The 72,089-nt window shown below is 40.1% G+C and overlaps 1 long non-coding RNA gene across 1 annotated transcript; it reads right to left on the bottom strand.

The window, feature by feature from the left end:
- Positions 1-17,021: 17,021 nt before the first annotated feature.
- On the bottom strand, positions 17,022-32,425 carry LOC121666015. The gene is made up of 3 exons (XR_006016534.1): positions 32,279-32,425; positions 17,320-17,322; positions 17,022-17,033 (listed from the first exon to the last, which is right to left on the bottom strand). It is a non-coding gene; the product is annotated as an uncharacterized LOC121666015 (long non-coding RNA).
- Positions 32,426-72,089: the final 39,664 nt, after the last annotated feature.

The following is a 72,089-nucleotide window of genomic DNA, read 5'->3' as shown; positions in this document are numbered from 1 at the left end:
ATGTCCATAATTTTCCTCAAAGGATTACTCCAATTAAACAGAGTTCAAAATGCACTATAAAGTTATCACTCTACAAGTTCCGAAATGTTATTCTGTAGCCTGTACTCTTCTGAGGTTATTTACCTGGACTTCTTCAAAAATGGAGAATAAGATTTCCTTTGAAATGTTGTGATTCAATTTTAGAAATGTTTGTCCTGAGTAAGTGTATCCTGAAATGGCCTCTGTAAACTTGATTTTTTCTCTATGCAAAATACAAAGAGAAAAAATGTGTGAAAAATCACTTACTGTGAAAACAGAAAATCCCATAGAACTAAAACATGAAGGTGCCACAGAGAATGAGGTAATGAGTATGGAAACAAAATCTCAACAGCAACAATCCACAAAGCAAAGCAAACACAGAATATCCATATTTGGGGAGTAAGAGGCAGTGGGGAAAAACCCCAAACCAACCAACCAACCAGTGATGGTATCCATGTTTGTTAGGAACACCTATTTAGAGGAAAGTCATTCAGGCCCACAAGTAATTTGGAGACCGCTCAGCTGTGTTTATAAGATCTAATGTATGCCACTGCATTGGGAGTCATTTCTATTCATCATCAGCCATCCTTTAGCTGCCACAGGGCAAAGGCTTCCTCTGCCCTTGTGCCGTCCATCACGCTGAAGGCTTTGGCCAGACCCCCAGCAAGCTGGCAAGAATCAGTTGGCAAGTTCATGACACTGTCATTTCACACCCTCTCCTTGTGCCCTGAGCACCGGCACTGAACCTGACAGTGAGAGCTCAGACTCTGTTCTTTGACCGAGCTGTCTGTTGTCAAAATACTGATAGACCGAGATGATCTTCAAAACCACCATTTGGCAAAAAGCTGTTAAAAATACCCTGAGCTTTTCAGTGATTTCCATGCACAGACAGATGCAGCCACAGTGTGAATAACAGGAATGGAGGCAGAGGAGGAATTTGTGCAGAGCTGTGGAGCTACACTGTGTGATGGGGAACAAATGCGCCCACCTGGAAGAAAGGCAGAAGGGGCTGGCCCTGGTCTCTATGAAACCCTCCCTGAGATCCGCCTCTTAATACACAGGAAAACATAACTTGTACTGAGACCTACCCCCTGTGTTGCAAAGGTAATTTCAGGTAAGCTCACTTCAGTGTGGTTGTGATGAACTAAACGAGATGAGAGTGTCTCACCTGCAACGTTCTAAAAGTGATTACTGGGCTTTTTCCTTTCACTGCTGAGTCATGCAACTCATAAGCAATTCCAAAATACAAGAAGAAAAATCACAAATAAAATCCGAAAGAGTAAGATTAAAAACCAATGAAAATGCTCCCTGAAAATAAAATAAACCCTCACATTTTAAATTCTACCTCTGAAATATTCACACATCATTGATTATCATTCACACTGTGAGGCCTACTTTCTAATTTTCAGAAGTTTCTCAGCTCTACTAGATTCACTCAAGACTTTTCCCAAGCAAATTTACAATTTACAAAGTCCTAAGTGAGTTGATTAAAATTCCCTCACACCTTGCCTGTTTGGACAGAGCATTAATTTCTTTTATATACTCTATTAGTAGGATCTTTTTGTGAGGCCACAGTACTGTACACTGCATGGGCAAACAGTAAGAACCAATGTTTGCTGCCATTCTATTTAATTAAATAGTCCAATTATAAGAAACACCAAAATATTTGTTGTATGTCTAATAGAAATGGCTCCATAATAAATCAGTGGTAGAGAAGTCAGTCAAGTATTGATAACTTGATTGTCAGCTGAGCAATTCATTCCTATAGGACACCAAAACCCCATTGATTTCAATATGAATCATTATTCCTCATTCCTTTTAGTCTCTGTGGTAACTTTGACCAGCAATGCCATGAACTTCCCCAGATCAGAGTGAAAAAGCAGGACAACAAACCTTTCCTTGTAAGAGCCTTGTAAGAAACAACTTGTCTGACACGGCTGCTCATTACACTTGTTTCTCTCAGCTTGGCTTCCTCTTTGCTTTACTCACAATTTAAAATTCTTGAGAATTTTCTGATCTGGATGAGAGGACAAAGGGAAGAAACTACCTCTTCTCCTCCAGGCAAAGGGCTGAGCTTTAAGAAGGGCAGCTTTTTGTGACTCCAGCCAGAAAGGCTCTGGTACCTCAGCACATGCAGCGTTCACACAGCTGCAATAGCCCCCAGCACTGTGTTAAGGGAACAGCGCAAGCCTTAGGACTTCTCAGTATATTTCAAAACTAAAAACTAAATGTTTCCTTTGTTGTGACATACAAAGGATTGGTTTTGTACGAAACAAAAAGAAAAAAAAGAAAAAAGGAAAAAATACTACCAAATGAAAACAAACAAACAAAAATGACTGCAGTTTCCTGATAATGTATTGTTAGTGAGATTGTCTGGTTAATGGCTTGAAAAAAAAAGTTCCAGTGCTCCATTTGATGCTTCATGAAATGAAGCAACTTTGTCATACTTCACTGGCATTTAGACCTAACAACATGTCAAATTCTTTTGAAATAAACTGTGGGTCATTGACTGAGACAATTTCCTCTGGCAAACCATATGCAGTGAAAAATTCCCATATGATTTCATTTATTTATTTCATAGTAGTGCAGTCTATAGTGCTACTACTCCAGATGCTGTGAAGCTGCTGATCTTTGAAAGGGAAAAGAGCAAGGTACAAACAGCAGTCCGAAACACCACTGAAAACAACTTTTCACCTTTTCCTTTACCATCTGGAGTGCCCACTGAACCCCGCTCACGCATGTCCCACTTGGTGGCTGAATTCCTGAACTGCTGAATCAGTGTAGTTCCTTCACTGGAAGTGGTGATAATATTTCATGAGAAATCACAACATTTCACTTTCTCCTCCTTTACAGCCAGTAGCACTGCCTGTTGAACCCCTAGGTGTGTGTGCCTGCCTTCTATTTCATTCCTTATAGGCTTTCTTAGCATGACATCAAGAAAAATGTTTCTAAATAAATACCTAGGCACTCACAATTTATTGTATGTTTTTTGGGATTTAGTACTGATAGAAGAGATTCAATGTCCTCCAGCAGTGATTTGTAATTGTGAATAAATGTTGAGCAAATCTAAGTTCAGGACATATATAGCTTAGTTTAAAATGGTTTAAATATATGGCAGTTCTCAAGACTTCTAAGTTACCATCTTTGAATCTTTTCTAACCTCATGCTTAGACAATAAATTTACTTTAAGGTAAATTATCATGCAAATAGAGTACTCTGCAGATATAAGGTAACTTACACATGTAAGTACCATTTTCAGGACACCTCATCTCCTGAGATCCTAATTTTCTTTTCAGGTAAGCAGGATTTGGGCATTTAAGTTCTCCAGCTAGAAACCTGAGACATCAATTTCCAAATCCTTGATTTTAGATTCACTAAGAGAGATGTGTGCTTGTCACTTGGTATGCGAGGCAAAGCTTGGATCCTCTGCAGCCCTGCACTTTTCATCTTCCCCCTTTGGATGCTATAGGAACATACTTGTCTGAAAACACACACACACACTCTCACACAAATATCCCTAAATTAAAGGTATTACATTTACTCCTGGAGATTCTGTTCCACTTTGCATCAATATTCACTGGCAACAGAATGAAAATCCAGTTTCCCCTTGCTCAGGGAAGCGATTTAACCACTCTAGTTTGAAGTCAGCCTGGGTTGTACCTTGGCAAAAAGATTTCTCCCAATCCATAGAATTTCCTATAGTTTGATAATTGAAGCAGTTTAACTACATACAGCTCAGCCAGATCGGCCCCAACCACCCCAATGCAGAGAATTGACCAATACTTGTTTTACTCCATGTTCCAGTTGTAATCCCTATGAGGTCTTATTATAATTATTCACATGTCTGAGACTCTCTGAACTTCATTTAAGTCATCTGAAAAGTATTTTGGAGGAAATGTGGATGTATAAATTAATTTTTCTAAAGGCAGAAGTTTAAAAGTGGTTATATTTTCCCACTATTAGGCTTCAAGACCTACAGCAATTAGAAGAATGATGAGGAAATGCTTAAAATAGGTTGTTTTTCTACATAAAAAGTATTCTGTGATAAATGAAGAAATTATATTTCAAATGAATAAACCACATATTTGAAACTTATCTTTCTCTAGTCTTTCTTCAAGCTTTGTTTCGTGTGCTTTCTGTGAAGCTTCTGGTGTTTGCTCTTTGTGTGGATACCAAAAGGCAAATATCAAACACTTCCCATTATTTAAGAACGCCATTAGGGAACATGGAGCTTCTCAGAACTCCCACCAATAGGATTAGTAGAAAACTGGGATCTAGGAAGCTGCCACATGCATTCTTGTTGTAGTGGGTTGAACCTGAGTTGATGGACAGTCTTTTAGACTAATGACGCTTCTCACAATTTACATATTTAAACAGCACGAAAAAGGCGGGATTTCCCTTTTGTCCGAGCTCGCCTGCTGGAAGGTGGGGGGACTCTGAGCCTCCCGGCCCCGCCGGGCCGGGCCGGGCCGGGGCCACTGCCCCTTTCCCCCTTTCCCAACCCTGCGGCACGGACCCTGGGTCGCTGCGGGGGGACTGTCCCAGAGCCGCAGGCAGCTAAAACCAGCCATGGACTGCCACAGCTAAACCCATCCAGCACGGCTTCTGGGGACAGGCGGGTCCCTCTCCTCTCCATGCGGAGCCTGCGGAGTCAACGGGAGCCGGCAGAGCCTCCTGTCTGCAGCCAGCACACTTCGTGCTGAACTGAAGAGGACACCACGCAGCCAGCAGCACAAAGGGAGCGAGGCTTTCCCCACCGTAAAGCCTGAACAAGAACACTCTTCAACACGGCGGCTTCAGAGCCAGAAAGAAAGAGAAGTGAGTCCTGTGGGACGGAGCTGAGCATGGCGACGGAAGAAAAGAGGGCGGTGCCGCGATTCTCGCGCGGAGCTTAAAAAAACCTTCTTGCGTGCCGTGGTAAGAAACTGTAATACCACAAACTGTTTGTCTCTGTAATCCATTTGAAGAACATGGGGGGATGGAGAATCCACGTGTGGCCTGTGAAGATTGTGAAGAGTGCCTATGCCAGGCTATATAGAAGCAGTGAAAGGCTTTTAGAGACTTGTGGTGAAGAAAGCCTTTGTATGCAGGCCAAAATAACTTATCCTTAAAAAGATTAATAACCCCATGTGATGGTCCATGTTTTGCAGTGTGAAGGAACTGTGAGATTTTTCATGGGAGAGATGTTCTACACACAGCAGATTGTTTGTTTCCGGGCGGATCTGCTGTTAGTGGCAGTTTGGGAACCACATGCAACTGAAGAAAACCCTTTTTTCCTTAAGCATAAGAGAGAGACTTTTCAAGAACTGCAACACTGACTAACATCCCATGTTCTGTTATCCTTTGTGCGAGTTGGGTAAAAAGAGAGAAGTGCTGGAAAGGGGGGGGGGGGGGATTTGCTTTAATTTCTTGTTATTTTCTCTTTACTTTTAATTCTATTAGTAATAAAACTCTTTCATTGTACTGCAACTGTTTAAGGTTTGTGCCTGCTTTGCTTTCTCCTAATTCTTATCTCACAGAAGGAAAATAAGTAAGTAATGAATATTTTGAACCAAAACCACTACACTTAATTGGTGTTTCGAACTCAACCCGCTACACTTGTAAATGACTTTTCCTTCTACTGGGAAGTATTTGGTGGTATTTCACTGATATTTCAAGAAAAGCCTGGCTGATTCAAGGACCAGAGAGTGAAAAAGCAAAGCTTCTGCATTTGGTACATCAATGACGAGAAGATCCAAAGGGACCAGAATTAAAACTTGCTCAGCAGCTTCCATCAGGAGACGCTGAATGTGTTGCTGCTCATCAATGTATCAAATAAAAATTCCACCATTTATTGCTTGCTGCATTAAAAAGAAATCAGTAATATTCTAAGAGTAAAGCTTATGAAGACAAGAGCAGCAAACTGAGCAGAGCAGTTGTGCTGCTTTTTCACTTCACAGCTGCTGGGTAATGGGTTTTTTATAGCTGCCCCTATCAGAGCCCCTACAACTGGCTTTTTTGGAGGGATGTCTCTGGGAAATGCTCTGGACCTGCCTGAGGATCAGTACACATTTCCCTCCCTTCTGTCGAGGTATTTATCTTGCAGACCCAAACAGAGTCTCAGTCCAGCTCTACTCTGCCTTACATCCACCGAGCTACTGCATGGGCAACTACTGCAATGCAGGGACCAGGAATCAGGTTAATTTTGCTTTCTCAAGTAGCTCTTACAGCAGCTTTGCTGTCTAATCCAACAGAGAGCTGCATATTAGTTCCTTGTAGCTGTGGTGCTGTCTAGAGGTGTACTCTGTATAGAAGTGTTGGGGTGGCTCAGCCTGCTCTCGGGCCGAAACCATCAAATGTCAGTCAAACCAGGGCCATCCACTGGGTGGATTTCCCCACCCAGGACAGTGGATGGGAAGGCGGACCAGAAGAGATTTAGGTTACCTCCCTGTGGGTGGCTCCCAATCCTAAATTACCTCCCCCTGTTCCAGAAAGTTCTCCCTTTTGTAGTTATTAATTGGTTCCCTGTTATGACTCCTGCCTCCCTGTTTTCCCCATTTGTTCTGAAAAATTGTATCCTCCCCTCTGCTTGTATCCCATTGGTTGTTTTCTCTCTCCCTGCCTTGCTCCACCCCCCCATAAAGGGTGAGCCCGCTTCTTCTTGAGGCTTTTCTCTGGTTCCTGGACCCTCCTGCAAATAAACCTGTTGGAACCCACACCAGAAGCCCCTCCCGCCTTCTTTGCCTCCGGGCTAACACAAGCCTAATCCACCGGCTGCCCAACGTGCTTCCTCTGAGGAGGAGCCAGCGCACGCAGCCATCCCACGCCGATTCCACAGAGCCGTCCAGCGAGGAAGCTGTGGAGGCCAACGCTGCATCCCCTCTGCCCGAGGGCACGCCGGGGCTTGTGGTAACAAGCCCCGGTTGTGTTAGGTTGGCGCCCGAACAGGGATGACACACGTGCGTTCCTGCATCGTCCTCGCTGCCAGGAGGCTGCGAGCGTCAGCAATTCGGAGCCGCCGACGCCTCTCGCGGCAACGCGCTCGGTTTTAAAAGCCGCACTCCAAGAGGAGCTTGCCAACTCCTGGCAGGAGAACAGCCTGTCCCGGAGGACCCCACTGTGCCTTTTTGTTTCCAGGACCGGATGTCTGTGTCTTCTTCTCGTGTGTGTGAGTATTTTTGTGATTCCCGGCTCCTGGGAAATTGCCTTTAGTTTCTCCTTTTTGCCGGTGGTGGGTGACGTTGCGGCCGAGGTTTCAGATGGGAGCTATGCTTTCCCAGCCTCAGCGGGAGGTTTATCTCCAAGTTGGGGGGTCCCTGAAGAATTGTGGGTTAAAGTTATCAAAGGGGTTTTTGAAAAGGTTTGTTAAGTGGCTCTTCTTTTATTTTCCCCAGATGTCCCCTGTTAATTTGAAGTCGGCCACGTTTTGGCAATTTGTGGGGGACAAAATATTAGAATTAAACCAAAGGGGAGATCCCTCTGGAGAGAGGTTTCTCTACATGGTCTGGGCTTTTGAGAGATATACACAAAGCTAATCGGAAAATAAAAGAAAAGCCCTGAGTTCTCCCCAGTTCTTCCCAAGTCCCTCCTTCCCCCCCTTGTGTTCCTCATGCCACTGCCCCTTCTCTGAGAAGACTGGGAGGTGTAAAATGCCCAGAGGCACAGGGCTGCCACCGTCTCCCTGACTCTCCACGATCCTCTCAGCCACCCCGCTGAAATAGCCCTGGCCAAGCTGTTTCGGCTTCTACCCAAACCCTCTCTCCTATGCCCTCTTCCCCGGGTGTTTGCCCAAAAAGCGGTTCCCAGTTTTATTGCCCTGAAAATGACGGCGAAGGCTTTTCTTCGTCCACCGTTTTGTCCCCTTTCCCTGCTCTTCCTGCACTCCCCCAAAATGGAGGAGACCGCATGGCACAGCCCGCCTTTTTTCCTTCTTCTTCCCAAAATCCTCTTGCCCCCCCCTCCTCCTCGCCCTGTCCTGGCCCCGCCCCCTCCTAACATGACGACTGTGAGCTCCTCCTTCGCGTCGGGTCCCGCCCTCTGCATTGGGAGTCCCTGCCCTTCCCGTAGCCACTCCTCTTTGTCCTCAGCCCCCGCCTACCGGGAGGAGCCTTCTGGTTCCCACGCCTTATCTTCCAGTTCCCACGCTGTGGAAACCAGAACCGACGCCATCTTGAACCCGGAACCGGGAGCCTCCTCCGGTCCCTTCGCCGCTCCGGTTACTTATAACCAAGCTGGCCGCAACCCCACCTGGAAACCCTTTGACCCTGCTGGGCTCAAAGAACTTTGTAAAGCCCAGAAGGAGTTTGGGAGTGAAGAGTCCGTATTTCCAGAATCTCCTGCGGGCCGCCCTCGCTAATACAGTGTTGGTCCCAGCAGACCTCCAAAGCATTTTTTCTTGCTTGCTTTCTCCAGCCGAATTCGAGTTGTAGGATGACGGGTGGAGAAAGCAACTAAGAGAGGTCCTCCCAATCCTATTGCAAGACCCTAATAACGCAGGGGTTTCCATGGACCACCTTACAGGTGAGGGGTTGCTTGCCAAGCCACAAGACCAGGCCCGAAACACCCCAGAGCCGGTCTTAAATGCTGTAAAGCATATGGCAGAGCAAGCATTTTTAATGATGCCCCCTAAATCAGCGCCTCTACTAAATTTTACTGAAATTCGGCAACTTCCAAATGAGCCATTTATTGACCTTATTGACAAATTAAAATTAGTGGTGGAGAAACAAGTGGAAGATACAAGAATTAGAGAAAGCATAATCACTCAAATAGCAAAAGCTAATGCAAATGAACCTTGTAAGAGAGTGATTATGACCCTTCCACTTGATCCTCCACCAACGCTAAGGCAAATGATTCGACACTGCACAACCTTAGTTCCAACTGACCAACCAAATTTAAAAACAAGGGGGAATGTGGTAGGAGCTGCAGGTGCCGCTGAGGCAACGGCACCTCAGGACAAGAGGATGACAAACAGAACCTGGACCTGTCAGAGATGTGGCAAGCCAGGACATATGGCCCGGAACTGCAGAGCTCCAGCCCCGATTAATCAAAGTTCCCGAGCTGTTTCCCCAGGGCAAGTAGCACCGCCCAGTCCTGTGGAGGTACAGCCGGGAAACTGAGGACCCAGCGCGGATCTGCAGCCCCACATGATGACATAAATAAAGAAGCCGCAACCAGAAAAACTGTGACTAACGCTACTGCAACCACAATGGACTCTATCACACCTCGACGGGTCCTTGTGAGCTGCAAAGGACTGAAAGACTGCTGCTTGTTTGTTATAGGAGACACCACACGTACACCACCAGAGATCTCAATAACACCAGAGATCGTCCAAGTAGGATCACAAGGACTCTTTACAGTAAACATACAGTGTATCAACCCGCCTTTCTTCCTTGCAGCTGGCCAGGTTCTCGCCCAGGCCATCCTCATGCCCAGAAGTTCACCAGAAAACTACAACCCATCTGTCTTCTGGGCTGAGGTGGTAGGGGAGGACAAGCTGATGCTAAGCTGCAAGATTTCATGCCAGGGCTCAGACATCAGCCTAGCAGGGATGATGGACACGGGGGCAGACGTGACGGTCATCGCCTCCAACAACTGGCTGTCACATTGGGGGTTGCAACTGGCAGAAGGTATTGTTACGGGTGTGGGAGGATCCGTGGCTGCCCAGAGAAGCAGGACTCTTGTCCAGATTGAGGGTCCAGAGGGGCGGATTGCAACAGTCCGTCCATTTGTTAATGACTCTGGGTTTACATTGTGGGGCAGGGATCTCATGTCCCAGTGGGGAGCCCGGATTGAGATCTCATCTCAACCCCGGGATTTTCAGTCGGGGCCACTGCGGAGCGCCCCACCCAGAAATTGAATTGGCTCACCGATAAAAAGGTCTGGGTGGATCAGTAGCCTTTAAGAACACACCAATTGAGAGCGCTCACTGCACTCATGGAGGAGCAGCTGGGGAAGGGGAACATCGAGCCTTCCAACAGCACTTGGAACTCCCCAGTCTTTGTGAGCCGGAAGCCGGGGACAGACAACTGGAGACTCCTTCACGACCTGCAGAAAATTAATGAGGTCATTGAGGACACGGGACCCCTGCAACCCAGAATGCCATCACCCTCTATGCTCCCTAGGCAGTGGAAACTAGCAATCATAGACATCAAGGACTGCTTCTTCCATATCCCCCTGCATTCGGATTATGCACCCCGGTTTGCCTTCTTGGTGCCTTCCCTCAACCGAGAGGCTCCCATGCAGCGCTACCAATGGCGAGTTCTGCTGCAAGGCATGAAAAACTCGCCCACCATCTGCCAGTGGTATGTCCCTCACATTCTGTCCCCTGTCCGGAAAAAGGCAGCTAGAGCTGTGATCCTATACTACATGGATGATGTTTTGGTGTGTGCGCCCACGCAGCAATACCTGGACTGGACTCTGGGGGAGGTAATCAGGGCTTTAGAGGCTGATGGATTCGAAATCCATCCCAAGAAGGTCCAGAAGACCTCACCCTTTAAATATCTAGGACTAAAAATAGAGGAGCAGACGGTGGTGCCCCAACCGTTGAAAATCAATGATAACTCCAAGACTCTGCAGGAACTCCAACTCTGCGAGTCCATCAACTGGGTGAGGCAGCTCCTGGGACTTACGACTGAGGACCTTGCCCCTCTGTTCAACCTGCTTTGTGGGAATGAGGATCTCAAATCCCCAAGGCAGTTGACAGAAGAGGCAAGAAACTCCCTCATCAAAGTCCAAGAGGCACTGTCATCTCGCCAAGCCCATCGCTATGCCCCAGGTCTGCCCTTTCAATTTACAGTGTTGGGGAAAATGCCATACCTTCATGGGCTGGTTTTCCAGTGGGACAAGGTGCAGAGGGATCCCCTTCTGATTATTGAGTGGGTTTTCCTCTCGCACCAGCCGTCCAAAAGTATTACCACACCACAGGCGCTCATGGCTCACACTTGGTGATAAAGGCTAGGTCTCGCCTCCGTACCCTTGCGGGGTGTGATTTCACATGTGTTTACCTGCCACTAACAACCAATGCACTGGACCATCTCCTTCAAAACAACAATCATCTCCAATTTGCCTTTGATAGTTATTCGGGACAAATATCAGCTCACAACCCGAAACACAAATTGTTCAATTCGGCCTTTAAATTAATTTCAAAAGAAATTCAGAGTCGTGAACCCCTCAATGCCCTGACAATCTTTACGGATGGTTCTGGAGCATCCAACAAGTCTGTCATCATTTGGAGGAATCCTTGCACTCAGAAGTGGGAGTCTGACGTGCAGGTGGTCGAAGGATCACCACAGGTTGCAGAGCTTGCCACAGTGGTCAGAGCATTTGAGCGGTTCAACGAACCTTTTAATTTGGTAACAGATTCCGCATATGTAGCAGGAGTGGTGTCCAGGGCAGAAAGAGCATCGCTCAGAGAGGTGGTGAATCCAAGAATCTATAACTTGCTTTCAAAGCTAATCCAAATTGTCTCCCACCGAAAGCAAGCCTTTTACGTAATGCATGTGAGGTCACACACTGACCTGCCAGGATTTATTGCCGAAGGGAACAGGAGAGCAGATGCCCTAGCTATGCCCATCGAGCTAGCGAATCTGCCTAACAGATTCCAGCAAGCCCAGATGAGCCATGCAATGTTCCATCAAAATGCTCCAGCTTTCGTCCGAATGTTCCACCTCACTAGAGACCAGGCGAAAGCCATTGTGGTGACATGCCCCAACTGCCAGAAACATCAGCTTCCACCATTAGGTTAACCCCCGAGGCCTAGGCAGTTGTGAGGTATGGCAAACAGATGTCACCCACTTCCCCCAGTTTGGCCGCCAGAAATATATTCATGTTTCTGTGGATACTTTTTCTGGTGCAACCTTTGCCTCAGCTCACCGTGGGGAGAGGACCAAAGATGTCATCAACCACCTAGTCCAGGCCTTCGCTGTGTTGGGGACACCAAATAAATTAAAAACTGACAATGAATGGCCCTGCATACATCTCTGCAGAGTTAAAGAGATTCATGAGTGAGTGGGGTGTGGATCACATCACTGGCATCCCTCACTCGCCCACAGGCCAAGCCATTGTGGAGAGGAAACATCAGACACTAAAAAGACTGCTAGAACAACAAAAGGGTGGCAATGAGATCGCTGCCCCCACCATAAGACTGTCCAAAGCATTGTACACTTTGAACTTTTTAAACTGTTCCTATGAAGAACCTGATCCTCCCATCTTGAGACACTTCACAAACTCTGCCAAACATAAACTGACTGAGAGACCTGAGGTCCTAATAAAAGACCCGGACACTTTACAGATATGTGGCCCATACCCCCGTCACCCAGGGTAGAGGCTACGGGTGTGTTTCCACCCCAGAGGGTCCAAGATGGATCCCATGGAAGTGGATCAAACCCTTTTTGAAACCACCTGCAGATGCCAGGCAAAGGAAAGAAGCTGCCACAGCCTGGAAAAGAAAAAAAACCAAGCCACCTGGAAAAAAGACTCCTCCTCCAGGCCTGAAAAACAAACCTTTCACCACTCAGTCTCCTTAAAATGTGTCTCCCTTCCCAAAATGACCCCTCAGTTTTGTTTTGAAAGAGTGGGAGTCCAAGGAGCCATTGTTAGTTAATTGTATTTGTATTAATTTTATTTGTGTTATACTTTTCCTAAAGTTACCACCCTTGACTGCGTGATGACCTCCTGCATGCTGCTGTCCCCACCTGCTGCTGCAGGTCCTCCTGTACCACCACCAATGAGGCAAGGCATGGATCATAGCGCAGCCACAAAACAACGTGTGGGTATCACTGGCCCAAGCCCTCAACCAGACAGAGATATGCTTGGACACGGCCAAGGCGAAGGACCCAATGTCTTCCTGCCTTGTTGGTATTCCCTTGCACGCTGAGGAGCTTGTTGCCTACACCCATGACACCCACATCCTCCAGCCCCTCCGCTGGGACCGGTGGATGCGGAAACTTCCAGTAGCCATACAGGAGCCCCGAGAATTGCATCTTAAGGGGTCTGCTGGGGCAGCCTTTTGTTTTAACTCACACTATAGCAAGCCAGAGCACCAATTCCCAGTCAGCCCTTTCAACAGAATCTATAAAACCCAGAGTTGGTGTCACAATATGGCTCTGTCAGTTTCCAACTCCATCAGTCACAGCAAAGTGCTGACAGAGGGTTTATTCTTAATCTGTGGGGACCGGGCGTGGAACGGAATCCCATCATTTCTCACAGGTGGCCCCTGCACTCTGGGGCATTTGACCACTCTCACCCCAGATAGGGCTCAACTTCTCCAGTGGCAAAATTTGGCTAATCAGGCTGGGTCAATTTACAAAATCCCGGATGATTGTGAGAATTCGGTCACTAATTGGCCTCATTCTAAAAGAGTTATCCTGTCAATTTTCATGCTGTGGGTGGCAGCAGCTAAGGCCCTTGGAGAACTTGAGCAGATTTCTTGCTGGCTAGGAAAAAATGCCCAAGCCACGTCCACCGCCCTCAGCAAGCTTTTAGCTGAGGTAGAAAAAACAAAGCAGGCGACATTACAAAATCGAGCTGCCATCGCTTTCCTTCTCCTCGCCCACGGCTGCGATGAGTTTGAAGGACTCTGCTGTATGGACTTTTTGTCAAAGAGCAAGTCCATCCATGCTGAAATTAAGAAAATTCGTGCCCAAGTTGACAGCCTGCATGCAGAGGGCAGCGACTGGTTTAAAAACATCTTTTCTGCCTCCGGTCTCTCTTCATCCACCGGGAGCTTCAGCAGCCAGATTCCATCCATTATCAAGGACATTGTTTGGGTTTTGTTTATAGTGTTGTTAATTTTATTAGCCTTTCCCATTTTTAAGTGTTTGGTTTTGAAATCCCTTAAGCCTTTCCCCTCATTTCACTGTAATAAAGAAGGGGGAGATGTTGGGGTGGCTCAGCCTTCTCTCGGGCTGAAACCATCAAATGTCAGTCAAACCAGGGCCATCCACTGGGTGGATTTCCCCACCCAGGACAGTGGATGGGAAGGCGGACCAGAAGAGATCTAGGTTACCTCCCTGTGGGTGGCTCCCAATCCTAAATTACCTCCCCCTGTTCCAGAAAGTTCTCCCTTTTGTAGTTATTAATTGGTTCCCTGTTATGACTCCTGCCTCCCTGTTTTCCCCATTTGTTCTGAAAAATTGTATCCTCCCCTCTGCTTGTATCCCATTGGTTGTTTTCTCTCTCCCTGCCTTGCTCCACCCCCCCATAAAGGGTGAGCCCGCTTCCTCTCGAGGCTTTTCTCTGGTTCCTGGACCCTCCTGCAAATAAACCTGTTGGAACCCACACCAGAAGCCCCTCCCGCCTTCTTTGCCTCCGGGCTAACACGAGCCTAATCCACCGGCTGCCCAACGTGCTTCCTGAGGAGGAGCCAGCGCATGCAGCCATCCCACGCCGATTCCACAGAGCCGTCCAGCGAGGAAGCTGTGGAGGCCAACGCTGCGTCCCCTCTGCCCGAGGGCAGCCGGGGCTTGTGGTAACAAGCGCCCGGTTGCGCTACAGAAGTTCTAGGTTCCATTCTGCAAATCATTATTTTTAGTTGCTCAGGTATGCCACAATGACCTTTAGTGGATTACTAATCTTCAGCTTTACTGATCTCTTTTTTCTATTTATTGTATTTTCATGTCAAGCCTGTAATATGCTTGGCTTCCTTAGGAACAAACCAAACAAATTCTTTTTTAGGCATAAGAACATTTAACTTCTCTGTTTTGAACATGGTAACTGCTCCCTTCCATATTTATGTCTTAGCAGAACCAGCTGGGAAGGTGATCTCAGTAGATGCAGCAGTACTTGCTTTTGCTCTACTTAACAATTTCGTGTTTTCATGAATACAAAGGATGTCTTTAACACACACTTAGCAGGCTGCAACTGCTGAAGCATCTGTGTGCACCTTATCTTTCAAATCTCACTGGTAGAACCCTTCCTGCTGTACAGTAACCAAGAACTGGAATTGCCTTCATCAGTTCCAAAACATAATTCCTTTCCACAGTTAAGCAGTTTAGCTGGATGTAACAGAACAAAATTCTGAACTGAACAAATTGCACAGTCACAGGTTCCCATTTTCTCCATGTGCCATGGAAACTTTGCCTGGCTGATTACTACAGTCAGCTTCTTAGAAAAATGTAGCCCTATTTCCAGTACAATCTGTCATTCCTCTGTGTGAACTACAGCTTTCCCATTGAAGTTAGCAGAAATTCAAGGCAAAGAGGACTCTAGCACTGATTGCAGCATCAAGCTCTGTACATGGACTTGGCTTTTCAAACCCTGATTTTATGTTTCATTATAAACAGTATCTTCATGTTGATAAACTGCTGTCTGACTTCATCTTGGGGAGTATAAGGGGGATCTTAACTATTGCTAGATTCTATGAATTATTTTTAAAAAGTTGAACAAAATTTGCATTGACACAGCCTATCAAAGGCTGCTTGCTGAATTTTTGTAAGGTGCCACTTTCCTGAAGCAGTGAGGCTGCTGTTTCAGCTCCTTTGCATCAGTGTTGTTTGATGTGTTGAATAATTGTTTAGCTGCAGTCCAACATCTCACCAGGTTTGCACCAACAGGTGTTCTGGGCACTGACCAAACTCAATTCCATCTATCCAGTATTTATACCATATTCCCCAAAGGAAAATTTCATTCCTTTAGGAGAACATAAACTTTTTGCTATTTCTACATCAAAAGTTTTATCTGCTAAATTAGATGAAATGAAGCAAATTCCAAAAGCTGTTCCCTAGAAATGCTGCATTAGCTGCCAGCATATCTGCCCAAAATATTTTATACAGGTGGTTGAAAGACTCAGTTTAACTGTTCACACCTACTCTGTTAAATTGTACTTTCATACCCTTCTCTCAGGGCACTTTGTGTCAGTTTTTACTCATTTTTTAATTAAAATCTCAGCTACATGATTAGAGTTTTGTAGGTTTTGGTGTAGCTCTATCTTAAAAAGTTCAGCCTCATTGCCTATTACCTATGATAAAGTTATTATTACTACAAAAGAACCATGTTCTTAATTTGGCAGCAGTTTAGAAGTCTGAAGAGACTCTTGCTTATCTCAGTCAAAACATGACTGGATGGGACAGGTTAAAATACCTGCACTACAAAAGAGTAATTCATGTCATAATCTTTTAAGGGATTTGGGGTTAATTAGTTAATTAGTTCATTAGAAACCTGCTTGCAAACCTCAGAGTGGATGTGTTTACTCTCAGTTGTACCCCGCTGTGGTGTCCTCTGATGGTCTCCAGGCTCCCCCATGCTGCTGAGGAACGTTCCTCCTGCTGCACCGCCCTCCCTGCCATCCCAGCTCCATCCCCCAGCTGCCTCTCCCACAGCACGATTTAGGGCAGTCCCTCACTTCTCCAAAACTGGCCTCGTCTACACAAATGATTTGCAGGCAAAAGGAAACCTTTATCAGACGGCAACAGTAATTATTATAAATCATTGTTTTCATCCAGCATGAGAACGTTAATTAAGCCCAGTTAAACACAAAAGAACATAAGACATAAGAAATCTTGTCTATAGCTGAACACATGGGCATTTTCTGAAGCTGCTGTTTCACCTGTTTGTAACCTTGCAATACATGAACTCCAAGCCTGTGTATTCCAGTTCTGCCTCTGAAATCAGCAGATAAGTAAATAGCTGAAAATTACCTGGATGAAGATATTTAGAATATGGTTTTTTCAACACTAAAGCTGCTCTGCTACCAACACAGTGTAAGCAAACATGCGTAATGAGGCATTTGTTACTTCCCTGAGCACAGGGCTCAACTGCTCCCTGGAGTAGTTCCAGGGAAGTCAATGGAATTGCCCAAGGGATAAACTTAGTGCTGTTCAGATGACCGCAAAAGATCAAATTACTGCACTTTATGATATTATGCTCTCACCAGAGGTGTTCTAACAGATTGTGTGTGTTTCTAACTCAATTGAAACCAACTAACTTAATTAAAAGGTGCAAGTTTAAATTTCCAGCCTGCATCCACACTCCCATTTCTCCTACCAGCAGGCATGCTTACCGACTCCTCCCTCTCCCATTCCCTATCCCTCTGCCATTCCCTAGCCAATGACCTCAGTGACACCTCCTGTCTGCTGGGCAGCAGTGACCCTTAGTAGTTGTCATTTACAGGCACTGCCTTCTTAACCAGCCAGCTTGAGCACTTACAACTGGGTGGAGGCACGTCAGGCAGAATAATTGCTTTATACTTCACCGCCTGGCACAATTCCACTTAGGAGAATAATCCCACAAAATATTTTTTAGCTTTGTTTTGTTTTGTTTTATATTCCAGGAACACAGTTCTGCAGCTAAGAACATTTCACATTTTCTTGTTCAATTGTTCATTACAGACTGAGTTGGGGGGGTTTTGTCACACAGAGCCATACACTGAAACAAATGCCAGTTTTCTGCCCTTGTGTCGCTTTAGTGTTGGGTTTAGGAGGTATTTCGCTGGAGGATATTAGGAAGATGAAACCTGAATTCCCTTCATTTCAATGTCCATTTTTTTTCCAATGGAATGACTGAACAGAGCAAAACAACTGATGGCTTGTATATTATTTACTGTTGCTAGTCCATGAAACTTTAGAATTGCAACTACAGCCACCCATCACTTCCATGAAGTTTCTTTTGTGTTTTAGGAACTGAGGATGTATTTAAGGTGTCTTAAAAGGACACAGGAAAGGTTGCAAAGTTTTCTTATTTGAATTCTCATTCTGGGACCAGAGATTTCTGCCAGTGGCCTTTCCTAGGTTTTTGCACATTTTTTGACAAAAATTCAGTATTTATGTGGAATAGCATTTTAAGTAGGAGCACAGAGTCAGGGGAAGAATGCAGATCTATCTTCCTACTTGCAGTGGAACAACTAATGGCATAAAACCAATTTGTATATTTGTGAATATGGTCAGATTGATTACTGGGAGGGACAACCTGAGTCAACTTTACTCAATTATGTAGATTAAATAATATAACTTATGAAACCAGACATTATAACTTGAAAGAATTATTTTGTTAGCTTCCACATGCAAAACTTCTCTGATTTTTCTACTGTTGAGATTTACCTAGTCCTCTGCAGACAGCTATGTCTATTAAAGACCATTCAGCTAATTTATTGTTCTTCCAATACACTCCTCTCTAATGTATTTTCTCCTGTGGATTAATAAAATAAGGGTCAGACTTCAGAGAGTGACAAAGCATGAGTCAGTGAGGATGATTTAGAGTTCAGCTGAGAGTGCCAACAACACCTTTTGATAAATACTCCAATCAGTTTAAAGTTGTCTCCTAACGATGACAGTGAATGTTAGTGATAACTTCTCAAGCAAGAGCTGCCAGGATGTAGGAGTTAATAATGGCAGGAAAACAGGTAAAGGCCTAACTCCTGAGGAGTCCCTGGAGATTTTATAAACTTGCATCTAAAAGAACATGGGTAGAAAACAGAAAGAAAAATGTAAAATCTTGTATCAACTGGATTTTCAATTCAGAAAAACAGTCATCAGAATACTTTTTAACATTCTTGGTTCTGTATTTTAGCATGGAACCCTTTTCAAACAGAAATACAAAGAAAAATGTATTTCTTTAAAATGTATGAATGGTGTTAGAATGAAAAAGGTCTTTAGAAACCTTGAGGGAATTCAGCTATAAATAGAAAACTACAGTCAAGATCTAAGACACTGAGCAAAGTGACTCAAACCAGATTATTGCAGTATTAACAAACACTTTCTAAGGAGCCACACGGAGCAGAAAATGGTGTTGATGGTATTGTCTTCTGGGTGCTGCAGGCTCTGGGCAGCAGAGGTTTATCTGCAGAGAGGTGTGAGGCTCCAGGAGAAAGTCTTGGACAAGGAGAAATGGGGGAATTCTGCTGAGGAGAGCACTGCAGCTGCCCTGGGAGGAAAGCTGACCCTGCTGGTGCTCCCAGCCCCCTTTAGTGCTGCCGCGTTCAGTGGCTCCAGGGAGAAAGGGGTGTGCCAGAATAAAGCCATTTACAACACTAAATTACACTGTTTGGGACATTTACTAAGAAGATTAGAACATTTTTATATTGATCTTAAGACTCTGTTTCACAACCCTGAAGTAATTACAGGTCCAGGGAGTGCCTCTAGTGGTCTCTGTGGTGGGGATTAAGTGGATTGTGTGGACAGGATTACCATTTAAATTTCCAAACTCGAACAAAGTTTTATCATGAAGTCTGTTTGGAGTTCTAAAATCAGCCCCCACATTACTTTACGAATATAGATTTATATGCAAATCCCATCAGCTTCAAAGATATTCAAATGAGACCTGTAAGAGTTATTGTACCACAATTGATTTTACAAATAATACTAACTTTTAAGAACTTTTATAGAGTTTTCAGTTCATCTAGCCTTGAAGTTCATCTTATTACCTGATTAAAAACCAGCATTGCATCAAGGATTTCAGAGGCTAAACAGTTTCTCTAGCAAGCTGTGAAGCCTGGCATTTAAACTTCTAAGAGAAAATTAAATCAAGTTTTATGTATTTGCTCTGATGGAATGTCACCAACCTGTTAGCCTTGGAAGCATGATGGTACCATTTCAAATTTCTATGTCAAAACACACCCATTTAAAAACTCATAAAACAAGTGCAAGTGCATCAAGGACTGATATGGTAAAGAAAGTGTGACTGATAACAGGCAGCAGCATTTGAACTGCCCTGCCATGGAATGCTCAGTCAGTTTGGTCCCTCATACTCCTACATAGAGAGAGGAATGAGGAATGAGGAAAAAAATATACAGAATTTGAGTTGGGGACAGCACTTCTCCAGAGATCCATGGCACAAAATATCTCTCCTGTCTATCCCAATGTAGTTGACAGACCTTCAAAACTTTCACACTGCCTGGAAGCCCTGGAAACTTTACTTAAGGATTTAGAGCTGAAAAGCATGGAGGGAATTCCTACCACTCAGCAGCCCTGCTGTGCAGGTGTGAACTCATTAGCTCCCACAGTCTCATCTATTCCAGGGATTCACAGGATTTGTTCTTGCCTTTACAGAATTGCATCTGAGAATCTTCCCAAGCTATTAATCTTTCTGTCCAGCCATGACTATAAAATCTTGCTGGCTTTATCAGTCTGCAAGATCTGAGGCTGTTCTTTATGGCTGAGCCAGGAACCTTACAATTTGGACTCCTAAATTCAGTTACTTTTGAGAATTTAAAAACCCTTAAAATTTATTTCCTTCAAAAGTGAAATTTTGGAGAAAAGAGAATTGGTTGTTCTGGAAAGAAAACACTTCAAAATGTCAGCTTTTCAGGGAACAGATGTAGCAACCATTTTTTGTTTTAGGCTGCAAAAAGCCTAAAATTAGGTACTGAATGCATTTTTTATTCTAGTGGCCATTCACTAGTGCATCCTGGCAGGCTTATCAGAGATATTTCAAGCCTAACTTTTTTTTTCTTTTTAAACACTACTTTAATGGCAGAGGAGAAAATGATTGATCAAGCAGAGATTTGCCCACAAGGGGAAGAGAAGGAAGAGTAAGGAATCTCGAGTTATTGGCTCCCAGGCACTGGGGAGAGCAGAGTGTGTTCCCCACGTACATGCTCCATCTTGGGCATATCCTGAGTATCTGCAGTAACTGGCACCTCTGCAAGATGCCCAGTTTTGGCTCTGAAGCAGAAAAGAGTTCTCTTGTCTTGCTTCACTTGTCCCCAGATAGAGGATAAAACATTCCAATGTCTAATGTAAATCCTGATTATCCCTATTAACTAAACATGTGGCATAATTATATAAAACATCTTCTCAATCTAGCTGTATGGGGTTCCTTAATGTTTTCCTGCTAACAAATGGAATTAGAGCAGCTAGCAATAATGTCAGCTTTAATTAAATTTCATCTTTTGACTATATCCACTTATTTTAAAGCCCAAGTCATTTAAGTCCTTACTAATATGTCTCCTTTTGTTAACCAGATTGCTCTGTTTCACGCAAAGGTCTGTATCTAAATATACAAGCAGCAACAGCAAACACTATAGTTGAGATTACAGAACTATTTTTATTTTGTTTTCCCTCTGCTTTTAAATAAAAGGCATGATATTTTCTGTGATCAGTATGAGCCTGAAAGTGAATACGTAATTGGTTTGACCAAAAATAAACACGCATTAGCGCTGGGAAAAATGTATGTTTTTATAATAATATTCTACTGCTGAGGGTTGTTTTTTTTGTTTTTTTTTTTTGTTTTTTTAACAGTGCTACAACTGAAACAGCTCAAAATTTAAAGCTAAAGTTTACCATTGCGGTAGTTGTCACTTGGAAATAGTTTTGGGGTTTTTTTCTGACAGATACTGCTTTTAATTTGACTGTGTTACAGATGTAAGACTTTGCCACTCAGGTGCTACCTCCAAAACTCCTACAATGTGCAGTCCCACCTTCAGCTGACCTTCCAGTAACATCTGCAGTGATTTATTGTGCACATGCTCTGGTCTGAGGTACATTGCGATTAGCAAGAAAAGACAAAAATTGCTCAGGCTGCCTGAATCATAAGGACTTGGGCAAGAGAAAATTTTAAGATGAAAAGGGTCTGCAATATGACCTTTGAAACTTTGCTCTCATGTGCTCTCTGACCAAGCTGCATACCACAGAGAAATTATTCCTTGGCAGGGATATCACAGGGATATCTTTGGAACACAACAATTATTTTTCCAGAACAAAACAACATGCTGTGATTTGCCTCCAATGGTAACACTTCAGTGGAAAAAAACCTGTGCCAACAAATGGTTTTATCTTAAAATCCAAGGACGAATATCCCAGTTTAAACCAAACAACAACCAAACCCATTTGTGAACGACTTCAGCCTTGCAGGCTTTCTGACACCAACTTATGCATAGAACTCAGTAAGTGTATGACAATCCTAAAATCAACTATTCTTAAACGTTTTTTTAAAAAAAGAACAAGGATTTGCATTTATCATTTTAAGCATGTCTCTCTCTAAAGTTCATTAAATCCTTCTAGTATGGCAATACAGATCACTGGTACATAACAAAAGTAATTACCTCCTCTGCAGCATTACTTTTTAAATTTATATATATTTTTATCCTCTGCATTTTTTCTCCAAGTAAGCACTTTCAATCTTTTAAATCCCCCTCCTATGGAACATTTTCCTCATCTCTAATCATTTAATCATCTGAATATGAATCTCCTCTATTCATGTTTAGGAAGGGTATTACTGTGAATCCTTGGACTTTGTGATGCCATAAGCTATGCTGGCTGCCTCTTAAGGAGGCTGCAGGCCTGAATTTTTTCACATTTCATATTTTAGTGTTTTGTGAAGGAAGTAGAATGTTTAGGGCCTTATAATTTTTAGAGGACATGTTCCAGAGGCAAAGAAGTCAATTAGAAGAAGAAAGGAGCTAGGCAGTGTTCTCTTTACAAAACAGGATGTTTGGGGATTTTAAAGGCCTATTGCATGGATTAGCAAGACATTTTATCAGGGCGTACATAAATTAATCAGGGACAATTATAAAAATTGTTCCTAGAGATAAAGCTGAGCTGGCTATTGCAGATTACTCCTAGCAGCATTTGTCCAGGTTAAGACCAAGCTGTGCTTGCTACACTTAAGGGAGTGCACACAATACCTGTAGTACAGTAGTACAGTACCTTTCATGATGCCCATGAGGTCAGGTTAAAGGCCAGCACTAACTGTTCTATTGCAGATGCTATCACAGCACCTTGCAAAAATGAATTTTATTGCAAATACTCTCACCTGATTTTAACAAAAACCTCCTTCTAGAAACAGTAAAATAAATTAGCACAACAATGCTGTTACACGGGGTTAGATTCCATTTACATTGTAAATAGCAGGTTAATGAAAGCAGTACTCACGTATCTTCTGAAATGTTTCCATTTAATATTTGTAATTGTATATTAAAGATTTGGTTTATTATCTTTTCAGCCCAAGGCATAGTCAGTGCTCAGTCAATTCCAACCTACTAAATTTGACTGTACTAAAATTCCCCAAAGATAACTCATTATATAAGAGAAAGGATAGATTTTCTGAAATCAAACTCATTGACGATACATGTTTTTTAGCCAATTTAGTGTTATATGATCCTGGAAAATTGCTTTTACTTCTTTGCCCTTGCAGTATCTGTTTTTGTGGATTTGAACCCCATCTGCCAGTTCAAGTTGAAAATGAATTTCACACATTTGAATTGGTACATGAATTACAGTCATGGCTGGTGGCATCACAACGCTCTCGGAACCAAGGCTCGGAAGCAGGGAAGGTCACTTTCTACAAAGAGATTGTTAACAACAAGGATGAATAATTGGAACTTAATGAGCATGGAAGAACCTCTCATAAGTACTTTACTAATCTTCCAAACTGCTTCACAAGACACCAAGTTGCATCAGTTTTATTAAAAAGCTGAATCAAAACAATGACACTTTTCAAACCTAGCCAAAACAAACTCAGGAGGGACTAAGCTTTCAACAAGATATGTACTTCGTACAGTGCCCAAATATAGATAAATCTAAAGCGCTGTCTCAGAAAATCTGACTTCAGGGTTGTGCTGAAGCAGGAAACAGAACAAGATGTTCTACCACTGCGTCCCTGACCCAAGCTCAGGTGCAGCACTGAGGCCTCCTGCCCCTTTGCACAGTGCAGATAATCAATGGTTGGGTTTCGGAGCAGAAACCTATTTATAATATCCCAGCTCTGAGTGAGGATGATTTACCATCCTGCCACAGCTGGACTAGTTCTCATTAGAAACTCATTTAACACTAGCTTAGATTTTTCTCCGGTACATTACAGTGCAAACACTCTCAGATGTTCTATCAGAGAGCTTCATTCTGGGAGATGATCTGCCCTGGCACATCCTTGTATCTACACAGCTTAGATGGCAAAATCAGGACTTGAACTCTTGTGTCTTTGCAAGCTCCATTTCTGTCCTTTATGTTCAGATAAACAGCAGGAATGCGAGGGGAACTTAACAAGGTCACTGTATCTTATCTGCAGTGTAATCAAACCATCCCTGATAGAAAGTTAGTGCAAACCCTTGGAGTGATTTCCTGCCGCTGCTTTTTACACCATCCTCTTGCTATCAGAGCATCTGGCAGCAGAGGGCCTTCTGTTGGGATTTTCTCTTTACTTTTGGAGTGTTACTCTAAAACCTGCTTGATCATTTGTTCAGTGTATTCCTCAATGCTGGAAAACAATACATAATATGCATTTATTGAAAATAATGCCTTACTATTCTACCATTTTGTAAAACCAGGCTGGGTAGAAGAAGCAGAAACTGCTCTGGTTTTTCTGCAGCACATGGGATTCATGTCACTGCAGAGTCTGGATCTTCATTTTCCAGAAGAATTCTATTGCGTCACAATAGCTTAACACAAAAGGCCACATTGTTGGTTTTACAGCAAAGCTGAAGTTTTCTGTGTACAAATACACAGCTATCAAAACTCCTGACTCCTCTAATCATTGTAGTCAGTCTCTTGTATTACTATACTTGTATAGTAACACCTTGTATTATTATACTTGCATATTTTGACTGAGGCATCAGCAACACAGAAATGAGTTTTCTTAAGAGGCATCTAAAATGGCAAGAAATGATTTTTTCTCAACTGTTTACCACATTTCTTAGTAAAACTTTCAAAATCGATCAGACAACCTACACAATACACAGCTGCAGACATGAACAATCATATACTCCTGAATGTTAAAAGGTGTAGCCACAAGAATTTGCTTAGGCAAAGTCGGGCCTAGAAGTTCAAAAAGATTTAACATCCTTCCACAAATTGGCATACAAATTAAAAACTGGAAGCTAAGGTTTAAAAAAAGGAAAACTACAAGATAAAATGACTCAATCTTGAAAAGATTTTGTTTAATTATTCAGAAACCATGCCTTGTGTTTAGAAATTATATCACATTATATATTTTCTAAGTGGAACAATGATTGTTGAACAGAATGTCTCTTAAATAATGCTTATGCAACCACTCGTATGTGGTTTCTGCTGCTGCTGTTTGACCAATTATTTTTCATAAATCTAAATGTTTGGCTTGCTTTCATCTTAAAAATAAAATACACATGAAACCTTAGGCTGATGCTAATACTTGGACCCTTCAGTAATAATTTGCTGAATATCTGTGCATCTTTGCAACAAATGTCTGTTGCAGGGCTTAGTTTACATTCCTGATGTCAAATTTTGTTCCATTCCTAATAAATTATAGATGATAGTTTTAGCAACATTGTTATTGAAGCAGATAGTGTTTGATTCAATACATTAAAATCCAATTATATTCCTACATCATAAGTGGATAATAATTGCTTTATTATTAAAACATAGCTTTCATTCTGACAGTGTTTAATGCCTTTTCTGAAATCTGTGCAGCACAATAATATTGACAGAAAAGCTAAAGGTTATATGGACAGCAAAATGTCATGTGTTACCATTATACAACACAGAAAAGGTTTCCATTTATAGATTTCATTATCAACTGCATTTTATGTTCAAAATATTTAATCTGTCTTTTTTATCTCAGAATTCTGTGTTGACCTTCATCTTTAGGAGGATTTAAACTGTGTACAATGCTGCTGTTCAATCATTATTATTTTAGTTTTCCTGAAAATAGTCTATTAAAAAACAAAATCAAAATGTCACATTTGTTATTTATTTTCTTCCCTTTCTATTAAGGTGCCTAAGATTGTGAGCCTGGCTGGTTGAGATACCCAGTACTTACACTGCCTCTGCACACGGACTGGGCTGTACACCTGTTATCAACCAGAAAGTGAGGACTTCAGTTTTCCTATGTGTTCCAAACATATTCATGATAAACTGGGTAAACTTTCCCTGTACTTTCAGTGTGATCAAGGTGATGGATTCTCCCACCAACTAGAGCTTCACTTAAAAAAGCATTTTCAGGATCACTTTCACAGTGCAACCACAGTCCATTATTACACCTGTGGTGACATTCTAAAGAAAGCTTTTTCTCTACTTGGTGACTGTTGGCTTTCTCCTGTTTCCTTCTTGGCTGGTGAGTAGCAAAATGTAGAAGAATTTGCAAGGTTTGCATGTATATGCTTCCATAAACACACATCTCCAGAAGGCAGTTCTTTAGAGACTGAACTAGGATTTTGTTGGAAACAAAGATGGTAAAAGTAGCTAGATTGCTTCTAGTAGATTTTTTGAGAAATGGTATTGTATAAGCATATAAAATATAAATACCTTGAGTCAAAAAAACCCAGTAACAACAAAGTAAATGGAAAGATAAGAGGATTAAGGGGACGATCACCAGGAGCAGTTCATTAATCTTGCCTTGCCCTGCCTTCCCCCCAGTGGAAGTTGGCAAAGAGCCACTGACTCTCATGGAGGTGTGTCAATCAGACAGGTAAGGACTGGACTTACTGTACATACATTTTAACTTTGTTTAAATTGACTCTACAATATACCTGAAACAAAACTTAGAATAAAAACTCAAAAATCACTGGTGTGGTATTAGGAAGTTCTAATGACACAAACACATATACTACAACACAGCTTAGAGATACCAAAGCAAGCTATTTCCAAACCAGTGTGTAGAAAATGGGTTAACAAATAACATTACCAAGTGTTTGTGCAAACCACAACATTAAACCCACTTTAAAAACTGCACGTGTGCTTAACCTTAATTCCACTGACTGCCAGTGTGCCTAAGGGCCTTCAGTACCAAAAAGGGTTGCAATACTTAAGAGTTCTATACAAAACAGAGGAAAGTTTGTGGAATGCTGACTTCTGAAGGTCTCTTGTTATGTCCCTGTGCTCAGGGCAATGGAGAGGAAATCAGATCCCTGTACACTGGCTTTGCAAAAAAATACATGGAGCATGGAGCATAGTGTCCTGCCATTATGATGTGCTGGAAAGGGCACAGTTCTTGTTATTATCTCCACCAGCAGGTAATAGCCCTCTCTGAAATCATGGCAAGATTCATAAGAGATTATGTAACACTGGAAGAGACCATGCCTCAATGCCTGTGACTGCAACACTCTCTTGTTTGTGTTTTTAGAAAGTTTCAAGACATCTGATATCTAGAGAGCCAGTAACCAAAGCACATTTCAGTGGAAGACCTGAAAGGCCTGGTGAATCTGAAATACACAGGACCCTAAACCTTGGGCCACCAGGCTGCCTTTCATTATGCTCTTTGTGAACAGGCTCAGCCAGTGCACAGCTCTGGACAGCACTGGGAGATGTGAATGCTGATTGCAGCAGGTGCTGCAGTGACTCGTAGAGCTCATTCCCAAAGGTGCTCTACCTCACAGTTAGGACCAGACACAAAATACACTGAAGGCTGAATTAGTTGTCTTAGAAGCTATCAAAAGCCTTCCAGCCATGATCTTTCCTGAAGACATGTTTCCCCATCCCATTTGTGAGCAGTACATACCTATCATTTGACAGGCAAGGCACTCATGAAAAATGACTGTAGGTCAGGTGAACCCAGACTACATCTGGATTATTGGTGAAGGTGATTGAGTTCACTATAGGGACTGAAGGTATTTGCTCCTTCAGTTCAAGACTTCAAATTCCTGTTATTGCTCTGGACATGTTATTTACAGAGACTGAGATAGTCAGATCAGTCCATGGGTGTGATTTAAACCCAGCAGCAGTAATGTTCTGTTCTGAATTCAGCATTAAGAACAGGACAAGTATTTAAATTCTGTTTTGATGGTTTTGATACTGTCAGCCCTAGGACAGCTGGTCTTCCTTTTCTGCTGACTTAAACAGTCTGTTTAGAAATACAGTGACCAACTGGCATGCACATTATAAAAGGAAAAATAAATTCATTTAATGCAAGTGTTTATCACTTTTACTTTTCTCCAATTCAAAAAACATCAGAAAAATAGAATACATATTCAAAGCCATAGAGAAGACAACATAAAGGACTTTTGAAACAAAACTGATAAATCAAAATACGTTTTCCAATAATCAGAAGGAAACTATATCCCCTTGCAAAAATGTGATGGAGACCACACCACAACAAAGCCTTCCCAGAATTGCTGTTGGTAAGTATTCAGGCTTTTTCTTTGATAAGAAAATTAATAAACAACTTCTGATGCATAGTGGGTATCTCTATTTTGCTCTTCTTGGTGCATGATCTAGATAGAGCGAGTCAGAAATTCAGAACAGAGACCTCACAATGAGGGATGCATCCACTGAATCAAACACATCCTGTTCACTCTCCTTCTCTACAAGAATTTCTTCATAGTTTATAATATAGGCAGATGAAAACAAAGTGCTGCAGTTCTAATATGTGTGTATTTACTGGGTTGCTTCCTCGTGAAAATGCAATCTGGACTTATGACAAATGTCCCGCAGAATTGCTTTGAAGTGAAGGCAAATTTTGGGCCTTACTGTACACATCTGTCACCCTGATAAAACCTAAAACTTGTAAAAAAATAAAAAATAATGTATTATTAAGAACACTCATCAGTTTATATGAAATTGATTTCAAAATGTCTGAACGTGCCTCCTTGGACAGAAGTCTCCATTATCATTTCAATGGCCCAAACATCACTGTTTTCAGAAAGGAGCAAGAACAGGCTGACTTTGAGGACAGGAGTGAGAACAGTGAGATTTTGGCTTCAACGTGACCCTGAACAACACCTTAAACACTGTTTCAGTCATCTGCTGTCCACACAATTCAAAAGACAAGCGGCGAAAGGATGCTCACACACACCCGCAGCGCGGGCTGTGTCCGTCAGAGGGCGGCGGTGGCCGCGCCGAGGGACCGGGAGCTGGAGCCAGCGGGAAGGGTCGGGGAACACCCGCGGCACGGCGGGTTCCAGGGATGCAGGGAGCTGGAGCCAGCGGGAAGGGTCAGGAACACCCGCGGCACGGCGGGTTCCAGGGATGCAGGGCGCTGGAGCCAGCGGGAAGGGTGGGGAAGGATGTAGGGCACAGCGGGTTTGGGAGCAGCAGGAAAGAGGCGCTGGGAAGGAGCAAGCCGGAGATGCTGCAGGTGTCGGGGGGGTTGCCAATCCCGCTGTTTGCACAGCTGAGACTCGGCCATGCCAACGGAGGAAGGAGCCGCCCGTGCTTTCAGAGCTCTCAGAGAGTTTGAGACCAGTTGTGGCCGTGTGGCACTGACCGCTCGCCCCTCTGCTCGGCTAGCCCCTGCGGTGTGCGGCAGGAGCGGGCAGCAGCTGGAGGCTCTCGGCTTTAAAGCTGCTCCTCAGGAGCTCAGCTCTGCCCAGGGGAGCTGAAGCTCCAGGTGCTGCAGCTGTCAGCAGCCCCGACGAGGCAGAGCATTAAAAAGTAGCGAGGAGGCTCGCGACGACAGACAATACAACAGTATCCACAGACAACAAGCCCAGAACAGAGTTGGGAAACCTCTAATAAAGGAAGGCGTTACAATGGGGATGGCTTAACTGGGAACCAATAGGATCTCTTAGGGGAGGGATAGGGACAGGGATAGACACTCATAGGGACCAATAGTCTCGAGTGTTGGAGCGAAAGGGCTCACATGCCCCAATGGGGCGTCGTGCTTTAGGGGATTTCCAAGAGGGGAGGCATCTGAGGGGGCAGGATCTCGGGGGATTGACAGGGACCATATTAGGGTAATTAGGGAGGGCTTTGGTGACAGGCACAGAACTTTCGGGAATAACGGGAGGGGTTTGGGTGATTGATGGGGAACCGACTAGAACAAGGGGAGGAGAACAACCATATAGGGAACACCGGGGGAGCGGCTTGGGTCTGGGGCAAACCACCTGGGAATAGGAGTGGGGAAGGTGGGGATGAACCATTGGGGTGCAGAGAACATACGAAAATACAGTAAAAGTATCGCATCACCACATGGTCACAGCTTGTCCTGCATTGCCTTTTTATGATGCTCTGCATATTATCTGTCCTTATAATCAGCATGAGGTTTTGATTTCTACTTAAGAAAGTTGCTCTAAGCCTGTTCAGCTGCTGAGTTTGCCATCTCCTAATTCTTGCACTAACAGATAGAGCTCTAGAAAATCCTTACAGTGCATTTCTCGGAGATAGATTACCTTAGCTGGTCACTTAGAAAGCAGGGATCTTTTCATAATCTTTCTTACCAATAATTAAATCACTTCAGGAACAGCTAACCTCCCAGAAATGCCAATATCAGGATAACTAGTTGTCTTGGGGTGACCTTATGATGTGTATCCCATATTGCTGCCTATGCCCAGAAATTAATTCCTGTGCCTTTCTATGCCTCTAAACTGAGCCTGAGAGGGGGAAGGAAAAAACTGAGCAAAACTTTCTCAAAGCAGTTTGCAGCTTGTTCAAGGTCACACCCAGATAGCAATTGGTTTTCCCCACTGCGGCAGGGGAGGGAGGAAGACCCGGCTTGCTGCGCCCAGAACAGTTTTTTGGCCAGGGGTTCAGCTGCTTTGTTCTCCGGAGGGAGACTGAGAGTTGAATTTTTCCTTCTCTGGAATTTCGGATTTTCTCCCTTTTCTACTGGACTGCTTGATTGCTGTAACATCAGAGCACATCGGGAAGACTTTCCACCGGGCACAGAGGGCCTGGCCCTGGGCCAAGCCCCAGCTCCGAGGAGACCAAAGGGAGGACTCGAACACTTTCCCAGGTTTTTCCTCCACAGCGAAGGATTTTACCATTTGACATTATTTTCCTTTCCCATGTGTTTGTTAAATAAATAGTTTTATCTTCTTCACTTTCCTTCGAGGAAAATTTATTTTTTCCCAAACCTGGTGGGGGAGGGGTGGTTGTGCCTTCTCTCAGAGGATGTATTTCTAAATTTGGCCAAACCGGTACACTAGTTAAAATGACATTAAGCCTAATTACTTGTGGTAAACTCGCAGTAAAGTCCATGAAATCACTGTCTCTGTTTTCAGTGTAAGTTGCAAACAACTCAGTGGAATACAGAGTATGAGATACACCTATACTTAATGTACTGATATAAATGTAATTCTGTAGATTTGTTTTGTCACACACTATGAAAACATTAAAGGGCAGGTACAGATTTCCCAAGATATCGGAAATAAAATATTCAAACCATTTTCATTGTTGGATATTAGCCAAAACGTTAAAAGTTTTCTGACAAAAATATTACCTTCCTTGTCCTGATCATTGGGATAAATGCTTCTCAAACTTTAATTATGGCCTGATTTTTCACGGAAGATGCAAAGTTAGAAACTTGGACAAAATGAACTTTTGTTCAAAGACATCTTTTACTCTTTGTTAAAATAAATGCAAGTTGGTACAACTTAATGGATAATTTACAATATTTAGCCCAGCTGTGCACTGATATATTGATTTCTTGATCTTGCATCATTGATGAATGTGATTCCCTTGAAAAGATATGAAAAATGCCTACAGCTAGACAGGCCTTGCACAGAAAAGAGAGGAGACTGAAAAAATGTGCTTTCTGGAGTAGATCAAAGCATTCTGCTGGAATGAATTGTACACGGTGATATTTAATTGATCTTCCTGCACCTGAAGAGAACAAGGCACACGGGACCTCACCATTAGGAACTCTTTTTAAACCCACATGAATTGTGCTTCGGTCCAGGATTCCGTGGCTGCTGTACTGAGAAGCTGATTAGAAGTCCTCGGGGGGGAAGAACTAAAATGAATAAGCATCCTGCAAGTGTCAGGCACCACAGAACCATTCTGTTAACTGGTGATAGAAAACAGTATCTACTACACCACGTCTCAAAATTTGTTTCCTAGTTTATTCCTTCAGTTTCTTTAGAAGTTCTTATTACAATAGATTTTCACATGCAGTACCTTCATTAGACTGCACTTAAGGGCATGGCAGTGGAAGACCTTTGCGCCCTGAAAAGGTGAATGATTATAGAAAGAAAATGAGAAAACTAAGTTTTAACAACCCAGAATATTTCACTGGATTCTAGACAGCAAAGTGTGCACTAGAGAAAAGGAATCTTTAAAGAATGTAACTTGATAAATTTTTTGAGAAAAACCAGGAAATACTGGAAAGCACATTTTCAGAATATTTGAAGAAAGACAACTAAAGAACAATTACTTGATTACATTCTAACAGCCAGCTTTTTTTTCCACTTCAATTTATTTCATCTGTTCCTTTCTTCACCTCTTTTTTGGGTTTGCAAATTGTATGCAAACACCTATAAAGTTTCACTGATCAACTGGAACTCAGAGGAGAAGAGTACATTCATTACAGCACAGTGACAAGACTGGGGAACGGGAACTGGGCTGACTCCGTGAATCATCATCAAAACTCTTCCATCCCAAATTCAGGATCAATGCACAAAGAAGCTTCAAGAAGCTACCATGTAAATGAATAGGGATCAGATTTTAAAAGCCTGACATGTATTACAACAGGATCTTCTTTTAAAAAGAAACAAATGGGACTTAGTCACCTGTTGGGGAGAATGAAAGTTTGGTAAGAAAGTTTCACAGATATGTAGGGTTGGCAGAAAGGTCTGTGAATGTAGAAACTGGGGATGAGACAGAAATGAAAGCAAGTTTTGATATAGAATAAAAGATGTTTTGCTGAAACAGTGATCGATGAGTAACTGAGAAGGCAAAGGTTGGAGATGAGTTGGAAGGAGATTTTTATGAATAGGACAAAGGTATGTGATTACAAACAAAGACATGTTTTTCACCAAGTAAGTAAGTCTCAAGAAGAGCATAAGTAAATAGAAAACATGTCTTTACCAAAAAGAGAGATATGGCAGGCAAACAAGAAATGTTGATGTAGCAAGAAGAAGAAAGGTCTGAGACTTTTCCATTGTAAGCTTAAATTGTAACTTACTTACTCTTGTGATTGGATAATAATGACTATAACATGGTGATGGTAGTAGTTATGATAGGCTATAGGCAAATGTAAAGGTATCGTGTATGGTGCTTATTGGTTGTTATGTGTTAAGATACTCTGCAAAGAAAAGTATCTAATGCTTTGTAACTTGAACAGAAAGCAGCTTCAGGTATGCCCACAGCTGGAGCTGGCAGCTGTAGGGCTGGCTCTGGATACCCACTCCCTGAAATGCTGTAACTTCGCCTATGCAAGAACAGCTTTCAAGAGAGCCGCCTGAAATGCAGACAGCCTTTGTGAAACTTTCTCCTGTAGTCACCTATTGGAGAAAACAGTGGGTCACTAATTAATTAATACACTAGCCAGAATCTAGGTTCAATTCTAAATTGTGCCATTAACTTCCTGTATTTTCCTGAATGTGCGAATCAAATCACTTGTTCTAGATAAAAATACACATAGATGAATTTCTACTATCAGTCCTTTTTGAAGTGCCATATTAAGCCCCATTTTCATGGAAATATTAATTTACACTTCTAAAAGTGACTGCTGTCATAAAATCAGGGTTGTAGTTTGTTCCAACTGAATAACTCAAGCATTTTTAAATCGCTATGTTCGAAGAGACTCTATTAGTAACAAAAGAAATTAAATACGTAATATTACATAAGCGAACTACCTCTGATCATTCTTTTCTGCTGACAAAAATACAGACTTTAAAGTCAATTAAAGTCTGTTCATTCATCTGAGAGAAAATATTTTGTTGAATATTTCACATATTCATGATAAGTCTATCTAGAGTAATTGACTGGATTTTATTTGAAAACGTTGCAGAGCATTAATGAACACACCAATGCAATGAGCTGCAGATGCTTCTTGACAGCAGAAAATTATGAATTTGTTACATGTCTGATTAGCAAAGTCCTGTTTCACACCTTTGGTTGCTAAGAAAGGTTATGTTTTCCAGAGAGACTGGTTTTTTTAGTCTATCACCTACAAACTTCAGTGACTGGCAAAGAAAACATCTTGACTATTCAGCTCAATTTAAGACCAACTTTAGTTGAGCCAAATTCTCCTTCCACTATGCAAAAAAAATTAATGGATAACTCAGAAGAATTGATAAAGTCCAATAGAGAATTAGACTGAGAGAAGTCAGATGATGATTTTTAAAGAGCCCACATCATTGTGTTGTAGTCATTTGACTCTTTGCCATTGATCCAGAAATGCCGGTTCATCCACAGAATCATAAAGGGTGGAAAAGACCTTCAGGATCAAGTGTCCAACCAAACACCCACTTTGTCCCATAAAGCACGGCACTGAGGGCCACCTCCAGTCATTACCTGAGCACCTCCAGAGACGGCGGCTCCAACACTGCCCTGGGCAGCCCATTCCAATGTTTAACTGCTCCGTCTCACTCTTTAACCTAACGCCAGTGGCAATCTAGGACTGACTTCAAAATATTCTTGGCACCAGTTATCTCTCTGGAGACAAGTGCTGTCCTAACAGTTAATGTGGGAAAATCATTGTCTGCCATGTCGAATCTCATCTTTCAAAATGGACAGCTCTATTCCATTGGCTCCCTTATAGGAAACAACCCCCCCCCCCCCCCCAGAAAAAAAAAAAACCCACACAACACCCACAACCAGAAAAACCACGCACAACTTGGAAATCACCCAAACGCCTGCCATAAACTTTTCTGGGAGGAAATTCTCTCCTCACCCTTTCTCATTGAATTTTGTCATTAACATGCACATATCCCCTCATGCTCCAAAAGAAAACAGTATTTCCTTGTCACAAGAAATAGCCTCCAGTGGCTTACACTTGCACAGCTATTTATGTACCTAAGGCAATTGTTAGCAAACAATTTGGATTTTCAGTAGTACCTGTGCAGGTTACATTCTTGGCTCCCACTGGAAAGAGTAATGAGTTAAGCAATAAAAATACAGTTTGGCATAAATTACACCAGTCTGCCACATGCTGCTTTCAAATTACAGCTGTAAAATACACTATATTTGTCCAACAGTTATTGCTTTGAATTGCTGCAAATCTCCCTGATTTGGGGCCAGAAGCCTGAGTCTCATCAAGGTCAGTGCTTAACATTTCATAATTCTTTAATCAATTTTCTCTTTCTACAGAAACCCCACCATTTTTATTGTCATATGATTTTTGCTGAAAATTCTTACAAACCAGTAGTATTATTTCCAGAGCTGATAGGTCATGAAACCCCTGAAGCTGTCATTAAAATTCAAAAACATTCTCTCCTGAACTATTTTACTCTATATATACATTGCTGCAGGGTGGCTCAAAATATGACAGGTGCAAGCCCAAAAATATACCTGACCTGCATTTTAATTTTGTCTTTCTCATAATCATATTTCAAAAGAGTTTCCTTTCTACAAAGTCATTTCTAATAACAACATTACAAACACTTTCAGATCCATAAATAATTGCTACTCCTTTTCCAGCTCATAATGGACTGACTTTCTTTTGAAAGATACCTTTCTGTAAAGGGTTTTTTCCATTTTAAAATTGCATTTTCTTCTTAATACCGTGTGCTTAATGCTTTTTGGAGAAAGGGGGCTTAGGATTTTATTCAAAGCATATTCCTAAAATCCTTGTCTACACATAATGTGCACTCTTTAAATTGGAAAGGAGGCTGGCTCTAAAGCTCACTGGAGATGGAAAGAACCTGCCTTTGATGATGATGGTCCATCCTTCTCAGTAAGTATCTCCTTCCTTTTTAATACTAACAAAGCCCTACCTTTGGTTATCCTTGACTTTGTTTTTTAACTTTTCTTTACTCCAAAGGTAAACACCTAGAGACTGGATTTTACACCTTAGGATTGTGCTTTACTCCAGTATTAGAGCTAAAATCCCAGAAAACACTAGAAGCATGTTAATAGAGAATTCCAACTTATTTTAATGAGGCCAAAACCACATCCTACACATTTTTGTTTTTCTTTCCATTTAAAGCACTGAGACCTTTAATTCAAACAATTACCTAAACAGGCATAAACTTCCCAATTTGAGTATTATACAGCAAAAATGCTGCTCTTGCAGCCTTGAGCTCCCTGGCACAGATTTGGATTCCTGGTAAAGAAAATACCAGCTGGGAAAACGAGCAGTCTGCAGTGACTCTTTAGGATTATGGAGTCACCCCGGTACACATGTATCCAGCCATCCCAGTGTGAAGGGTCAGGAATTAAACATCCACATGTGACCTGGTTCAAAATGCCCCTCTCAGACTCATAAGATGTTATAGGTCATGGTCTCTCTAACAATGTTTTGCAGGCAGCTCGTAGGATCAGGTAGGGTGGGTAAATCTACATAGAACTAGAGAGTCACACACTGATCTCTCTCTATTCCCATAAGTATTTGCCCAGAGACATGTGGCCTTGGAGATACTCAGAACAGGGATAAGCAGAGCCCTGCTAACCTGATCCAGTTTTGAAGTTTGACAAGATGAATGTCACAGAGACTTTCCAATCTTAATTATTCTCTGTGGAAAGTCTCCATGAAGGGTTAATCCATAACTCCATTCAGCAATATTCAATTTACTTGTTTTGTTTAGAATTCTAATTTTAGGGATCCTAATTTTAATATAATCATGGGCATTTTATAATTGAGGTGAAAAATTAAACTCTGAACCTCTCAGTTCCTTCAGGAAAATCAGAAACAATAATTACCTATGCTGTAATTTCATCACTAGACCCATAATTTTCCAGACATAAGAAAGTCTTATTTAACAGTTCAGTCAGGGTTGTTAGGTTTCGCAATTTTAGTGCCATTCTGGTAATATCTGAAGTTTGATTTGATACTCTCAGATGCAGCTTCTAATATCTGCCTTTCAGTAAAAAGAATATCTCATTGGTGAAATATGCTGTGCATAGGTTAGCAGCAGAAAAAGAAAGACTCTTTCAAAACCACTATGCTTGATATTGAGGATATATTCTTATATGTTCATCTGATTTGAAATGGGCTGTTAGTGCTATAGCACAGTAAATCCATATGGCCATTGGTCACTCACTTAATGTTTTCCAGAGGCACCATTTATCGAACTAGCATACATTTTTCTTTCAGAGACCATGTCTTCACCAAGTTATCACCTGCACAATATTTCAAGTGTGTACCTTGGCTGAAGAGAGAATCACTTCTTTTCCTGTTTTAAATCCATTCCAAATTAAGAACTGGTACCTCAAATTATTACTTTGCAAATTCTTACATGGAAATATGATAGAGATCAGTTGATCCAGAAATAATATAACGAAAGAGGAATCACTTCCAAGTCATCTGCTGTAGCCAGCACTACACAAACCTGTTATGAATTTCACTATGAAATGCAGATTAATGATGTCAAAAACTGGCAAAAGACTGTCATGCCACAAAACACAAGACAGTACAATGTCTATTTGAGAATTAGGTTTTTTGAACCTTAATTTGGAAAACTGGGTTCTTTCTGAAGTAGTTATTTCAAGTAGCTGAAATTAGAGGTGAAATAAAAATTCATTTCTTATTGCTATATGGTGGAAACCTACAAGAACATAAAGCTAAGAATATACTTCATGTTTTTCCTGGAAACCTGTCTACATTTTGGAGAAATGATAAAGAAAGTAGCAGAAATGCAGTCTTGCAGGAAACACAGAAGGGTCTCATTTCAAATCATAGGTACGAGCACCTGTCATTGAACCCTGCCCAGGCTGAGGAGAAGCAGAATGAACGCTGAAATGCTGAACCCCACACTGGCTCTGGCAGCTTTCCTCTGACTGATCAGCTTTGTGGCCAGTCCTGCTTCTATTACCTACTCTGCAGAGAGGAATTATGCTTAGTTATGATTATGCTTGCCCAATTATAAATACAGCAGATAGAATAATCAAGCAATACGAGGACTGCATAACTTAAGGACATTTTGAATTTCAAAATTATTGAAAATTACTTGTGAAGAAAGAAAATGCATTGCCATTCAGAAGTGTCTGTGATTACAGGCATTTAAATTATTTAAGTGACTTTCAGAGTTGCCAGCATAAGTTGAATGCACAGATTTGGGGAATCTTAATGGGATTTCCTTGTCTAGATAATGGCCTAAAAAGAACAGAGACTCTAAATGCTTACAACAAGCAAAGCAAAATGAGGAATTATTCATCACTGCAATTAGCTATGATGATCTTCCTCCTAGCCAGTTTGAAAGCTGCAGTTCATGATGTGTTTACTACTAAAACAAAGTCAAATTGTCAGAGCATCCAGGACAAAAACAGGGCCAAACTGTGCTAAATGCTGAAGAGATGAAGGAAATCAGTGATCCTTGATCAGAACATTTAAGTACTTCTTACACCTCTCATGTTCAACACCAGTTGCAGATTGCAGTGACAACTTCTGACTGTTCCCCATCTTGAAACTTCAGACTAGCCAAACTACATGGAAAGGGAGAGCTCATTCTGTCACAGCACTGCATCAGAAAGGTCAAATATCCAAAACACTGTTTTTGCTTTTGCTGAGCATCTTGCTGTAAGCAGCTCTTTGTACATGTAAAAGGAAATGTTATGTGAGAATTCTTTTTTTATTTTTAATGCTCACACTACAATAAACTGATTGGAAAGGAGTAAAAGTCTGTACACAACTGGGAACAGAAGAAACCACAGTGCAGAAAGAGTTTCACCCAGTGGCAGCTTGCCACTGAAATGATGATAGGCAATTACATAAAATGGACACTCCATGCAGAACTTTGTTGCCAGTTTGCCAGCTCCAAAGGGTTGGCACTTGGCTTTAGCAACGTTTATGGATACGTGGTACTGCCTGTATAAAGTTTCTGGATTGGGAAGTATACCTGGGGAAAAGACGGCTGCACACTGCAGTTTGAAATCATCCATATTCATTTCGCTATGCCTCCATGCAGATGTAGGATGCTTCAGATGCACATGTTAGTGAGCCTAAGAGTTTTTAAAAGGCTTTAGAGAAGTGGCATATTCAAACAGTGGCAAATATTCCAAAGTTTGCTAGGGGCCCGACTCCTAAATAACAGGCAAAAATACCTGAAACCAGAACCATATTCTCCTGCTGTTCAATGTGTTTCCCAGCAGGAGACACATGAGAAAATAGGCTTCAAACTCTGCTTCTGGCTCAAAATATGGGAAGGTGATAAAACAGATCCACTCAATGGCAAAATACTTTGGGATGAAATCTGAAGAGAAGCCAGCCTCACTCTAAAATTACACTTTAACTGTGAAATGTAGGAGAGTTTTACCCATGAAACTTCACATCATTTTAAGACTTACCCATCCCCAGATGAAGAACACAGGCTTCCGAAGAACCAAATGGGAGAAGAATTAAGTATCAAACCCTGCACTAGCACAGATAATTTCCCCACCTTTTATTTCATGACTTACATGTTGATAGAACTGAAATCACTGTTTCCAGGATGTTTATGGGAAATACTAATAAAAATTACTTCATTGAGCGTCTTAATACCCTAGTAAGGCAACAGATACAGACAATTCAGAGAAAATTCTTAGCCGATGACTTAAGCAAAAAGAAACCTAGATGAGTGGTGTACATGGAATAAAATATCAAACAGCCTTTCACCTTTAGCCTTGAAAATGCTGCTGGCTTTTTGTTGGTTTTGTTGAGTTTTTTTTGCTCTGTAAAATTTTGTGTGATATGATTGCTGATATCTCTTTGAAAAGCCAGTCTCTTTAGGACAGGGAAGACAAAAGGGCCAAGGTGAAAGAGTTTTCACTTACAAATTTCTACAGGCATTAACAGAATCAGCAATTTAATTGTTTGATTTCTCTTCTCAAAAGTCAGCTGTCAGTATCATAATGACTGCGTGAAGTCACGATTTAACAATATGAGCAATATTTCAAGGACTTGCTGTTAGTATGCAAAACCCCATTATGTTACTGACAGGAAGCGATAGCTCTCTGATGGTAAATAGTTTTCAAGAGACACCCCTAAATTTCTGGCAATACCTCCTTCATTTTCATATCAATTTGACAGATCTCTGTGCACAAAATAAGAAACATCTTCAAATACAATTTAAAAAGACATTTTAAAGATAGCCAGCCTGAACAGCCTAATGGAGGAGTAAATAGAGATGAAGGTAGCAACAGTGACTACTAAATCTGACAGCTAACTGTCCTCGTTATCACCAGCATCTAACCCAGTATTTGTATCATACACAAGTCAGAGCTTTCCTCAAATGAGTTTACTAAAGCAGAAGCAAACAGACAGGAGGATTTGCTAACACGTCAAGCCAAACCAAGAATACCTCCTTGGTTCTTGTGAGTTTTGCTCCTGTTTCCTCAGCTATGCTTCTTTTCATAGATGAGTTTGTTCACAGCATTAAACAAACCTGATGTACGTCACCATAAAACATACCACGCTATTTTTTAGGTGGACTCTAGCGCTGGTTTTGGCTGAGGTAGGGTTCATTTTTTTCATTCTGGTGTGGTGCTGTGTTTTGGATAATTTGGGGGTGGTTTTACTTATTGCAGCACTCACACAGAGTCAAGGTCTTTTCTGCTCTCACATGGCCCCAACAGCAAGAAGCTGGGGGTGCACAACAAATTGGGAGGGGACACAGCTGCCCCCAACTGACCCAAAGGATCTTCCACAACACATGGCATCATGTTCAGTGCACAGAGCTGGAGGAAGGAGGAACAATGGAAGAGCAATGGCACTTACCTTCCCAAGTCACCAGTATGTGTGGTGGAGCCCTGCTTCCCTGGGTATGGCTGAACACCTGCCTGCCCATGGCAGGGGGCGAATGGATACCTCAATTTGCTTCACTTCTGGGTACAGCTTTTGCTTTACTGACTAAGCTGTCTTTATCTCAGCCCACAAGTTCTCCCTTTTGCTCCTCTGAGCCTCTCCACCACACCACTGGGATGGAGGGAGGGAGAGGCTCTGTGGGGCTGAGTTTCCAGCTCCAAGGACAGCTCCAAGACTGGGCAGTGCCTGAAGCTTGCACTGAGTTTGAATGTGCATGTCAGAAATTGCTTTTAATACACACATAATCCAGGCAGCTCACTACAAGATGTTTCATTCTGTTCTACCGATTTCACTCCATCACACAGCTCTCCAGGGTCCTTTGGCACTTAAGCACCACCTGTCTTCAAAAGGTCTTTCCATGAAACTAAGCTCTGGCTTAAGTCCTCTTGGGTAACCTTGGCAGGGATTGAATTTGTCAGAGAAAACTGCCACTCCCTTCTTATTGTTGAGAGAGAAATAGGTATTGCCTTGAAGTTAATCCCATGATCAATATATAATATTTCAAGTACAGGAGATAGATGGTGCTCTGGAAACTGAGCCAGCAATGCACAATGCTCTGGACACATACATGCAGATAACAAATTCTGATCATTCACTGCCAAGCCTTGTTCAAAGACAGATTTCATGTTTAGAGCTCTGCACCTCAGAGGCTGACTGCAAAGCCAACCCCACAGATTAATATCATAGGTCCCAGCAAAGTAAACTTCTGTGGAAACCCTAGAATTTGAATAACATTTTCCAAAGACCTCCTTCTTACATAAGGTCAGAAAGATGTATGTAATAAGAGAAATTAAAGGGAAGTTTTAAAACTATTTGTGCTGCTGAAAAAGCAACATTAACCTGAACACTGTATAGGCTATAAAACTGTTTTATAAGCACTAACAGAAATCATATATTGTCTATTAAAAATTTATCAGCAGCCCTAAAATTTTATCTCTTCTCGAGGATAAAGCACAATTGAAAGGAATAAACAAAGAAGAGTTCGTTTAATAGTGCACAGCTACAGAACAAACTTTAGTCTAAAGGACTGGGGAAAGTGAGATAATGAATACATTTTAAATCATGCTGCACAATAGGAATTTACTCAAAAAGTGACGTTGGAGAAGGGTTGCAAAGGAAATGATAAAACTTAAAACCAAATTTTCATTTTCCAAGTGTTTTTATAGATAACTCTGCTTTTTACTGCATGTACTGTATATTTTCTGGATTGAGTCTGACTCACTTCACTTTTTCTTGCTTAGAAGAATGGGGGGAAAAATCGATTCTGCTGAATTATTTATTATTTTAAACACATCAAGGAACTTTCCTCCTAAGCTTAAGCATTTTGTGAAGGTGTTGAACAAGAAATATATGATATAAGGCTACACAACTAATTTTATTTCAGACTGAATGAGTTTGAAGCAGAGTTTGAGGGCAGAAACTGCCTTCAAATCCACACACCAGTTGTCTACTATGCCAGTGTATACAGCGTTGAAATTATGAGGAAGGAGAACTGATATTTGCAGATACAATGTCATTTAGGAAATAAATTGTCTGGTTGTTTAAGATTGTAGTTGTGCAAGATATTTCACAAAAGGTATTCTGTGGATTAACAGAACATCCCGTTGCGCAGGCAGAACAAAAGATTTACAGGACCTTTTTTAGGATAATTAACAAGTCAAATTCATATAATTCACACTTTTTGTGCCATGCCACATATTTATATACAACACTCTGTAAAAGTCACATCCTTCTCCTTTCCAAAACAAGCCATGGCTGTGGAGAAGAGGGAAAACACTGATGTGAAGTGAATTATTCAACTTCAAGGAGGGTTCACTTGAATAAAGTGAATAAATTCATTTTATTCAAATCAAAATAAGCATTCAAGGACAGAAACCAGACTTGCAAACCAAGAGTTTTCTGGTTATACCGAGTGTACTGAAATCTAAAGACTCTTCCAAAAACTAGCTGTGGGCAAAATGGGATTGTTCCCATTGATTTCAAAGCACTTTGGACCGAACACTAAGGAAGATGGGAAAGCCTCAAGGATGACAGAAGACTTGGATGAAAAAAATTTACCATACTGGTATTTTTAAGGGGAGATAACAACAAGAGAAATTTGAAAACAAACACACAAAACCAGCACAACTGTTGAGCGGCACAAGGTAGATTTTAGCAGTTTAAAAAATGTCCTTGTGGAAAAATAGTTACAGAAAGGATAAGGTAAAGAGAAACACAAAACTATCTCTAGTACCAGGAAACAGAATTTGGTAATTCATAGTAGTCCTGATTAGAATTTTAGCATGACTTTTATCCTGAACTAGAAAGAAAAGGAATGTGAAGTATGAATTATCCACATGATCTGAATCAAATTTTCATGTTGAATTCCCTAGCATTTTCTGGCTTGTCCTACTTAGAGTAATTTAAATGTGTTCCACTACATTAATTTTATTTAAAATAATCTAAGCTGATTTTTGTGCTTTTTCTTTGCAGTATCACACAAACTAAGTCTCACTGTCACATCTCTCATGGTACAATGCAACCCTTTTGTACAAAAAGGCCAAACCAAAGCATACAGAGGGCTAAATGCCTATTACCTGAGAAGAGCCTGTATTTCCAACAGATCCTATTTCAAGGTAAATAAAGGCCCATTTAGGAGGACTGGCTTTTAGTTAGCTATACAATTTACCTTGCTGCAGGTCAAAGCTTTCTGGTTGTCACAGAATGATAGCTTGCATGGGCTGTTTACTTCTTAATACAGTGTATTACCCTGAACAAAGACAAAGCTACTTCTTCCTCATGGTGTCTAGCAACTGCAAAGATATCATTAACACATGACACAACACGGCTTCCAAGGCAGAACAGTCCTATGGGTGCATCCCAGAGCTCTGCTGCTGTGCAGGCTGACAAAAGAACTGGCTATCAAAAAATCTTTATGTAACAGCTTTACAACAGAACTAGAAGACACATAACACTGCAGGGAAGGTCTGGATGGAGTAGCTATTGATTGAGGCTGCAATCAGAAATGGGAGAGTCTGGAATTTATTTCTTCCTTTTGCTACTGGTTGATTTTGAAATGTCATGGAAATCCCTTTTGCAATCTCCAGGCTGGGAGAGTGACTCCTCCTGTGCTTGTGCAGTACCTGACAGGAAGGCTGAGAACAATGAGTAATTTACTCCTTGAGTAGCAGGAGTTGTATCCCAGTGGAGCAAACTCATGGGATGCACATAGCTGTGAAGAGCTGGATTCCTTCCTCAGGCACTGGATGCCAGTGATTAAAATTCTGTAAGAGATTTTTGGCATGCAGCTGTTCAGCCATCAAGTCTGTCACCAACAGTACCTGGTGGGGCACAGCCACCTCTACTAAACCTCACTGAGAGACAAAGTGGGAGCTTTTGGTAGAAGGGCAAAGCACAAGGGTGCTTCTCACCAACTCAGCTGCTCCTCAGCTGGTGCCAGTGAAAATGCCAACACACAGCTGGGCACTGGGCTGACAGCACAACATCACCAGCAGAAGGAATATGCAGCTTGTGCTAGTCTCAGGGAGCTGGGGAAGCACTGCAGTTCTCAAAGTCTCCTACACACAGGAGATAAAAGATTCCCCGAATGTCTCCACGTGATACGCTCAGCTTTCATGGCTCTCTGGGTGCATGCAGTTAGAATCCTGCTGAAGGTGACTAAACCAGCAGCTTTCCTTTAAAGCACCCCAGCATATGGCTGACTAGCACCTAATGCCTTTTCCCTTCAGAACCTTCAAGCCATATGTTCCTGTGGTGACAGTGGGACAGTGGTGACAACAACCAGAATAACGCTTGCATCACATATAAGAAAGACATGCATAGTCCCAGCAATAACTCCCTCCATGTACTTATAATACCTCAATTAAATGCCTAATGTAAACAAAGCCCCAATTTCACTAATTTCAAACTTTGCTACATGGCAAATTCTGTGTCTCTGTGGCCATTTCAAAATTTGCCATCATTGGATTAATAACGAAAGATTTAAAAGTAATTTATAGGAGCACATTTTTCTAAATTGCTCTGATTGTTTAGGTGGAATACTAAGTAAGAAATGCAAAAAAAAAAAAAAGTATTATTCAGAGCTGAGTGTAAAATTCCCATTTGAGTCGAGTACTGGGATCCTGCTTAGGTGGAACACATTTTATTTAAGATAGTGACATTTTCTACTCAGGAGAACCAGTTTCAGACTGAAGTATCACTACTAACTTCTGGGTTTAAATCAAGTTATGAGTGATAGCCATCCCTTATGTGCGTTCCTCTTCTGAGTATTTTTTCAATGGCCAATCTCTAAAGATCTCACAAAGAAAGTTTTCCTCTTTTATGATCTCTTTTGCTCTGCATTGTTCTTCATAAAACTTCCTTTTGCACAGAGACATTGTTTGCTCTGTAAGTTCCAGGCTGCTGTAATTTGCCTTGCTGGGACAGTTTAATTTTCTATTCCTTCCTCAGACATCCAGGGCCTGACTCCCATTTAATTCCCACCAAATGATACTGTGGTTAACCACTTCCAAGGAACTCTGTCATAGTTTGTAGAGTGGAATTCTGCACTACTGCATCCATGAACTCACTGTAATTGCCCCCAAGCTGTTGGCTGGTTTTATGGGACTGCAGTTAGAGGGGTATCCTAATGACAGCAGGAACAGGCAGTGCCAAGGACATGCTGAATCACTCTCACCCAATGCATGAATATCACTGACAAAAACAAAGGCTTCAAATTGAAAGGGTAGGAAAAAAAAAAAATAGTAGAGGCCTTCAGATGGAGATTACAGAGAGATTCCAATGAGTAAATTTTTATGAAAGTTGTGAAATATTCCTAAAGTGAACACTTGAAACTAACAGGAAATTTCTACTCCTTTGGAACATGAGTCCCTTTGCCATCTCCTCCCCTTTCTGATAATTTAGCCTCAGATTTCCTGTTATTTCAGGCAGCCATCCATGTAAGAATGGAAAGCAACTTTTATTTCATAAATTAGGACCTTACCTATGGGTCTGTATTATAAATAAGGAATAGATGAGCTTGCATACTGGTTTCTTCATGCCTATCCCTTGAATCACTGAGAAGTAAATTTCCAGGGGAATTTATCCATACCCTAAGTCATTCCCTGGACAAGCAGTGAACAATCTGAACGTAAGAAACCCCTGACCGCATGAAAAATTTATTGAACAGCAAACACAGCCTCCAAAGGAGCAGCATGTTCACAGGCTATTCTTAGTCAAGACAAAGGGTATGTTCACAACTAGGACAAAGACAACTGGGCACCACAGCTTCTTCAAGCAGCTGTGCAACAAAGGGCCTGTGTGGAGACTGTTTAAATAAAACATTCCCTGTACTGACACAAGAACCCCACAGGGTCAATGTCTCAGGTCCTTTTGTAGTGGCCTGCACTTGTTTTATCATGAAACAAAATGCAAATTGAAAATAATAAGCCCAGAACTGGCATAATATAAGAAAATGAGAATTACATTCTTTGCAGTTAAGACCACATCAGTATTATGTCCAGTTTGATTTTGCAAAGTCATTGCAAATTCCACTGCTTGAAGATGCACAATCAGGGTACACTTCCAATAAAATTTTCCTGAATTAAGTGAATGTGTACTTCTACATTTTAGATATCTTAGTCCATAGCACAAAAGAAATGAAATGGTGAAAGAGTTTAAGGTTGATAGAATACATAATTTCCTTTATCACTTTTCTACTGTCTACATTAACACAAGTCCCCAGATGGCTACTTTTCAATTGAACAAGACTACAGAGGCAAATGCCTCAAGCATAAAAATCTTTACATAGAATCACCAAGCTTAGTGGCAATAACAGAATGACTGGCTGTGCACTTGTGCTCATGTGTTTAGTGAATACTCAGTTTTGGAAGGGTATTAGCAAAGGACCACACATTTGTGTCCATTCAAGTTTCATTCAAGGACTAGGAGAAGACACTCCTGCCTGCTTTTCAGCACACCAATGGACCATGGAGGAGCCCATCCATTTGTCATTCAGAACACAAACTATGACAGAAAGGAACTTCCATCAGCTTTCCAATAAGAAAGAGTGTTCCCCAAACTCCAACTAAATATGCCAACTAAATTGTGTGAAAGGAAAATCCTAGCAATTCCCAATGTTGATGTAGTAGCACTGAAATGCTAATCTGGACATTAATTAATGCTAAATTAGTTACAGTGGAATGAAAGTACATCAACATAAATATCAAAAGAGCTAAGCGTAATTTGCCACATAAGAGAAATATTTCTACTTTACATGGGAATTGTAACAAATGATTTTTATGTCAAGTTAATTGATGCCAAATAACAGTGAAATTCCCTTGGAAGTGAATATTACATTCACATTATTTTCAATAAAAACCCTAATTGCATTGTATGCTGTTAACATAAGAATAAGATTCCCACAGCCTGTACATGGAAACTCAAAATATCATACCACATATTCAGGGTGAAGCCATATACCACCACTGTCCAGAAAAAGGCTGACATAGGAGTTTTAAAAGCTCTGTCTACATTTTATTTTATTTGTGAAAGTACCTATCATCCTAAGTGGAGGCTTTCATCTTGGTGAACAATGGATTTTGGCTTAAAGCACCTAGAAATATTCTCGGCAGTTTGTACTTGTTTTAATTTAAAGAACCTACTCAAATGGGTATTGGGGTAAAACAGTCTCTCCCTGCTACAATATTTTGACTTCTTCAAGTGATGATTATTATATTAAAAACATATTCCAGCTAATATCGAAATGAAGAACTGTAATCAAGGGAGACAAGGATATAGACTATTTCAAAATGCTTAACAGCATATATATATAACCTTACAGGCAATATCTAGACCTTATACACTATTTACTGCTATCATATAAAGAATCCACAACCAGAAATTCTATAGCTATGCACATCCTTGCCTGAGTACAAGCTGTGTTTCTCCAAAAGAACTTCCCTTTTTAGGATTTGTGCAGCAGTTATTCACAGAATTCATTAATGGATTTGATGCAACTCTAGACTCAAATAGGTGTCCAAGACACACGGGACAAAACCTCCCTTTCAGTTTTCAATTGGCTGTAATGGGAGCCCAGTCAGAATTCGATGAGTGAGATTCCACTTTCACTTTAGATTTTCCCAGTAATAGTGAGATGTCCAAGGCTATTCCAAGCCCAGTTCTCTTAGGGTACATAATTCCTCAAGTCCTCTTTCAAAAATCTGACTTACAGTCCCATTGACTTCAGTGAGCAGGAGTGATTAATGAGCCTTAAGGTTCAGGTGGAAAAACAGAATTACCTGGCAGTGGGGCAATCCATCCATCATCACAATGGATTTGGACTGCTCCAAAGAGTTTCAGGTTGGTTGAGAGGGACTGCACGCACTTGAAAACACAACACACTGCCTGCAAAAACATCCTCATCCACTTCCAATTCAAGAGGTCTCATTTATTTTACCATTTTGCTTGCAAGAATGAAGAACTGATCTTCCCAAACGCCTCAAGAATAAGTTATGATTTAATGATTAAGGTTTCTGCTATTTTTAATGGAAATATGAATTACTGAATCTGTGACACAAAAAGTATCACAATTCCTCATACAATATTCTGAATAAGACACTGACCTTCATTTCTAGCTTGGTTTTCCCCTCTGGTTTTATTCCACTTAGTAAATTACTCCTTTCTAGAACCTCGTCATATCTGGCAATGTGAAAAATAAGAGCTAAACAGTGATTTAATTAGATGGATTTCAGAAATTGCATTCTATTGAAAATTGCGTCCTAATGAACTGAAAAAGCATTCTTGACTCAGATAAAAATTTTTATCAACCTAGCATATAACCAAAATACAGTGGAATGGTACCATTTTTTAGAATAAACCTCTCTGGAGGATGTTTTGAAGTCAGCGTAGACACTTATCCTACATCCCATTCTTATCAATTAAATATGCTTTTGAAAAGTGAAACAGTATTTTAGACATGCAAATATATACTTTTCTCCAATCAGCAAGCTTCCCTTACTCAACTATTTAGACTAGAAAGTATTACCAGAGGTAAACAATAGGCACAGTTTTCAAAGGTTTATGGCACCAAAATGGACCTTTGTATCTCTCTATAAAAGGAGAGTGGATTGGGCACCTGCTGAATATTTTCAAAGAAAAGTGCAAGCAGGGTTTGCTGTATAATTTTACTATGCAAGCACGAAGATTGCCACATAAATCACAGATTATCTTTCAGTTTCTTCATAATTATGCTTTGAAAATCTATAAACCTCCTTTTACAAACAAAAAGGAGGGCCAGATTTTTTTCCCTTATTCCCACTACTTCACGTCACTCTAGATCTGCAGAGGAGCTATAAACTGGGATTAACAGGTTGGTTAGACAGGTTTATAGCTCCTTTATATCCTTGCAATAGGAGATATCAAGCAAAACATAGTCAAAATTGAGCCTGAGGCTCTGAACATTATTCCAGATACAGAGCTAACCTTTTAAATGTGGCATGTATAGCATGTCTGCCTAAGGCTGCAGACAGCTTGAAACAGTCATGTGGCAAGGTATATATTATTTCTTTCATCTCAATGCAGTATTAACTCATAAATCTTATCTGGCTGGATATTAGCACAGTTAACAACTTAAGTGCTGATGGTTTTCTTTTCTGGTTTATTTATCTACCAAAAAAATAAAAGTAATGAGGAAAACCTTTGTATTTTCTAACTAATTTGAACAGTTAAGCAGATGAACAGGCACATAAAATCCTACAATTCAAGCTAAGGTGACAAAAAAACAAGACCATCCAACAAAGATGGCAGAGTCAGAATAATTTGTTAAACTGCAATTGCAACAGTCTTTAGAACACCAGAAATGCCACACAAGAACAACACCCTTTGCACCCACAGCAATGTGTGCTCTAGTATCTACTTGGAGGAAACAACAGAAAACCCCTGAAATTTATGTAAGTTCAGTTTGAATTAATTCCTTCCTGGTGAGGCTGAGTTCAGCCGTATTTGGTGAACCAAGTTCTAACAGACCTTCCTGTCAGAATAACAGCTCTACACACACAGCATTTCCAGTTAACCAATTCTATACAACAGGGTGTTTCTGATTTGTATCAATAGATTTGCTCTAAGAAACTGTCATCTAGTGGGAAAGGAGAAAAATCAGCAAAGATCTTGGCGTGTATGTTCAGGTTTGTAATTCACAGATGAGTAAAACCATTCCTTCACACCCTGTAGTTATTTGCCCAACATGAGTGCAGAGCTAATGGATAGATGAGGGTCCTTGCTGGACCCTGTCTTTGAAAAACCACATCCATAAATAGTGGTGGAAACTGCTGTCCTTGGCTGGTCTGTTTGCTATCCAACAAAAGTTGGCATATTAAAAAGACTGAGAACAAAAAGTGGAAATATTCTCCCTCTTCACCTACCCAAACAACATTCACCAATGTCTCTTTCAGCTCCTTTCCTAACCTGAAGTAAAACTGAATTAAAAATAGTACTAGCCATATTTTTAATAAATATGCATTTTCATTAAATTTCTTGTAGATTGCTCATTTAGTATTCTTTGGGACCAAGCTAAGAGATATTAGTGTCAACAGATTCAAAAATATTCTTTGCCACTTAGAATGTTTGATATTTCCATAAAATTCTTCCTTCAATCAAACATTGAGATATTTACTCTGATTTAAAGTCACTGGACACAACAGGAGAGTTTACAAATATCTCCGTGCACTTTTGCTTAGGTCCTAAATGCACAAATCAAAACAAAGCCCCAGGCAGCACACTTAAAACATAAGTTTCACCTAATACATACATCCTGCACACACCCCCTGCAAGTTTTAAGTAGTAATAAACAGAAATGAACTCCTATTAACCTGTCATGATAACTTTTAAAAACTCAAGATGTGTAAAATAGACTAGTAGCATTTTTTTGGCTGCTTACTTTTATTTCTGACACAGAGTAGGTATTCATTAAATTTACCAACAGAAGGTAAAGCAAACCATCACTCCTCCTATTTATGTTTATGTTTTCTGAATAAAAGGTACTTTCAGTCATTTTATGAGAAACAGAGATAGGAATTTATTACTATGAGAGAATACAAAAATGTAAAGACAAATTTTATTTTCTCTTAATGCTCTTCCAAGACAGAGAATTAATAACTGCCTGTGAATATGTCATGCAGGCTACTTTTATATGCACAAGAACCTTTTGAAAATACATATCTTCAAGGAAAACAGCTTGGGAGGATATATCAGATTTGTCTCAACATTTCCATCTTTTATAAATGAAGCCTTTAATTTTTGCATCTTCTATTCCTTTGCTATTGCTCAAGCTAGAAAGTCGTGAAACACTTCAGGCATCCTGGCAAATTAGCACACACACTCCTGTTTTCTGCTTGAAAGCACTCATGGCTCCTCTGTATTCAGGGCATGATGTTCCAATTCCAAACCCTTAGTTTCACAGGTGGCCTAAATATGTGGGTGACATACACTGTTCCTATTGTCAAGTCAAAACCTCTAATCTGAAAAAATACATGCCTGAATTCTTGTGAGTGCCATTCAAGTCTCTTGCTTTCCTTCTGCACAGAAAAACACTTGGGAGGATCTTTTCTGCCATCACAGCTGACCCAAAGACTACAATATCCACTGCTACTTTTTTATCTGCCAGTTCAAAAGCAAAATAAATAACTTACAGTAACTGATCCTACAAATAAGACTGCTAAGTACAGATGGATCATTTCTACCTACCTTATTTTAGCACCATCTTTCTCAGTTATTTACATGTCAGAGTTGAAGTCCTTCAAAATGGTTTGGAAAATCTGTGGACTAGCCCTTTAAAAATCCCATCCAACATACGGCTGAGACAGTATTGGTTTGAAAATCAGATTTGTTTGAAATCTTTGAGTTCATTCTGATCGCTTTCTTCTAATTCAAAGATTTTTCCAATGACATACCTCAAATTTTAAGCTGTTTTTTCGTCCATCAAATACAACTGAAATGTAACAAAGTAAATGAAATTAATAAAATGTTAAGAGAAGGTCTTGGAAACCTGACCTTAAACTGTGGTAAGTTGATGGCTGTAGACTTACCATAATGCACTGAGAGATCTTAAAATGTGCAAGAGATAAAAAGTTACAGAACAGGTGATACGAAAGTTGTGTTCTTCTAAAACCAATCACAGCTCACCTGGGAAGGAATCCGGATCTACTGTTTTTCAGAGTGTGCCAAAACAACACTATTAAAAGCTCCACATTTTCAGTGCCTTTGTCAGATTAAATGAGAGGATTCTCACACCACTCTGAGACTGATCTGTACTTTGCAGAAAAGGGCTCTAAATGGTATCTGATTCAACACTCATCCCCACTGAGAAAGGGATTTGGGCACTGCAGAAAGCCAGCCGCGATTAAATCTAGGCTATGCATCACTGATTTAAACAAGGCTTTTATGCACATTTACACAATGCAAAGCTTTTGATATAGTTCCAAAATAAAAATAACTAAAACTTTGCAGCTGTAGAATTCATTTAATAAACTATAGCTCCAAGAATGGTTGCCAGATTTCCAGCTACACTTTCAGGGCAGAATTTGATTGGGTGTTTAAAGAATAAAAATGGCCACGCGGCATCTGTAAGAAAGGATTAGTGCCTCTGAAAATAATCATGGTTGTGCTTTAGCAAAGTACTGAGGATGAGACCCAAAACATGGATCTTTAGATAGCCTAACATATGTTTTAAGAAGATTTTAGATGTCCTAAATCTAAAAGTAAGCCACAAAACCTAAGGACTAACTTCTGTACACACCTAAATTTTGGCAGAAATCCAACTCATGGATCCAAAGTCCTGTTCTCCCTTACACAAAACGTTCTTTGGTGATTAAAATAAACTTCTAGGCACACCTTAAAAATAGAGAAAGTGAACCCCTGACACTTTGTCCCCAGTAAAATGTTGCCTACCCTAGTCATACCCAAAATATGTGCATGCTGATTTTTTTACAGTCTTTAAACTTTTAATATCCCTCCAGGCCTGAAAATTTAATTTTGAAAATGCACAGAGAAACTTACTTCTGGCAAGTTTCATGCAGGATTTCAGTGCCCAGTGCTGGGGATACTGCAACACCCAGTTTCTGCCTTAAGCTGATAAAGGTTCACCTAGTACTCCTGTTCAGAGTCTGACTAAGTCACACCTACACAATCAGACAAATGCAACTTTCTTTAAAAGGGAAAAAAGAAAACAAAACAAACCACAAACTTCTTGTATAATAGTCTAATGTTTACAGTAAATTTTGGAAAGAGTGATCAAAGTGCCTGCCTACTTTTTGCCCAAGGGTGCTCAGATTTCTGTCTCTCTAGGGAGGACTTTGACCAAATATCTTGAGGCTAATTTAACACGGGAAGCAAAGAAAGGCTTTCTCTGGCCCTCATGCTCAAACTCTGCTAGAAACAGTATTGCAGGAGGTACAAAAATATATAAAAACTAACAACAAGAGTGAAAAAGGAGAGGGGCTGAAAGCACTAGGGCAATATTTTTGCCAGCTTATTCAGCTGTAGCTTAATTAAATTTTGAAAGTGACCTTACTTTAAATTCTCTGACTGAATATCCCCAGAAGGATTGCCAAGCAGTGCAACAGGCTGCCTGTGGAAGGGGATGAGCCATTGTCCCCGGTGGTTTTTAAAAGTAGGTGTGGTACTTAGCAGCATGGTTTAGGGGCAGACTTGGCAGTGGTAGGGTAACAGTCAGACTGTGTCTTAAAGCTCTTTTCCAACCTAAACAGTTCTATGATCCTGAGATAGAGGATAATATAAGCTTTACAGAATTGCTGGTTTTAGGTCTGTGTTACATTGAGACATTATCATAACAGCTCTTTAAGGCCAGACCTAACAAGAGCTCAGCGTTAGACTGATGAGGTGATTTTTAAATTCAGCACATAAAACATGTCACAGTAAATACTTTGGGATGTTTCTGGAAATCACTGCAAATACCAAGTCATGTCTCTTTGTGTGCCCAGTATTTAATGCATGGTAGCAAAATGCTGAACACTCAGACAGTGCTCTGAAGTAGTTCATATTTAACAGGAAAACAAAATTCTACCACAAAAAGCTAATACTAGTCATGGTGATAAATAATGTGAAAATCTCAGCAGCACTAATCCCACTTACATGAAATGATCCCCAACGACCGTTCCCAAAGCAATTACCTCCCAGGGCCATAATTAGGCGTGCTAGGAGCACAGCCTGCTTCTCTCTCTGGAGTGCCCAGTATTGCCTAGTGACAAGAGAGAGGATGCCAGTCATGACCATCTCTTATCCTGCAGCATCATTCTTAGGAAATGGATATGGAATCCTCCAGACATGATTTGGGAGGTATCCAGAAATATATAGGCATGAAATAACCCATAATACAATTTAGTAAATATGTGCAATACATTTTACATGATGTAAACAAAACTGAACTAAAAAACAATGTTACAAGCAGAGAAAACTGATTTGGTAAACAAGATCCTTCAAAAGGCAGCATTTGCTGTCCTCAGAAAGAGCACACCAATTTGAAGCAGATAAGTAAGGACCATTATCAAAGGGATAATAACCATCTCATACTTATGCATGCAGCATAATGAACAGAAAAGCACAATAAGGCAGATATGTTAGATTAGCATAATTTTATTCCACTATTCAAATGTGTAAGTTGGAAATGGGTTTTGTTTCAATTACTGCTTTTCTCCATGGGTTTTAAACATTTTATTCAAAACCCAGACTCTGTTTTATTTTGGTTTTAGCCCATTATCTGCAATTACCATCTACCTTGCCTCTGTCTTACCAATGAATACAGCTTTTCAACTATCCCAACAGTCTTAAGAATATAATAGACCATTAGTTACATTTTCTAGTAATATCTTCATGATCTTTCAGATAGATTTTGTAAAATGTTTCTCCTCTTTATTTGGTTATATATTTAACTTCATCCTTTGACTAAACATCCCTCTGTCAGAAATATGGTATTTAGAAACTTGAAATTTTTTTTCAGAATATTTTACTCCTGTTAGACCTGTCATCTTTAACAATTTACATTCATTGAATTAGGCAATTGCATTAAAAGTATGAATCAAGAAGTAATTGCTGCACATGAAAGTCTAACCTACTGTACATTAAAAACTACCATATTTAATCCATTTAATTGTATTCAGATTATCAAGTTGTTCCTAAAGGAAAGCAATCATCCAAAGATGACAGTTTAGATTTTGACTAAAAGAGAAGATAGCAATGCCCTTAGGGAATTGTTCCAAAGGCTGGTCACCATCACCAGTACAGAAAACAGTAACACAGAAACCTTGTATAGCTTTTTGTTTCACTTCAACTACTGACAGTTGTGACATTTTCTTGCAGACAGACTTACAGGGTATTTTTCCTACCTCTTACTCTGCTGCTGCAGGAAAAGAAAAGGTAGTGTCTTAAAGGCAAGTCTCACGTAAGACACTCTAAAGTAATTCCAAAAGCAACTTCTTTGGACTGCTCAATTTTTTCTGTACCTTTTCTCAAGCACACCAGAACTACACACACTGCTTAGTTAAAAGGCTAACTGCTGTCATCTAAAGAAAAAAAATTACCTCTGCAGACTCCTACACTTCTCTGCTTTCAGTTAATGCTGACACAATCCCTGTTGGCCATGATACAACTCTGAGAATTTACTGGTTTAGAACATCAGTGTTTAATTTTGCTGGATGTTCTTGCACCCCAACCTTAGCACACAAAGCAGATTTTGATTTTTAGCCTGTTCTGACCCCAAAAATAAGCACAATCTTCACAACTTTTCTAGTTAGTGGTGTTGGGCTCCAAGGAAGACACTGAGGCGCTGAATGAGTCGAGAGAACGGGAATGGAGCTGGGGAATGATTTGGAGCATGAGTCTGATGAGGAGCGGCTGAGGGAGCTGGGGGTGTTTGGCCTGGAGAAAAAGAGGCTCAGGGGAAACCTTATAGATCTCTAAAGCTCCCTGAAAGCAGATTGTGGAAAGATGGGGGTCAGTCTCTTCTCCCTAAGGTAAGGACAGGATGAAGGAAATAGCCTCAAGTTGCAGCAGGGGCAGTTTAGGTGGGATATGAGGGATAACTTCTTCCCTGAAAGAAGGGAACAGGTTGCCCAGGGAAGTGGTTGAGTCACCATCCCTGGAGGTGTTTAAAAGACCTGTAGATGTGCTTGGGAACACAATTTAGATTTAGTGGTGGAGCTGGCAGTGCTGGGTTACGAGCTGGACTCATTGGTCTTGGAGGTCTTTTCCAACCTAAACTATTCTATGATTCTAACTACTTATCATTCAACAAGTGCAATTACAAAACCTTGAAAAAACCCACCAGTTTTTGCTTTAAAGAGAAAAGGAAAGTGCAGCTATCTAGAAGCAATTTGACTGATTAAAGGCCTTTGATATCAGAACAACAAAATTGTACTGACTGTATTTAACAGATAGGTGATCCACTGTGACACGTACTTCATTAGAAGTCAAATAAAACCTTTTTATTACAGAGCTGCAATTAGGAGGCCAGGGAAACAGGAGTGCAGGATTATTGTAAACATTATCTGATAAGATAGGGTGCTCTGGGAAACTAACAGTAAATAAGAGACAAGATCCCTCAGCGTATCCTTGGGATAGGAATTGGTGCAACTACTGTGTGTGTATCCTTCCAGGACAGCCTGAAAGCTACCACAGTATATGGAGAATATAGATAACAGAGGCACAAAAAAGGAGAAAGTTACTGAAATACATTAAATAATTGCCTGTTTCCTTTCAGCTGAAAGGCTATTTGAATAACATGTTCAAAGATACTAACATAATACCTTATTGAAATCACTTCCAATAACACAAAATAGCTCATCAGCCAGGGAGTAATAAAACAATTAAACTAATAAACTGAAAAGCAAATAAAACTACAATTATTCTGATCATACAATACCATATTTCCCCATATTACTATGTTGACTTGCATCTAAAGTAATGCCCTCAAAACAGTTTCCTCATAGACAGCAAGAGATAATCATGTCTGCACTAGTTCGCAAGGCAGTTGAGAAAGTAATGGTAATAAGAAATAGTCATTTAATTACAATGCTAAACAACATTTTCTGCGCTACAGATTTTGGTTTCACAACATGGGGTGGCATGGTTGTGTATCAGGTGATGGTTAGTGACTGGGGGTGTTGGTTGGCACAGCTTGCAGTTGTTGAGACTTCTATGAAAGTAAAGTCCTTCTCCATTGTCTATATTTGCTTTTGCTTCATTTCACAACTTGATTTGCTGTTAGATGGCATTTTTTACGTAGCATCAATGAATTTATCTGCTTTAGCACAAGCCCAGTTCTTCCCTAGAAGGTTTGATGTAGTAACATAAGAACACTGAAATACAGAAAGGATATACCACTGCTTAGCGTGGTATTGACCTGTTAGTATATTGTGACTTGTTTAATGAAGCTTTTATTTTATTAAACCAAGGAAGTAAGATTGCTCGAGACTAATCACTTGAAACCCAAAATGCCAAACTGCCTCCTGTCTATTTGTATGTTTATATGTATATAAAGTTACTGGTTCAATACTCTGATGTCTAGGAATTAAATGCAATTAAATAATCCACAAAAAATATGGAATACAGTCTAGTGCTACCTAATCAAAACACTTAAGGATCTTATCAAGGTTAAACAAATCTAAGGAATAAACTATGTCTTTTTACTTGTCATTATGTTACGATCTCTTTCTATTTGAAGATGGTTTGCAATGCAGCTCTGCAGCAAAAAAGCTAAAGCCACAAGGGAACACCTTTTTTCTCCACCCCTTTTAATCAGTGTTTGGTTATATACAATGGATTCCTGGACTCTGTCATAACCACTAGTAATTCTGCAATTAATTTAACAACATAGAATTTCATTAATTGCAAACACTCCTCCCAAGAATCAATACTTTTAGTTTCTTGGCAAACCTCAAAGTCAGAGGAATCCAGAAACTAAACCTGTCACCTCCTTCTAGCAATAAGAATCACAAAAATTAATACTTGTGCTGAAGTCAGTTGACTTCCCCATGAATTCAAAAACACTGGCTTTCATGTGGAAAAGATGTTGATAAAAATCTGTTTCGGTTAAGTAAAATAAAAGTTTACATCAATAGGATTTTTTTTCCGAGAGTATTTGCTTCAGTGGGTTAGAGTTGGGTTCAATAATTCACCCTTCTAAAAGTGAATGTTGAAAACCCGTACCTACTCTGACAATCATCCTATGGGAATGCATAGCAGCACTTTGTCTCAGCAAGTAAGAAAACTTCCAAGTCTGTATCTAAGGCCTGATATTACTCAGGACTTTGGAAAAAACCTCTGGCCTGTCTTTCCACTCTGAAACAACTCCAGTCAGTACCTCAACAGTGTCATAATCATTTAGCAAAAATACCCCAGTGCTGGAAGTCAGGATCTAACCAGATATGCTATGGCTACAGGTATTAGAATTGAGTGCAAGAGAGAAACAGTCCTCTGTCTAATGTCACGTACTGATTCTATTAGCTAGCACACACTCAGACTTGCAAAAGCATTTCTAAATTACCTTTGACCGAAAATATACTCTTCCAAAGCTATGTTTACTCATATGGCTCTACATTAATAATCAGCAAGAACAACAAGAGCACAAGATTAAAATGCTTCTGAAGTTATTAAATACACACCAGCATATTGGATACTGGTGTTCAGGAAGATGAGAAAAGTGTGCACCTTGTACATGGTGTGTGAAAAGAGATCACTCACAGCTTGCATAAAAAAACACTTGTCATTTGGCATAGCATGGATATCTAGCTGTTTAACTGGAAGGGAATCCAAGAAATATTTTTGTAAGTATTGCCATAGCTCCATTAAGCTCAATGGTTCCAAATTAATTGAGTTGGACTGAGATAATGACACTGGGTATTTTATTATATTTATGAAGCTCAGAGAAGTAAAATAGAACCTTAAAATCTTACTTGAAAAGTAGTTACATTTTTTTAGTACTTTGAAAAATAATTTGCCTGATCTTTCTGATCTCAGGTCTAAATCCTTCCTTTTCTGTCCAATAGTCATATGGTCCTGTGACATGAAATGCTTTAAATCGAGTGATACCTCACATACCCTAAACTGCCCCTCTCAGAGATGTACAAGAGATGCTTGGTTGTTGCTCATGCCCTTCACATCATCTTTGGATGGTCATGGCATACCTGGTTTAATTATCATCACCTTTTCACAGCAGAACTTAAAGATTAATTCGCAGTCTCTTACAAATATAATATTCACTGTAAATTCCTTGAGCTTGGAAATCTTAAAAATGTTTATAAAATGTTTACAGATGTCTCTGCTTCTACTACTTTTGTGATGCAAACACGTTCACATGAAAATGTTCATTTCATATTAAAAGATGACATTTTTGTTGACCAGAACATGCTGAAACTAACGGAGAGATCTTCTAACTTTTCAATTCATCACAGTAATTCCTATAAAATAGGAACCCATTGACAAGTCTTTTAGTAGCTAAATTAACTTATTTTATTCTTCTGCTTTCACAGATATCTAAGTTTGCAGTTGAAAGTTTTTTGTTGCTTTATTTTCCCTCTGCAACTACTTAACCACTTCTTTGCAAAGATGGACAATTCTTTATTTTTAGCTAAAGTTTAGCTGCCACATAGAAGACTCATGTGAAAGTCCACTGATAAATTGTTGAGATTCATAGTGCCTGTATTCTGGTTTCCAATATATTTTTATTTTAAACTAGGAGCATTCATCCTTGTTTCAGCAGATCCTGGGACAGTTCATACAAGGTCATGTTTAATTATGCATGACATCCTTGATTTTAAAGTCTTGACAACAAAAATGGTTTGTGTTGATGTATTGTCAGATGTACCCACAAGTTAACAGTGAGAGCACCTTAGCAGTGCTTTCTTAACATTCAGGAAGTTTGTTATTGTTCCTTCTGAGAATTTAGTTGTTTCTCCTGTGCACTGCCCAGAGTGAATCAAAAAACCTTCCCCTAAACACAGCAAGTGAACCAAGGCATAAAAACATGAGACATGAAGAACAACCTTAAGCAAACCCCACATCAGAAAGGTATAGAATTCACTAAAAAAAAAAAAAAAATTAAAAAAAAATAGTTTAAGAGCTTAGCAAAAAATTCCATTTATTCACCAGATTAGAAAACAAAAAAACAAACAAACCAATCCCCAACAAAATTCCCAGTAATTTCTTTGTTTCAAATCCAGCATACTCATAGATAGATTAGCTCTGTTTCAGGTGAAAATCAAGCCCTGAAAAATATGCATAATAATAACAGATTCAAGAAACACTGTGTAGACAGCTCTTGAAACAAAGGCCAATATTAAGTGACCTGGATAACTAACTAGAAGTAACTTTCTGCTTTGAAGAGCAAAAATTCTTTCAGCGCTATGGTCCTAATTTAGTACTTTGTTTAGGTATTTTAAGATAGATGACAATGGTCCCAGGCAAAAAAAAATGCATGTTAGTGTACTCACATACATTCATTTTCACAGTACTATCTTCTGCTGTGCTTATCAGTACCATGAAAGCACCTAATCATTACCAGAGGCGGTTGCAGTGAAGTATAAAAATGGATCTTGCCACAGAACTGATTATTAGAGATTTAAAGAAGCTAGAGGAAATACAAATGCCAGCACAAAGTCAGTGAAAAGTCAGTATTTCTTTCTGTAATACAGAGATTTTACAAATGCTTCCTAAAAAAGAAATATTTCTGTAGAATGGTGCTTCTCTTCTGAGACAGGAATTCTTTCAGCCTTAGAATGTTCTTTTTCTTGTCTACTTCTGACTAATTAACATTGAGAGCTTTGGCTTTGTAGTATATTTGCCCTGCATGTTGTTAAATTGGTCAAGTAATAAGATATGACAATGCAAGTCAGGTAGTTATGAGATAATCATTTTGCCTCTCCAAGAAAACGGATGAGAAGGAGATAAAGCCAAGTGTCCTTCACACTAATGGGTGTAATTACTTACTAGTACCTATTCCCTGTGGAATTTCACATTCCTTTAACAAAGCCTGATCTGCACAGGACCTGCCAATGTGCACATATGGACAGTCTATGTGTGCACTACACAAACACACATTTTTCACTGCCCATACATTTACATCTGATCATATTACTGATCTTTACAAGTGACCTGACTACTGAACAGTGTTGGTGGTGTCAGGTGAAGCATGGAAATGAAAGCCTCAATATAAAGAAAACATTCTGAAAAAATTAACATCTCAAAAAATTGTTGAACAGAACCAATCAAAAATCCTCAAACTTGTTTTCCTCATTTCCTAATTCATGTTAAAAGCTCAAACTGATGCTGATATACAGATCTACAGAACATGTGTCAACTTCTGACTTCTCCAGTAAATAACTAAATGCAAAGGAAAAAAACTGTGAAAACATCATGAAACTTAAGTGTCTTTAACTCTACAAGTCAATTATTAAAATATTAAGGTAACAGATTTAAATGAGAAAATTCTCATTGATGAAAAAAACCAAACATTGTTAATTATTTGTTTACAGATGGATCCCAGAAACCACAGGCTTTAAAAATGAATGTTAGAAGTAATTTATGCAGGTTTTATTCAGAGTACTCCTGGAAGCCTTCTGAGTAGCCCTTTGCAAAAGTTTTTTCACAAAACTGTTGGAAAGTTCAAGCTAAAAGTAAAGGGGGTTAGGGCTAGGCACAAAAATCTCTGCAAACAGTTAAGAGCTCTGTGACACCTCCTACAGAATTCTTAACTCTGGAACAAAAAACGCCCCCCTCTAAGTTTCACCCAGGGAGTTTTCTTAACAGGTCTAGTTTTCTCTTTTGAAATGATCAGGCTGATTGGTTTTTTGGACATCATTAGTTTGACCAAAAATATATTCTCAGACTATATTGTGATTTAGTTGCTCCTGGGATTAAATAACTTGTCCTTCTATCCTTCTACTGAAATTCCCTTCCCTATAAGATTCAATTCTGCCATTCTCATTGTTAGTTATTATGGAATACCTTTATTTTCAGAAATTAACTTTAATGAACCTCTGATTTTCTGGACAATGACCTCTCTTCAAATCATCATTTGCAAAACTGAACCCAAATTCTGCTCAGTTTTTAGGTGGGGATTAGTAGAAGGAATTTATGACCAAATATTTATCAAAAATACCATACTCAACATTTGAACTGAAGCAACAAAGTATAAACAAAGTATATGAATGCTTCATATTCAGCATAAGAACCTGTTTCTTTCATCTTGTTCAAGTTCTGCTTAAAATTAATCATCCATTAGGATCATGTACTCCTTCATTGATAATACCCAATTTTTGTGACTTGAGAGGAAGAAGTTTCCAAAGGAATGAACAGCTGCAGCTCAAAAACTTTACTTGATTTGCATTTGCAGAACAAGAATCATGGCTCATGCTGAACTCCTGTTCTAAATCACAGTTTCTCTGGGGCTTTAAAAGCCTCGGAGACCTCTCTGCTCTCTCTTGGTCCACATGTCTAAAACTAAACAGTATAAACAGGATGGAGCTATGATTTCAATGTTTCCATTTTCTCCAGACTTGAAACAGTTTCTGTTTTGCAGTTGTTTGCTTTTTTCCTTCAACAAGTTTGTGTCCAGAGGAAGATAAACACTGAGAGTAAGAGAAATGAGGAAGATAGTGCAAGTGTACAAAACAGGTTGTTTTAAAACAATGTAGAGTGAGATCTGATTATAAAACATGCATATCATTTTTCATATCTATTTCTAATATTTTTAGGATCCGGTTTACTTTTTACATTAATAACATTTAGTTTAGTAATAGCTGAGTGCTTATTTTTGTTAATGTAGGTTTGTAGGCACATGGATCACCAGTATGTTTAAACATTAATTTGCAGCAGATAAATCTGTTTATATTTCCTTGGTTATAATACTGTGCTCAAATAGAGTATGTAACTTGAATAATGAAAATGAGGAAATTATGCAGAATATATGAATTTTACTGTCATAAAATATTTCTTAGCATTTATCTACATTTATTCACTGCAGCTCTCTTTTAAAAGGATAATTCAATGTAACTAAAATAGCAGTGATCATATCGCATTATGGCTCTTACAGTCTAACCTATCAATTACACAAAAGGCAATATAAGACTTCAGAAACAGACTTCCAACATCAAAAAGTTCTAAACTTTATCTCCCTCACCTCCTTTTTCTAAACATATTTTATTTTGTAGCAACACAATTGTCTTGGGCAGTCGAGTATAGAAATGCAGCAGATTTACTACTGGCTCTGCAGTCTAACATTTCAACCCCATGCATTTTACCCTAAGGTTGGCAACTACCATGTATAATCCTAAACTACTAATTCCTCTACTGCTGTATTCTGGGAATCCCATCTTTATGAATGGTACATCTACTGTGGATATGTAAAGCACCCCACTCTGACTCATATACTCATAATTTTCAGAATGTTAACCCATATATTCCTTTAATTTACCTGAACTTGTAAGGGGATTTGTATTTAGATTTTTTCAGGAGTAGGGTTGTGTTCTTGTTTTGTTCTTTTTTTAATATGCTAAAGGTTTTGACATTGTGAACTTTACAACCACTTGTATTTAATACTCTAACTCTTTTATTATTTAACTTTAATTACCTAACATGCTGTTAGATACATATCTATAAACACATCTGTATTGTGCCCAGTAAGCCTACATCAGGGATTTACATTAAACTAGTATTTACATTCTGGAACTGGGTACCATGAGCCCTTTTTACTTGCACCTTATCCACTGTCAGGAGAAAAGCTGTACAGTTGCTGCTGCATAGTTAAAAAAATTCTCACTGCAGAGCAGTTCCTAGAATTTTGACATAAGTTTAGTGTCTCACACACATAATCACAAAGTAGTGATAGGCTGAGAAAGCAGCCTACATATTCCTTAACAGCTACAGTTCTACCTAGTCAAATATTCAGGGAGAAAGTTTAGCAGGGCTAAAACTGCAATAAGACAGAGAGAGTTTAGCAATAAGTTGCAAGGCCAGATATGATTGGACTTAGACTTGGACAAAACATGCAGTTACCTGCAGAAGAAAAGTACAGAAACAGGAGACGACTTACCCCTACCACCTTCCATAGCCCACTCCCAATCCACTGAGTGCCATCACAACATTCATTTTTTCCCCTCTCAGTCCAGGTGTCTGAACCATCTCTGCTTTCCTTGCCTTTGGATTATTAAGTACAACCTGTTAGAATGAGACAAATCTCACTGTCCCACCAGGTACGAGTCCTCCACATACAGTGTCTCCCCACTTTGGGGCTCATAGAAGGTTAAATTCTTTCATTGGCATACAATTAACTGCAAATAATTGACTCTCTTTGCCTTGCATAAGAAGAGCTATATGGAAAAACCACAAGTTCAATAAGTTAGCAAGAGCCTCAATTTGCTTTTGATTTGTTTTCAGTGTTTACGCTGTGCTTAATAGATTGTTGTTGGAGAGAGAGACAGTAAAAATTCCTTCTGGTAAACAATTTAGATTAAGAATTAAAATTAGAGATAAATAATGATCCAATTTTACTGAGACGGAATGCAACTGAGAAGAATGCAAATTGAAGCATCTTGATGGCAAATTAAGTTGTTTCATTATCTTTTATAAATTGCTTTGGGAGGATTCACTCTTAGCTAATGAGTATAAAACTGAAGACCAAATTACATTTTTTTCTTCCCTGGGAGTTTCAGTCTTTGAGGTCAAAGGGAGTCTCTCAAAGTGACTTTAACAGAGCCTGGGCCCATGACAATTACCAGAAGCAGCCATCACTCTCATGCTAGCGGCACTAAAAAGTGTGTCAAAACCCAGCAAAAATCGATCCACTTCTAATCCATTTCATGGTCATTTCAATTAGTGTCCTTCCTCTCAGAAGTCTTCACAAAGTGTGAGGTCTATTGCTTGCAAAACAATAGACACTCACCATACCACTGAAAGGTCAAATGAACATATAGTCAAAGGAAAACTGAATGAAAAAAAAATCAGTATCAGTCACACTGAAAGAGACTTTTGAAGGTCATCTGGCCCATTATCCTGCTCTTATCATCACTTTTCACAGGAAAAATGCAAACAGCATGTAGTTATGTTGAAAATGTATCTTAAGAAATATATACAACAAGAAACTCCAGAGTGAAATCAAGTATTTGTGTAACAATTAGTGCTGTACTGATGTCATTACTGTATTATCATTGTCATTATTAACCATGATAATGTGGGAGCAGCCAGTGATTTCTATTACACACATACACTAGTCATACCAATGAAAGCTCCTGCCCCTCCAGCCCAGTTTAAACCAGCACACCATTGACCCACAGTAATGGGAGCCAGTCACTCCTGACCCATCCTGAATCCCTGGGTCTTGGCTGGTGGGCCCAGGGCTGCCCATGCCATTTCCATCACCAATTCAGGCACCTGCCGTGTCTGCGTTTGGGTGTTCTGGCTTAGGTGGGTGGTACATGCCCATGGCCTTGTCAGTCACATCAGCCCCTGAGTAGTTTCAGATTTTCTGTCTTTCTACATCCAGTCAGCAGCCTGATAAACAGTGACTTTTTAAATTCCTGTGCCTGGGTTACAGAGGATGCCAAGTTTTTACAAATTTATCTGTGCTTCTTTGCCACATGAACCTAAAGCTTTACATCAGGATTGCTGTAGGCCACAGCTTTCACGTAAGCCTCCACTGTAACAACGATGTGTGCTTTGCTTGTTTTCCCAGCTCAGTACATAGCAGGAGAGGTGCAGACTCTCCTTGCCCAGAGCAGGGCAGGCGATGCCCCATGACTGCACTCTAAAAGATGGTCTCCTCACCTCCTGCCTTTGGAAATATGGTTTTATAAAATGAAGGTCTACCTGTGAGTTTGTTCTGGTTGTTATGGACCCAAAGATCCCCTCCGGTGTACGGATTTGGGAGAAGTAGTAGCGTATTTTCTGTGAGTGCCTGCCATATTTGTACACAATTGTGTAGTCAATGAAGGCGACAGCAGCTTCTCTCCAGATACTGGGAGGCTGCCCATAGGCAGCCTGTAAGCAGCACCCATCCGAACAAGGAGGAATGGACTAACAGCAACCATGTAATGCTCAGCTGGAAGAGCCAAAACTGGCTCTTCCAGCACTTTGGACCAAACTGGTTTTGGCCCACAGAAAAAGCCTACACGAACTCCAGAATGCACCACAGAGATGAGATGCTCATTTCGCTACTTGCTTCCCTTGTCATGGAGTTCTGGCCTCTCTCTCAGCTGACCTCTCTCCCTCAGATATTAAGTACTGCCAGAGACTGATGCCACCAGAGTCACCATGCAGCATCAGACTCCTGGCATCTTATATCTTTGAGACTGCTCAGAAGCTCAAGAGAACTGTCTAACTTCATGTAAAGTAACAGAAAAAAACTTCAGGTGTGGCATCTCCACGTGCTTTGGTCCTGTGCTTCCATATGTAAAATGAATTTTTCAGATTCAAAGAAGCTGTTTTTAAATAAGACACGGAATATTGAAGTATTTCCAGAGTATGTTTTTCCAAACCGTTCCATGGATACTGGGGAGTCACAGTAGCTTATTTCTGATCTCACAGTTTGCCAACTTCCATAATTACAATCTCACAGGCTTTGGTTTTCATCTTAGCAGTTCCACTCAAGTGGCTCTCATTACAATTTGTACCCTAACCCCAGGATGCTGCCAAGATTTCGTGTGTTTGGAACAGTGACACAGCCTGTTCTGGAATCCATGCTGCTTTCATTTTGCTGTGCCAAATTCCATACTGGATTCCATTTTGCAACATTCTGTAGAGGTACACTTTGGAAAGAGTGTAACACTGGGCTTACAAGGGTGTATAAAATAATACATGAACTACTTATCTCAGAACCCCGTCTCTCAGATTTTCTATTTTTCTACTTTGGTTAAAGAAGCAGTAATTCCTAAGATTCAACAAGTTGGTGCATTTCAAACAGCCACCAGTGGATAGCAACCTAAGTGACTCACAATGCATAAATTTGATGTGGAAAATAGAATTTGAGCAACTGTATTGCTATTCTAACTGCTTGCTTTTAAATACATTTGTTAGTTTATTATTGTTAGACTTAGCCCTCAAAAAAAAATTCACGCAAAGAAAACAAAACAAGACAACTATCCATATTGCCTGTAAGAAGTACTAATAACACAAGATACTTCATTCTTGAAATCCCCACATGGTAGAAAAGATAAATGGAACCTGCCACAGCCTTAACAATGGAAGAGTTAAAGAGAAATCCATACAATAAACACCCTTAACACTATTGATATATTCACTGGTGTCTCAAAACATGGTACACATGATCCCCAGTGTGTACTTTGGCCAACACATTCCATACAGAAGCCTGGCTAAATAGACTGGTTTGCAGAATGAGGACAACAGATTAAGAAAGTAAAAGACCATTTTATAAGCACTTGTATGGGAGCCACTAAGTTTTATGTGTTATCTTCAAGTGCAGCCAGCACTGGCTTAGACCTTGCAATGATAAATAAATGGTTCCATGACTGACCTACACAATCTCCTCTGTGAAGGCCAGGAATAATTCCTTCTGCAATTCATGAAGTGCCCATCCCAAAATTCACAACAAGCACTCTGCAGAGGCTACCACAGCAACCACAGCGATCACCTCACCCTGGAACTGGGCTGAAAACTGCCTGAGCTTGGTGACCTCCACACTCACCTGCTGCAGCAGCACATCCTTCCAGCCCACCCCACACTGGGCAAGGGGTGCGGTCTGTTTCTTACTTGCACTAAAGCAGATTAAATAACAAAATCTCTGGCTCCATACTGAGCATTTCCCTGACTAATTCTGCTTTTCAGTGACTAAACTGACCCCAGTGGGAAAAGCACAGTTGCATCCAAGAGATATCATAGAGCTCAAGCTCATATGTGTATAAATCTTTAAATGGAGCAGGAAATTTTACCATCATTAGAGCTAAATTGAATTGTTACACCTTAAACCCCTAATTTTTGAATTCAAATCAAGCCTTACAAAATAATATGTTCCTATCATTTCTGATTTCTGAATCTTCACAGTTGACTGCTTTAAAATAGTGATGGGAAATATGAGTTACAAGCAAGTAATGTATCTACCAGAGATCAAGCATTCTCCATGGATTTTTGATGATTACATTATATTATTTAATATTTAAATATAATTCAATAATATTTGACAGGCATTTTTCAAATCTGAAGAGCTCGAGGAGGAAGACAGTCTATTTATACAAAGTACATAGCACAACTACATAGTAATTAATCAAAAGCTCTTTCAAATTATTTTCACTCATCCTTCACATCAAGAATAGAAATCAATAACAGGAAATGCTTACATTAAAGTAGTTTTGAAATCAAGATAATTATAGAAATTTCTGACATCTTCAGAAAATAAGCAAGAGCAGAGTTTGCCAGATTAAATCTCTAATGTGAGGTTCATTACCAATAAACTGAACAGTTTTGTCCCCCCAAACATTCAACAAAAATCCTTCTAAATAATCATTGAGTCTTAAAGTTAACAGGTGTCATAGAGCTTTATAAAGTGTAGGGGTTTTTTACACTATGCTGCAGATAAAAGCATCTTCCTTAATTTTTTTCTTCAAGCATTCTTCATTTGTTTTTTAACCATGCTGACTTTTAATTGAATGGAACATCAGAATTTTAAAATTGCTCCACCAAACATGAAATAGGATGTATTTCTGAACTGTAGTATTAAAATTCAGATCTGCATTACTTCTCATTCTCCTCAGTTAAGATTTTTCCCAAAATACTGCCACTTTGCAAATGCCAGAGGAAAACAATCAATCTTTAATACAGAAAGATACAAACTTTCTATTGATTTGTTGAAGTCTAATCTGATATCTAAATGTAAATTATTCACTTCAGTAGCTTTGTTTTTAAGCCATTAATTAAAAGTGTGACATATAATAAGCCATTAGTTTTGTTTCTTACTGTTTTCCTCTTTTCCTATACCTGATGTGCTGTTAAGAACTGCTCAAACCCTATAGTCTTAGGAGTCCATTGTTGCTAATCTTCTGTATTGATCAAAAAAACCCTAAAAGCTTCTAATAGATGAGGATATGGTTCTAAAAAGATTAACAAGACCCCACATTAACAAGATTCTGCCATCAAGTAGTTGTGGGAGAGGGAGGTGAGTGAATGGGACTTTCAGTGGGAGAAAGTTCACACCAGGGAAAGGAAAAGCAAGCATCTACAGAGGGTCTGTGTGCTTCATCTTCCAGGATCAACTGCCTGCTCACGTTACTGGGCCCGAAGGGGCACAAGCAATTGGGCAACACTGATGGCAATGCTTAGCAGTGTGCAGGGGGAGAATGTGATGCAAATAAAACTTCTTATTCCCAAATCGTTTATCCAAACAGGCTAAGGATCACTGGAATTTACAGCTTCCTAAAAGTCAGCTCCAACAATAAATCTGTGCAGAGACAGCAGGTTATACAGCACTGCTTTTGACAAGGAGCTCCTATGAATTTTGCATGTGATTGCTTCTTCCAGCACAAATGTGAAGTCCTGGTAGAGCCACTGAAAAAGCCTTTTAAGGCTTCTCTGAAAGCTGCTTTTCTGTACATTTACAGACTGAGTGTGTCCAGCCTGCGACACATCCTGCACTGAACCTGAGCACTTCACTGAAGGAACAGCTGTCCCAGGTTTGGTTAGAAAAATGCCATGGATTGAGTTAGGGCTGTCTCTAACATGGATCGCAGCAATTTCTCCAAGAGCAAAAGTGGGACTTCCAGCTCTGAGAACCAATATTGCAAACTGTGTCACACCCAAGGGCTTGTGAAGGTATGTGACAGGAAGCCTGGGGGATTCAGTTTAGTGGAGGAAAATTTCAAAGGTACTGGTCTAGACAGATGACTTACAGCAAGAACCCCTCATCTAGATCCAAGCAGTAAATCCAATTAAATACTTTCATAGTCTAAGCAAAAAAACCACAGAGAACAGCAAGCTTCCACCATAAATACTAGGAGCAAAAATCAATGAAGTGAACTCGAGTTCAGTCATCTGATGAACAATGCCCAAATTCACAAAAAATTACAAAGCTTGTTAAATGGTACATTTTGTTGTTTACCCAGAGCTTCCTCAGGCTAGCAAGGATGACAGGAGATGACTTTTCATGTTTTGGGAAGTCCAAGATTCATATCAGCATTCTTAATATAATTTCTCTTTCAAATAATGTTCCATAGCAAACATCAAATATAATTTTAAAAATAATGATCTAGAAATGGTCTTGATTTTCTGAGAGAATCACAGCAGTCAGGAAGGCCAAACTGGTGGTTCAAGTTCAGTACTGAAGAACTGTTACTGACTTTTTGGAAGGCACTAACAACAGACAGGGAAAATAGAGCCATATTAGGTAGTTCTCGAATATGCCAGTTATTTTATATATAGATATATGACATGTTTTAACTTGAGCTTCTTACTCAGTAGCTCAAGCCCAGATTTGTATTTTAGGAAACATACTATCCATAGGAACACTGTTAAAAAACCTCATTTATGTTAAATGGCTTAATAACTGTGGTTATTACATGCATGTATCACACTTCCAAACTGTACCTGAAGATTTTTTTTGTTAATACCTGTTCACAAAACAGATCAAAATGAAAATCTTTCATGTTGTTCATGGCACCATTTAGACTCATTTAGGGACAATGTCAAAAAATCCCCTGAAGTTCAGTTGAAGTTTTTTTTCTCTAAATCCCATTTGAAAAATTACATCTTCAGGTTAAACAAAACAAAAACAAACAAACAAACAAACAAGCTAAATACATTAAGTACAAGCCACATTAAAGTAATTTTAAAGTTTTCAGCTGTAAGAAAACAGGGTGCATACCAACACCACCACTAGAAACTCAGTGTCAGGTCTCCTGAAGAAAGCATGATACCTACGGCATCGATACATTTATAAAATATTAAATAAGATTTCTTGTTAAAAAAACCCTTTACTGCAATTTATATGTACATAACTTTGTAATTGCCTCCTCTTCTATGGCATTTTCACACACAAAAAAAAGAAAAAATTAAAATAATCTTTCAATAATAATTTCCTCCTGCTGGGTTCCAGTCCCAGCTGCTGGGAATCATTACATGGCAGGATTCATATTAGTTTATTACTCTGTCCTCAGGGAGAAAATGCAGCTTTCTGCAGAGAAGCTGCACAAGGTTGGGGCTTGATTTCTATTTGTCCAAATGTTTTGGTTGAACTGTAACTCTGCAAGCACGACATTTACTCTGCCAACAGCGTGAGCCTGACAGTTTTAAAGACTGCACAGAAAACTTGCACGCAAGAACACAGGCAAGCCAGAAAAACGTCAAAGGATGTGAAAAGGAACAAGCTGGGCAGCTTGGAAAACTCTCATTATGAATTGGAGCTGTGCTTGGCTCAAACACATTTGGCACCAGCATCAGCACTCTGTTAGTCTTTATGCTTCTGAAATATTCACAAGTGCTACAAGGACCAAAGTAGTTTATTTCCAATTTGCCAGTTTTCCTAAGCTAATTAAATATCTATGAAAGCAATTTGTGCTTACTGGAATCCAGCTTTTAATTTTTATAAGGATAAAATGACTAGGATTCAAATGATAATTCATATTGCTTTGTTCATCTATATACATCAAATAAACACCTTTTTTTCTCCATCCAAATAGTGTCTAAAAACAAATAATTCAATTAACTTGGTTATGAAATCTGTGCAGTGACATCCCAAGAGATGAAATGCAGGGTCACTGATACACAATAGTCTCATGACAATTTTTTTAAAAAGATAAATATTTACATCTGTAGTGTCTCACCACAGAATAGGATGTAACCCAGTCATCACATTTTAGATAGGAATAGAGACGCACACTTGAGGATTGCTCCCAGGTTCTGTCTAAGCAGAGCACACAGATTGTTTTAAACAGCAGCCAGTTTTCAGGTTGCCACTCAAGGACTAGACTAGATTTGAGTATTAATGAGCCCAGGACTCAGGATGATCTTCACATTTTTATTGTTTAGCTGGAGTGTTCAAGTTTCACCTTCATTACAATGAGCAGTATCTTATTTCCAATGCAGAACCACTGAACTGGGAGCCAAGCTTCTGGAGTAAAGAAAGTATTCAAGTGCTGGTGAGGTGACAAGTGTGTGATTTCAGAGCACAGCTGCACACAGCATCAGCTGTCTCCTTCCTTAGCTTGCTTATCACCAATGACATTATGGGGAGGTACAAACCTTAGTCCCATGAATATGCAGGAAGGCAGGTGCAGCACTCAGATCAGCCACTCTGCTGCTTTGTCAAAGAATAGTTTCAGACTATTTTCCACCTAAAAAGTCTTTGAAAACTATAGCTTTCATCATACTTTTTTCTTTCCTCTCCAAAGTCAGTCATGGGACTTCCAAAGCAAAAAACCAAACCAACTTGTGCTGCAGTTCAGAAGGTGTATTTTCAATGGCTAATGGAAAAGCTATAAACTCTTTTACACTCCCTAAACTTAGTCTTTCTCAGCAAAATCATAATCAGCTCTTCTAACTTACAGTCTCTTCTTCATTTCTTATTAAATTGAATGGATAAAGGATGGTAGGTCTTAAGACTTTGGAAGAAAGTCTTCTAAACTAAATGAGAATTGAGTCTCAGGGATGAATATATAAAATTTTTGACCTGTTCT

Source organism: Corvus kubaryi, unplaced genomic scaffold (assembly GCF_017639235.1).
Source record: "Corvus kubaryi isolate FWS band 111438036 unplaced genomic scaffold, C.kubaryi_AGA036_p1.0 37334, whole genome shotgun sequence".
Taxonomy (NCBI): Eukaryota; Metazoa; Chordata; class Aves; order Passeriformes; family Corvidae; genus Corvus; species Corvus kubaryi.
The sequence above is the reverse complement of the archived record's forward strand: the minus strand, read 5'-3'. Positions and strand labels throughout refer to the sequence as shown.